The 61,254-nt window shown below is 47.3% G+C and overlaps 2 protein-coding genes across 4 annotated transcripts in view; both read left to right on the top strand.

The window, feature by feature from the left end:
- Positions 1-1,363: 1,363 nt before the first annotated feature.
- On the top strand, positions 1,364-26,053 carry LOC144155470 (purine nucleoside phosphorylase-like). Of its 2 annotated transcripts, none has more exons than XM_077686937.1 (6): positions 1,364-1,650; positions 13,279-13,448; positions 17,788-17,891; positions 18,729-18,904; positions 21,623-21,816; positions 25,084-26,053. In XM_077686937.1, exons 1-6 carry the CDS (start codon positions 1,607-1,609, stop codon positions 25,284-25,286), a joined length of 891 nt encoding a protein of 296 aa, XP_077543063.1. In that variant the 5' UTR covers positions 1,364-1,606; the 3' UTR covers positions 25,287-26,053. The 2 variants fall into 2 exon arrangements, with proteins under 2 accessions (XP_077543063.1, XP_077543062.1); XM_077686936.1 differs by lacking the exon at positions 1,364-1,650 and adding an exon at positions 12,490-12,641.
- A 5,682-nt stretch (positions 26,054-31,735) lies between these two features.
- Positions 31,736-61,254, top strand: part of LOC144155468 (puratrophin-1-like) — a 640,065-nt gene continuing 610,546 nt past the window's right edge. For both annotated transcript variants that reach the window (XM_077686932.1, XM_077686931.1), the window contains exon 1: positions 31,736-31,925. The gene's annotated coding sequence lies outside the window, so the exon portion shown is untranslated. The remainder of the gene's footprint in view (positions 31,926-61,254) is intronic.

Below are 61,254 nucleotides of genomic sequence, written 5' to 3'. Positions count from 1 at the left end.
TTTCGGATCTCCGTGAAGCGGGCACATTAGTCTCTCAAAGCCCCCGATTTATGGCCAATCCTTTCACTTGGATATGGGCCACGAAAAAAGGAACAACACTAAGAGAGAGAGAGAATAGACTTTATGGTCATCACTGAGAAGTACCAGTGCATGCCCTGCGGGAATGCCTGGTGCCTTCGTCCCACCAGACCGCAGTCAGGAACCCGTTGTCCCTGGCGGCGTCATCTGCCAGTTGGATGACAGCAGCTTGTATTCCGGGAAGAGAGCTGCGCAACGTGGCCTCCCACTGCTCATTACTTCTTATACGTATGCCTTGATTGATTGAGAGGTTTAACGCGCCGACTCAACGCAGGCGATGAGGCACGCCGTAGGGGAGGGCTCCAGAGATTAATTTTGACCACCTGGGGATCTTTAACGTGCGCTGAAACCTCATACACACGGGCGTTTTCGCTTTTCGCCTCCACCGGAAAAGCGGTCGCCGCCGCCGGGAATCGAACCCGCGTCCTTGGGCTCAGCAGCACAACGCCTTAGCCACTGAGCCACCACGGCGGGTTATACGTATGCCTTGTTTAGGCGCCTGAGGTTTATTGGGACATTTGCAGGCCGTGTGTGGTAGAGTGGCGGCTGCAATGTGGCCCCACCTGCATCGGTCAGCGCACCTATCGGGATATTTTCAGTGACACAGGGCGGGGTGAGGGAAGGTATTTGATTGCAACCTGCGCCATGCAACTGTTTGCCGTTTGTTTAGTGAAGAGTGGGGTACATGAAATTTCAGACGGCTTAGGCTTATAGTGCTGGGTAATATCCCGGTAAGTTTCCAGACTGTGTCTCCCCCTGTTGAAGTCAGGGGGAGGCACAGGGGGCTCTTACTGTGGAGACTCGGGCTTAAACCCCACGCGAACTCCAATGTGTTTCTTATTTACTCTTCACAGCGGCGGCCATTTTTGTGACCGGACAACGACGGTTCTTCGCACAATGTGGCACTTCAAGCTTCATGGGGAAGAGGGGCGGGGTAAGGGAGGAAGGGGGGGGGGGGGGGGAATCGAAACAGTGTATCGCGTTCCGAGAGCCCTTGTGCATCCGTTCCGTAACGTCTTCCTTCTTTGCAACCCGCGTGTGCGCGCGTGGGAAGGCACACCGAAGCGGAAAGCGCTGCCGGGAAATTGACGAGTCCACGCGCCTGTCGTTTGACGTCGCCGCTGACATGCAGACAGTGCGAGGGGAAAGTTATCTCTGAAGGCGAAGAGAAAGGCTAGAGAGCAGAAAACAAACGAAGCGCGTTCATGGTTAAGCAAGCGCACTTCTATCGCGCGTGACTCGTCTCGGCCGGCCATCCGCAGGCCCATTGTCATTGGTACCATTATTGGCCGCACCGCAAGGAGAGGGTATGCCAAGGCTAGCCCCTGCCGTCTCCACCGCCGCCGCACCTTGGGGGCAGCCTGTCGCGCCCCTGGTCACGGTGGCTGGGCGAGGAGGCGCCCTTCCCCCTCCCCGCCACCGCGCTTCGCCCTCTCCTCCGTGATTGGCTTGGGAGAGCCGCGTTCAAACCGAAAGCTGACGCTGCCCGCAACTGCTCCTGCCACGTCCCGACCGCGCTGCTTCCGAAATGGCCAAGGTACCCGGACAATCCTCGGAAAAGAGTGTCGAGGGGTGAGGCCTCACTTTCTCTCTCTTTTTGCTCCAACTTATTGCTTCGCTAATCTCCGAGCGGCTACGCATGTTTTCTACTACTCGGTCGTTTGTCGACTCAGGCGAATGGGAAAGCGGAAGGAGTTTGACGGACCTTGGTACACGTAAACGTCTCTCCGACTGACCTCGCGTGGCTGAACTGTTCTTCTTGGGGCACAGGGGCCGCCAAGCTGCAATATGAAGCTTTTTTTCCCCCGCAATTCCCTTTCTTTCGGAAAATAAATCAACCTTTTAACTTTCTTCCGGGTGCGAAAAAGCCGTGTCGGTCATAAGTCCATCTCAAAAGGGTACGCGTCACGCATGGCAATTGCTGCTTTTAAGTCCCAGTTATGATTCAACTTCTCGCCGCATCCCCTTCTGTCGTTTTTGAGTGCTATTAAAGCGTGGAAGTTGTCCTTTTGCAAGATTTGATCAGGTGGTTCCTGCCAAGAGGCACACGTGTTTTTTCCGGCGCTTGTGTTAACGGCTGCCGCGGAATTAAGTTTAGTTCTACAGGACTACATTGTGAACGTACTAGATGGCACCCAGTTATGCGTAGAGCTTAGCACAAGTGAGAAAAAGCCCGAATGGTAAAGTAGCAAGCAAGTGGTGGTATAACTCAAGGGGGAAAGAAAATATGATTGGCTACTGTCTGCCTTCAGGTGTCGTAGATAACTAGCGGTAGAAGTTCATGGTGTTGAACTAAGGGCACAAAAAAACCTAACTTGGCAGAGGTTGGATAAATAAATCACCATAGAACGTGTTCTGTAACACCCCGTAGTTAACTGAAGCACATTGTATTCGCGCTATACTGAGCAATCTTCACTTTAGTATATAAAATCCCTCCAGTCTAATAACTCTTCCTCTTTCGAGCATAGGCAAAAAAAAATAAATAAACGGTGCTCATAATAGGCAAACATGGCCCTCACCAGTGTCGATGGTCACCATGGTTAACGTCATCGTGGACGGGGAAGACAGCACAGAGGCCCAATTTGTGAACACCCTCTTGTGACCTTGCAGGAGCAAGCCGCGTGTTCTGAAAGCACTATGCGATGATAAGGCTCGAACTCGTTCCACCGTGGGCGCTTTTGCCGCCGTACTTAGCCTTCCAAATTCCTGAGGACAGAACTTCTGCTATCGAAAGCCTGCCGGGTTTGCTTTGGCTGTTCAAGTTTGGAGCTGAAAATTTCTGCGCCAAACAGCAGCGTTCGGTGCAGTCGAGGTATTTATCAGCAACAACACCCCCGACGTTTTCCCACGCCTGAAGGTGTCCACCCTTTCGCTCCTCACCTGCCGTATTCCTGTAAAGCCTGATCACGAGCGGGATCTGCGGGAACCCGCTCCTGATCAAGTCCTACGTGCTGCACAAACCATGGGAGCGGGAGTCTCAGCGAAGCGCAACACGGAAAACATGGGCCTTTTGATACAGCATGCAGAAAGCGTATCTGTTTAGGCTTGTTCAGTGCAATACTTACATCACTGTCTACAAAGAAGAACAAGTTAGTTGTCTCTTTCTCACTTTCTTTCAGCAGGAGCGGCAACATCATAATTTTGCATTGATGCCACCCGTGCTGATGCAAAACAAGAAGGCGCAGCACGCATGGCTTAATCGGTCGCTTTGGCGCCGCTGTTAGATTCATTAAGAAGGTTTTACAAGGCCGCTATCCAAAGACAATCAAGACAGATTAGTGTGGAATGCAGCTCTCGGCAATACAAACCGGTTGCCTGCATAACTCCCGCTTCGTTGGTGGAGAAAATTGGTCTCATGCTGGCAGGCACGCCGAAGCGCACGCGCTCGTAATTTCGTCCGCGTAAACACCCCATTTGCTGAGAAAGGACCCACCATCTCTTACTATCTCCTTCTCTCCCTTCGTGAGGCACCGCTCAGGCGGCCGCCCATTACTAACCACAGATGGTGAGTAATGAGCGAATTTCTGCACGTGCCTTGCGCGGGCCGTCTGCAGGATTCTTTTCGGTGAAAGTAGCAGGGGAGAGGCCAGGCCCGCAACGGTAACCAAATATGCACTTTTGAATATTGAATAACCCAAGAATAGAAAAATCGGCCCGCTTTCGACACTTTTGTAAAGGAGAAGAATGCGTTCCTGAACTGACCTTAGACGTGCATGCTCTCTGCCATCTATAGCTGCTCATTGGTATGTGAAAGGAGAAAGACAGGGGACGACGGCGCACGCGTGCCCTTCACACGTGCGGATGGCTATGAGTCTGAAAAAATTGCCACATCCCCCGTTTGTCGGTGTGGATGAAAGCTATGCGCGCTATTGAGGTCCGCAGCCGCAGGGGCGTGCTGGTATTTTCTACCGTACCCGCACCAACATCGACTCGGTGAGTAGTCAGATGTAGTAACCCTGACCCAAAAGCACTGAACTATTTTTACACGCATAGAACAAAAATGAACGCTGTCTTGAATACGTGCCTGTTGTACGTGTTTCGCGTACGTAATTTTTCCACGCGTGCGCTCTGACGTTACGTGATGTTTGTAACTGCTAATCTGCGAGTAGATGCGTCTCGGGCATGCAGGCACGATTCGTCGCGTATAGATATAAAGCACTTTATATTTCGCTCAGGTAAGTAAGGTAGAGAACAAGGACGCGTAGAAGGGAATATAGTTGCGATTCCGTCGCTTTTCTTAACAATGGTCATCATTTTGCTATCGACTACAAGAAAAAAAAATTCACTGAGCCGGAGCGCTGTGTAATTATCTGCGCAGTTATTGAAAGAAAAAGCTTCAGGGAATCCTTGCTTTGTTTTATGAGAATGAGAAAGCGCGCGAATGAGTGAACTTCGGTCGCTGAAAATTCCATAGTGTCAACAGTGGTGCCACTTCTATCATACTGTGTGTTCAAACTACGCGCCGTAGACCAGCGCCCAACCACATGCAAGCGCCATGTTTCTATTCCTCAGGTTTAAACTAAAGGCGTGCTGTATTTCTGTGTGTTTTATTTCTGACGCACACGTTATGAAACCACAATGAGACCGCGATGTTGGTATTTTATTTCACCCTTTGGCGCCCTTCATATTTATGGTACCTCGAACGCCGCTCTCTGTTTAGCCGTTTGGCGCCGGCGTAAAGTAGCCACTAAGTCACTTGGCTTTACAGCGCCTTTCTGGGTTCGATTGCCGTCCCTACCACAGGCTTTTCTAGACAGTTGACGTCGTTCGTGTGTGGCACGCGTCAACGCCGCCTGGATGCGCCTTTCTAGCCAAGTAACGCTGTCACGTTACAATGCTAAAATAAATTGAAGTGCTTTCCAAATCAGTTGCGTGGGTATGTTGATGACATGGGTAGCCGAATGTGCTCCTGCTCCAACATTGACTATAATTAGTCTATTACGGATGTTATCCATCCCCTTCATCCTCCCCTGCCTCCCAATACATTGTTTGAATTAAATCCTGTCAACGCCCAAGCAATGGTCAAGGCAGACAAGCATTATGCAAAGTTTGAAGGCATCTGGAAATTCCTCTACCCTGTGCGCTAAACTCTTCTGTTCAAAAGTGTGTGCCCACTCGTGTACCAGCGAGAACTCGTGCTTCCTTTTTTCGTTCATCATATTCATGCTGCGTGGTTACTTTCTACATTCGACAGACTTTGTGCTGCCAACTGTGTTAGAACGTAGTATTTGCGATGATGTAAGTTCTGACATTTTATTTTGAGTAAGAAAAGAAGAAAAACGATGAGAATGCGGTTCATAAGACGAGACCACATTCCAGACACCAGCACCAGCCACATAGAGATTTCAAAAAGTGGGTCACACAATACGCCGAAGCGCTTACAACCGCCCAACGAGCGACAAAACCTGTCTTGCAGTTCGAGGTCACTTTGCCCACGGCGGTAGGCTTCCTAATGCCAGGATTTGTTGCCTTCCGTTCTTTTGTTTTGTGTTCATGATTTTCGCTCGAATGACATACCTTTCTTTCTTGATCGGGGATCAGGGAGGGCAGCTTTCCAGTTTTTCGGTCGGACGTCATCAATCCAGCCCGTCTCCTTTACATATACAGGGTGTTACATAACTTATATTGATAAATGGAACACTTTAGAATTTTTTTCTGAGCGAACCGCTGCTCCGTTTGCGCTCAAACTTCACACGAAGGTCATATTTTGTGGTCTACTTTGACACCAAGAACAACCACGGTACATACCTGTTTTTTTTTAAATAAACTAAAACGATTTTCGCCCATGGGAAAATGGCGGCCAATGTGGGCGTGTGAGCTGATCTTGGAACGACGGTGCCGCCTGGGATATAAAAAAACGAAACGTGCGGTGGCGATTCACAGTAGAAAGGAGCCAAATGAGGCAGCAGACGATCAGAAAACCTTTTTTGTCGATAGTTTATGACGCCCACAAATAATTACATAAGATTGATTGATTGATTGTTGGGTTTAACGCGCCGACGCAACGCAGGCGATGAGGCGCGCCGTAGTGGAGGGCTCCGGATTAATTTTGACCACCTGGGGATCTTTATCGTGCGCCGAAATCTCGTACACACGGGCGTTTTTGCAATTACATAAGAGTTCATACGAATAATAGTAAAGTATTCCCTCAGTTCGTCGTTGTGAATACCAGCCATTTGTTTCAGATCATCTGTCGTCTGCAGTGCCAGGTTACTCTGCTGTTCCCCTGCAGTGAATGATCTCATGACGCCATCTCCTAAGCACAGACACACACCAGAATAAGAAAAGTAAAACAAGAACAAAGCAAAGCAACAAGCGTGAACAAAGAATCGTGAGTGTTATTTCAGAAAGCGGCGTAACGGGGCACTTCAGACGGTAGGCGACCTGAAATCTAGTGACTGATGTCCACAACGATGAACCTAGGGAATACTTTACTATGATTCGTATGAGCTCTTATGTAACTACTTGTGGACATCATACACTAGCGACAAAAGCGGTTTTCTTATCGTCTGCTGCCTCATTTGGCTCCTTCTTACCGTGAATCACCATCGCGCGTTTTGTTTTTCATATCCCAGGTGGCGCCATCGTTTTAAGATCAGCTTGCACGCCCACATTGGCCGCCAGTTTCCCATAGGCGAAAATCGTTTTCCTTTATTTTCAGAATAAACAAGTACCATCGTTGTTCCCTGTGTCAAACAAAATAGGCCACAAAATTCGACCTTCGTGTGAAGTTTGAGCGTGAAAGGACCAGCGGTTAGCTCAGGAAAATTGTTTAAAATGTTCCATTTATCGATCTAACACCGTGTATATTACATTTATAAATATTTGCTTTGTCTATAAAGTGTAATTAACTATCAAAAGATATGTTGTCTTCAAATTAAGGTATGCAATTACCTTAGGTTGCAGCCACATCGAAGGCGAAAAGCCGTGCTATTTTATGTCTTGGTAGATTTTGCTGGCTCGATAATTCAAACCTAAGGTTGGTTCCTAGTTAGGGCTTTATTTGCCTCGTCGAGCTAAGAAAATTAAAGCATGCCTCAACAAAATCATTGAGTTTTTTGTATTCTCACCCGACGGGAGAACCATTATTGAGCCCGCAATGAGCTGCATTTATGACCTCCCAGCATAAGCATAAATATTTTTACTCAGGAATGAACGCCCTCAGCAAAGTAAATACGTAAAGTGAATTTGTGAGTACTAGAGGCCGAACCCAAGACCCCCTTGTACGGCAGGAATTCTTTGTACATTTGAGAATTTCTGCCCCAGAAAAGTTGAAAGCGTGTGACGGATAAGATATCGCAGCCTGTGTTGAACTTTCAAACTTCTTCCCTCTAGTCGCATGTATCGCTGGGCTCTTCTAAGATATTATAATCAATGTTGCATTTGAGTGGCCAACCTAAGCCAATGTTTGCAGCGTTCCAGAGTGACACGGGGCGTATTTTATTAGGTTGTTTCAAAATGAAGCGGTATATAGCGGTGCTTTATGCATAAAAAGCAGGTACAGTTTTAAAGATTACGCGCTATACTTGTTTGACCCTGCTATTGTGTCTCCCCAAATGTGTCGGAATTTCGGCGCATGTTAAAGATGGTCAAAATTATTCTGGAGTCCTCCACTACGCGGCGTGCCTCATAGCGTAGGTCTAGTTTAGGCGCGCAAAGCTCCTAAATTTTTTTTATTTTTGGGGTTTAACGCGCCGAAGCTACACAGGCGATGAGGCACGCCGTAGTGGAAGGCTCCGAAATAATTTTGGACACCTGAGGATGTTTAACGGGCGCCTAAATAATGACACACGGGCATTTTAAGTGCAAAGCACTTTAGGCACTCGCCTTGTCGCCCTAGCTCGCTCGCTGGAACCAAGCATATCGCTACGGCGTTACGGTGTAGCTTGTCATGGTCCCTTCGCCGCGGCGTTACCCAGAGGCTTCGAAAGCCAAGCGGTTTATATAGTCTAAAGCGCTCGAAACTGGTGAACCGGTGGCGCTTAGCAGTGACTTAGCTCGGCTATGTTAGGATATACGTAGCGTGAGCTGAGGTTCAGCTGGTTATTCTTAGCTTCCCTGGTTGTCTAGGATTAGCTGATTATCATGCTTACGGCTGCTTATCATCCAATCCAAATCCAATCCAAATTCAAATGCAATCCAATTGAAGCCAATCCAATCCTCGCGCTTGCGCAAAATGTGGCGGTGCGACGCCGGCACGTGCGGGAGGAAAAGCAAGCACAAAGAGAACATAACTCCCGCTGGCGCAGTTTCAGGCAGGGGGTGCACGAGCACTGCGAAGGAGGGAAATTTGATTCATGGGGTGGTAGCAGTAAGCGGATAACGGCGGTACAGCCTATTATGGCAAATCACTGTTCTGCGCTTCCGACAGCTTTCACATTGAGTGGAACGGCTTGAATTTTTGGCTTTTCGTCCCCATCGCAAAAGCATCCACCGCGGCCGGGATCGAACATGCGCGTCCTTGGGCTAAGCAGCACAATAGCCACTACAGCCCCCCCCCCCCCCCCTTCCCACTCGACCACAGCGCGTACCACTAAAATTGTAATGACAACGAAACGCTAAAATACGTAGAAGGAGATTCAAGTCCGACATGCGGTACCTCGATACCAACATGCCATTATAAAAAAAAATCTAGATGAATATGGGAAACTGCCAGTCTCTTCGTTAAACGTTGTCAGACGTTAGCAGACGTCGTGTACAAAAGTTGATACCCCCGCTGCACGCGATTAAAATTCACTGGCACTGTTTATAGCCCTACTTGAAAAGGTGAGAAATAAAAAAAAATCTGGCGTGCTTGCAGATAGCAAAAAAGAAAAGCAAGTAATAAAATGCACATTTATAATTTGAGAAGAAGGGCAAGGCGCTGCGTAGTGTAAGAAAAAAATGGTGTCAAGTGCAGAAATCTAGAAAATATTGATACGATTATAATAAACCAAATTAATTGACCTGCTAACATCCGGCAATGCTTTCTTAAATATAGTAAAGCATGTTGTTAGGCTAGTTGGTTCATCGTACTTACACGTAAAAGTGCGCAAACGGACGGGACAAGGAAAAGAAGAGACGTGACGAGCGAAGACTCCCAACTAGTTTATTGAAAAATTGAACATGCTAATATACCCACACCAGCACATGCGCACACATCTGACCATGCTTATCACATGATATAGCGGTTTAAAAATTCAAACTCATTTCCATACAAAGATATGGATGGTTCGCTCACACACTGTTCACCATGCTTCCAAATGAAGAAGGCCTGGGTTAGTTCCCTTGCCACCTGTTCTCGGCTTTTGCTCAGCACCTTCGTCTGAGTCAAAACCGGCTCGCATGGCTTGCTTTCATGGTGAACAGTGTGTGGGTGAACAATCCATATCTTTGTATGGAAATGACTATGAGTTTTTAAACCGCTATATCATGTGATAAGCATGGTGAGATGTGTGCGCATGTGCTGGTGTGGGTATATTAGCATGTTCAATTTTTCGATAACCTAGTTGGGAGTCTGCGCTCGTCACGTGTCTTCTTTTCCTTGTCCCGTCCGTATGAGAAGTTTCTTTATTATGCAATTAGTTTATGCAGACAAAACCATATGCTAGTTTGTGAAAATATAAATGGATGCAATAAAGACACATTTTTATACCGTAACTATTTGAACATCGCGTAATGCAGTATTTCGGCATTAGCCAACGAACAGATATATAAGTTTGCTTGAATGCATTAAACACAAAATGATTTCTAATGACAGTTTCCAAAATTAGTTGATCGAAATCTGGTAGTAGCAGTATTTTGAATATTTCAGCTTCTATTTTTATAGCTCATATCGTACGCGAAATGTTTTATATAGATGGTAGAATTCCATTAATGCCATTCTACCACCGCTCCAGGACGCAGGTTCGGTTCCCGACCACGGCGGCCGCTTTTCTGATGGAGGCGAAAAGCAAAAACGCCCGTGTGTTTGAGATTTCGGCGTACGTTAAGGATACTCAGGTGGTCAAAGTTAATCCGGAGCCCTCCACTACGGCGTGCCTCATCGCCTGCGTTGCGTCGGCGTTTTACGCCCTACAATCCGTCAATGAATATTCTACCACCGAGAGTCCACTGGTCGTACACAGCTATACCATAGCGCAATGTATAGCCGCCGAATGTTTTAATAATATCGCGGGAGCGTCGTCCGGCGGGTGGGTCAGCGCCTTATCACGTTAGAAAGCGGCGAAACGAGCGAGAACAGGTCGCACAGTTCGCATGCGCCTAATGGTCCCGACAGTGCAACCGTCGTCCGCCACGGTGTTCCCGCAAGTGCGATACAACAACTTTAAGCTTGCACCGTCTATATTCATTGCCGAGTAGTCACAGTGATTTCTCGTGCGCCTTGTTCACGGCAATGGAAATAGGCGGCTGATTACAAGCGGAAAAGGGTTTTGCCGCACTTGCGGGAACACCCTAGCAGGCGATGGTTGCCCTGGCGGGACCATTTTGCGCACGCGAACTTTGCGATCTATTCTCGCTCGTTTCGCCGCTTTTTAGCGTGATAAGGCGCTGACCCACCCGCCGGTCGACGCTCCCGCGATATTATTAAAACATTCGGCGGCTGTACTGTAACCTAATGCATACGTGACGCCTTTCCGTACTGATATCGGCATGTAATATTAATTATTATGAAAAAAAAAAGCAGACACGGTTTGATTCTTTTGGCAAACATATCGCGATAAAAATACGGGCGGGTGTAAGCTAAGGGTCGAAATACGGGCCGTTGCGGCTGCTGACTCTGCGAGTCGGGTTTTGGCGCGGCGTTTTCTCACTGGCCGCTTCTAAAAACAAACGCAGTAGTCATATTTACGTTTGAAGCGGCCCGCCACTTCGCTTCGGTTTCCTCTGTCACATACCGTCGTACCCGTGGGAAGAACCGAAGACCTGCGCAGTTGGGGCCTTGGGTGGTCTCGTGTGTGCGCAGCAGATGTGAGCAGTAAGGGCGGACAACGCCCTTTATGTACAGAAGTTGGCACTTCACTAGTAGAAATTTCTAGTCCTGTTCAGGATGCATACATGATATCATAGCAGACACCAATGAAGAATACCATAAAGAGGAATGAAAAGAAAGAAAGAAAGAAAGAAAGAAAGAAAGAAAGAAAGAAAGAAAGAAAGAAAGAAAGAAAGAAAGAAAGAAAGAAAGAAAAGTGAATTAAAAGTCCAGGCTCCAGTGTCCGTAACAACAAGACACAAAACGAACATTTTAATGAAATAACTTGTAGCGCCCCGTCCCTTGGTACTTGAACTGAAGCACACCTTGAGCCGTGCGCTTTGGCATTAGCAGTTTTGAGCCCATAGTAAAAAAGAATTGTTGATTTACGTCAACCTCCGGGTGATCTACATACATCATACCGACCTATACATGACTCCAAGAAATGTCGTAAGGGACATTAGGCAGCTGCTTCGGGGCTTTCTCAGGCGCCGCACCCGTGCAACTGCGTGCCGTGAGGTTTAAGATCGTTTTCTGTTTCTCGGTCACCGAATGACACTTGCGGTAAAAGCCTTCGACGAAGAGAGATACAGCGCGTTCAACCTTAGGTGCCGCTGATAAAAACGCGATCAATTGTTCTCGCCTCTCGAAACAAACACAGACCTGGAAGAGCGAAACCGGCAGCCTCTCGCCTCGAGGTTCCCGAATCTTGTTGTTGGAAGCCCAAGCCAGAGAAGACGTCACTATCGTGTCGTGTTTTCTTCCACAAGTTTCGGTTGAGATACAGAAGAACGCCCGTAGTAAGATACGGACAGGGTAACGCTCGCCATCTATCCGCAAATGGCGACTTCCTCTCTCGCTTGAGGCGGCCTTGAGACGAATTCATTTAATGTAGCTCACAGACTCTGTAATATTTTTTATGACAGCTTGTTTGCGCAGTTCTAGAATGTTAAAATTATTTTTTGCCTGGCGCTTTTTCCACGTGCTAGGGATAAATATTTTAAGCATCCGCGTAAGCAAATCAGCTAACGAGAAATATATTATTCTCCGCTGGAATGAACACACTGCAAAAAGTAATCTGAGTAAAGAAAACTACCTCGTACCTGCCAGGAATTCACGAATTTTGTGGGGCTGCATTTAGGACCTAACATTCAATTTCCTTAATGCCGGGTATAACCACTCACGAACCCAGAGGACTAAAGAAATTGAAACATTAAGGATCCGCTTTAGTTTTGTTAAAAGCATTGTTTGTTAACCTCCTTTCCGTCTTTTGAAATTTATTGCGCGCCCGCTTATCTGCAGTGGAGACAGCACTTCGTCCACGGGAGGGGTGACACAACAGTCGTACACTGCAGGTGAACCACGTCAGATGACGTTCTCTAGGCGAGAACTTTTATTTTTTAGTGCGGGATTATGCGTTCCTGCGTTCAAGGGTGTCATATATGCGCTCTGGATTGTGCCAGCTGTTAAGTCGTTAACGCATTATCAGCCCTAGTGAGCGAGCATATAAATGCGTGTCCTATCTCTCCCGGCTCACTCTGCCAGCAGGGTGTGAGTCGATGAGTCGCTCTTCCAGTGGCGCCAGTTCAACCATGAGCTCCAAAGAGGAACCGTAAGAAATGTATTCTGTGCCCTTCGCGTCATCTATTTTTACCATCCCGCTATGATGGAGAAGCCATCAATCGAAGTGCATTTCGTTGCAGTTCTCATTTATTCTGACAACATCGTAGCGGTAGCGGAAGGAAGCATTGTCGTGATAGAAAGACACGGTTACACGTTGTCCAAATTTATCGTATAATATCTACTGATGTGAAAAAAAATTAATTTTGTTGAATCCCGATGGAATGCACCATAGGTCGTACGTGCGAACAAAATTACTTTTTTCCCGTCCCGTACAGCTGTACCGTACGCTGCTGTCTTGAGCTCTAGAATACTGAAAATTGCGTTAATTAATGCCTAAAATGAACAGTTAAATTTACTTTGAAATGTCGCCTTACGTTTTGCATAGCGGCTCAACCTAATGTAGCACACAGCCACCTAGGCTACGAGGGCTACGTGACCGTTTCATCCTTTGTGTGGTAAACAGAATTTAACAATTGTTAGTACATGGGCTGCCGTGCGAAGCTACTCGCATTCTCGCCTACATTGTGACTCAGTGAAAAAAATATGGTAATGTACAGTCTAATAAAACTAGGCTAGCTTCGAACTGAGATTTGTTAATTCCTTCGGTTGTGTTTGTCCTCCGGCAGGTACTCCTATGAACATATCGAAAGTATCGCAAATTTCCTCTTGAGCAAGACGGAACACCGACCCGTCATCGGCATCATTTGCGGCTCCGGCTTGGGTTCCCTGGCAGACCTCCTCGAGAACAGCAAGCAGTTCCAGTACAAAGACATCCCCGATTTCCCGGTCAGCACAGGTGAGGATCGACTTGTGGTATGCGTACAGGGGAATCAAGTTCTATGGCTCTAACTAGCAACGCCATCAGGTTTCAAAGCTTGGAGCCTTGGTCCTTGTTTCGCCGAAGCAACAAATGACAAGCATGTACGCCCCGTCGAAGGTAAAATCCAGTGAGGCACGCACACCGCTGATTAAGGACACGGCCGTGTTTTGTTTTTCAGCGGTGGGCTTGTCTCTGGCGTTGTCGTCTCATTGCACTGCGGCTTCCTGAAATCACATACTCTGGCAGCCAATAATCAACAGCCCTCCTAACCTCAGTATAATTGGGTGTGTGTGCATGACTCCGAGCATAATTTGACCGCTAGCGTACACATTGTCATTACTTATTCCTCACCCCCTCAATTCGCTCCTCGCGTGAGTGAGAAGCGGATTAAGGAGGGCGTGTAAGTGCGTACGTGTGTATGAGTACACCCGTCACCATAGGCGTGCGCACAGGGGGGGCAGGGGGGGGCGGCCGCCCCCCCTAATCATCTGAAGGGGGGCGCCAAATTGGCCCATATTTTGCCACTGTAACACATTAAAGTAAAAATTTCGGCCCAGAAATATTTTGTATGTGTTGCAATTTCATCGCATTGAAATAAAAATTTTATAACCATCCCTCTTTGCACTGCGTTCGGACCGCTAGGCCTTCAGTGGGAAGAGGTCGGGAGTTGCTGTAAGGAGGGGGGGGGGGCGCGGCGGTAAGACTTTGCCCCCCCTAATCGAGAACTCTGTGCACGCCTATGCCCGTCACCCATCATCAAACTCTGTTTTTACGAATTGCTCTGGCAGAACAATTAACTTATGATTTTTTATCGATTCAGAAGCATTCGGTGAATCACTTTTCCAGCCTTACTTGAGCGCGGAGGGTTAGAGGCGTGTCGGAGAAAACCTTTATTTAATACGTGATGTGAATGGGGATTTCCGATTGTCATTGTTGTCTATGGAACTTCTTTTTACGAAAAAAAGAGTGGCTATGGATAACAAGATATTTCTTGCGTAGAGGATTTATTAAATTTGTTTATTTGTACTCCTTCTTTTAAACGAATTGCTTCGTTGCTTGCAATATCACAGCGTACACATCGCCGTTGTTTGTCCCATTTTTGGAAATAGCGCTGAGTTGTAGAGCGCAAGGTTGTCGATATTCCCATGAGGAATCGAAGAAATGCTGCATTTTAGTGCTAAGCTTACCTGGACAAGCTTGAATTTATCTGGCACAAGTTTACATGTTCTGGGAAGCTTACTGAAAATACCTAATGAACTTGGGATGTAATGTGCACGCTATCAGGCACCTCCAGTACGACCATGAGTCCGCCAAACACTAAAGGACTCTTAACGTGCTACCGGTCAAGGGCGTGGGAACAGGCTCACCGCAAACTAGACTTTACGTATTGTGATGTCGGCAGTCTCGACACACGCCTGCGTTTCCACCTCTTTGCCACCCATATTAACCCTTGTGCCATTTCCTGTGGCACTGACCCCTTTACCACGGGCCGATTACCCTCTGTCGGGAGTTGACCGGAACGAAACCACATGCCTTCTTGTTTGAGCGCACTAACTCGAATGAGTGGCCGCTATGTGTGTGCAGACGCTTAAATTCTTGATCTTGAAGACTGGCACCCCAGTTTCTTGAGAGCTCTACTGGCGAGCCGCGTAGACGGCGGCGGTTTGCCGTGAATATCTTTCTATTTTGTGTTATGGGGGTAGCAAGGGAAAGCCGGTTCAGAACGGCGCCATGCCCGTAGGTGCTTTTCCAACCTTGGCTTCGTCTGCTGCTTCGAGTGTAAGCTTCTTCGGTTTGTTTCTCTGGGCCTCCACAGATAAGAGGGCGATAGGCGCCTTCGAGAGATAAAGCCGTCTCGAGGTCACGTCATTCGTGGCCGCAACTGCTGATCTTCACATTGGAGAAGATCAGCAGAGGCAGTGGCCCTTAAAACTTGGTATGCGGGACGTAATCGAGGTGTGATAAGCGAAAGTCCTTTGTCATCTCACCGCCTTCCCTACCAACATCCATTTCATTTTCTTAGACTTTATTCTGGAGGTTGTATGCGCGCTGAAAAGTTTTATTGGGGTGAACCGCAAATGAAGTTACTTCATCCACCATTTGGCATCAACGCGGAATTTATTCATCGCTTCCTATGCTAAATTTTACACGCGTTTATTGTCTCGTAAATCAGAAGATTTGGGGTAGACATGACTTAATAGCGTACAATAAAACTTGTGGGCACGTGCGCACTGCGGTGTGTCAACTAAATTGCCTGTTAACATAGAAAGACTTCAAGCACCCTATATCTGTTGCGAAGTAGGGTGGCGCAGTTTTGGTAGGCTGCGATTAACCTACATTCACTACTCAGAAAATAATATTTATCTGATCAAGTTGCCTTATCATTTGTTTTTCATCTAACAAGAGATTTTGAATGAGTGGGGCTAATTGCAACGATGGCTTGCCCACAAGACTAGCGGAAGCTGTGGGAAAGGGTACCCCATGGGATAAAACCAGGTTTGGCTTGAGGGAATCATCATACATGGTAAAGTTACCCTATATCGGTAGATAAGAGTACCGTGAAGTTAAATATACCACTCGCGACAAGAGTAGTTGCCTATTAGCGCAAAAAAATGCCAAGAGCGCGAGAACACGTACCACCCCCTCTGTTAACTTTCCCGCACTACGACTTGTGACATCACGAATCTTGAATTTTGAAGCGTAGGATTGATGGAGCTTGCCTACGCGTTTTTCTTTTAAACGAACACTTGGGAAGGGATATGTAAATGTGAAATAAATGCATGTCGGAACATTTACTGAGCCCATGTTTCAAAAATGGACGAAGTTTAGCTTACAAACATGGTAAACCTTTGTTTACAGCAACTGCTGGTTGTATTTGTTTCAGTATGAATCTCTTTTCGATATATTGTATAGTCGTAAATGATGTCAGAAAACTCACGAGAGTGAACGCATGAACTTTCCCCCCTTTTCTCTATCCGTTTTCATGCCTTAAATGGCTTCGTACGCGGTCCCTTTTCAGGATGTGGGACGTAATATTTCGCTACAGGTGAAAATAGAAGGGAAACAAGAAAGAAATGACAGGTTTGTCTATTTAGTTATGAACGAAAAAGGCATCGTTCGCTTTCGAACAGAAGCCAAAACAGCTTTGAGCAGTGCGATCTTTCAATTTCAGAAGTCGCTAGCTTTTAGTGTCTGCTTAAGCGTTCACTTACGGGGCCACTAAACTGACGTTATCCCGCCGCTTCTGAAGATAGCGTATTTGACAAACGAGTAGTTGCACTCTTTATACGGTTTCAGAGGGCCAGATGCAGCTGCGTTACATTTTGTCATGATATCTTGAAACTAAAACAAGGGTGGGGTACTGCGTTTTCGCGTGGTTTAACAAACATTAGCACATTAAGAAAGAACGAAGCCTCCTCTTGCTGCTTTCTGAGCATGCATGGCAACGTAGGCATGGCGTTGACGTGTACTACGTACCTCTCAGTTCGTTTCTTTTATCGCTCTTTCTGTGCCAGGCTTGAACCACTATAGCTGACCGAGGTGTGTAATGGAAATATTGGTAGCTCGGTACCGACACAAGTATAAATTGTCCATGCACGCTTTACCTATTTCTGCTTGAAATAGCAGCAGATTAGTGTCATTTTTTTAGCGCTCGTAGCACTTAAATTTATTAGCTGCCCCCTCCTTCCTTCCTTCCTTGTAATTCAGAAAGGTAGGGAGTCCGTCCCCCCGGGAAATCAAACCCTAGGACGAGGACTATCAACGCCAAACCGCCCCTGCCTAATCCCCTCAGTGGTGGGTTAGTGCTTTTGCGTAGGATGCATGGAACCAGCCCAGCTTGTACAGCGTTAGCTCTAATTAACACAGCTGTCACCTTCTCCATCACGGCACCGTTACGTCAAGAAAACGCGACGGATACGTAAACAGAGTAGCGCTCGTACTGGAGCTCTCCGTCAGTGTACAGCGTCGTCTGCCTAGTGATCAGTTTAGCCTAGAATTGAGCGTCTTAATCTGAAAAGTTAAGGAAATGGCTTAGATTTTTACGTGTGCTCACTTTTCGCTAAATTTAGTCGTAAAAATTTGTTTTCTGGTTGGTGGGTTTAGCACGGGGCGTGGTGCCGTCCCGTTGACGCAAAGGAAACGTAGAGCTCGGCTTCCCGTCACCGTCGCACCGTTTTTAGCGAGAAATCGCCCGAGAAACCGTCACCCAGGACAGAAGGCGGTGACGTGACTGGGTGAAAAACGGCTGTGTGAATGAGGGCTTATACTGCTCCGATTTACGCCTAACAGGATGTTTGCCTCCTTTTGTTCGCAGTTCCTGGCCACAGCGGGAAGCTGGTTTTCGGCAAATTGGAAGGAAAGACTGTCATGTGCATGCAGGGTCGTTTTCACCCGTACGAAGGCTACCCGCTATGGAAGGTACGCGCTTCTCGTCGACAAATTTTCTCTTTCCGTTCAGTGCAGTCGCTGCGAAAATTTCTTGCTCGTCTGTACTGCAGACTCGCTGTTTACACTCCCCGAATTTTTTTTTTTGCTGAACTCTTGTAAACGCCAAGAAATCTATCATGAACATTAAAAAGGCAATTCATTGCGACTGATTTACAGCTGTCATCTCGGATTCCACGCGGCCGCAAGAGCAGCTCCGAAAGCCTTGTCGTGATGGCTTTTGTTTTAAGACTGCCATGGCTAACTTTGTGTGACAATGAGCTGAGTCTCAGTGAGTTTACAAAGTCGCCTGATCAGTCCGAAATGGTATACGTTTTGCTAGATGCTTGTATAAGATCGCCAGCTGTAGCCCTTTTCCAAGACTATACTTTTGTCCGCGGCGTGAACGTGTTACCCTACCGGAAGACTTTTTTTCGCTAGTTACTCTATATAACTACTTTGCGCAGTAAAATACAGGTTGCGAGGAACAAAAGGGCTTCGATGGTAATACCGGACAGTGCGGTTCGAGGGGCTATGTTATACCTGCTATGAGAATGGGAAGATAATGTTAGGAACACCTTCTGTAAGATTTATTGTGTTAACGGATTGTTCGTGGAAATTTGTGGTGCTTAGGTGTATTGGTACAGTACGAAAAATTCCTCCTGCTTATCCCCCTTGAAGAAAAAAATTAATTCAGGCAGCAAAGAGCAATTTGAAGCGCTCGCGCACACGGCTATAATTGCGTTATTGTTAAAGTTTTTAGATTTCGGGCTCAACGCTGAGCAGCGATTGGGATGTATCAAACGCCGTGTATGATATTTGCTCTTCCAGTGTGCCATGCCGGTGAGGCTGATGAAGCTGCTCGGAGTAAAGACCCTCATAGTCACGAACGCCGCAGGTGGCGTCAACCCAAATTTTAAAGCTGGCGACGTCATGATCATCAAGGATCAAATCAACTTCCCCGGTCTTGGTGGAGACAGCCCGCTCAAAGGTCGCAACGACGAAAGGTGATTGCTCTCCCCTTCACCTATCGCACGCAGGGTTCAGCGTCGCAGTGGCTTGCTTTTTTTTTTATCTTTGCGAGTTGCTTTATAGGGCCAGTAGCCCCAACGTCTGGGTAGGTCGTTCGGTCTAAATCTTTACGACCGTGACCGACAGCAGCAGGTGTGACAGTGCACGGCGGCTGGCTGCTCGATTAACCGCAGACCGGCGCCCTCTCAAGCCTTCAACTACCCACCATTTCGAGTCGCTTTGAGTGGGAAGGCAGACGGGGTGTCGGACGACGCTCTGCTGGGCTTGTCTGCCCGTTGTTGCTTTCCTACACGCGAGCTTCAGATAGAACGTGTTGCATGAATACATTCGTATAGACTAGTAAACAATTTACCTCTTTTACGTGACCGCTTAAAGGTGACGTATCGATCACATTCACTTTATACATGACGTCTGTTGTCTCACTAGACTGTTTTATTTTTGAAGGCTGTGTTACCACGCCGCTGGCCGCATATAGCCGCGTACGCACGATTGCGTTCGAGCTATTGCTTTCAGTCTTGTACTCAACTGGCACAGTAATTGCGGCGCAGATATACGTGCGGTCACGGCCGTGGTAACACGGTACGGGGATATAATGAAAGGAACTGGAGAAAACACATGCGCGCATGTGGGACTCGAACCAACAACATTTGGATTAATAAAACTTGCTGCTGAGCTAGTTGATTCATAGTATTCAGAGATGTACGTATAACAGACGCGCGGGACTGGTACTACTTGGGCTTATTTTTTGCTTCTGAGGCGTATTCAGTAAAAGCTCATTAATTCGAACGGCAAGGAGTAGCCATCTCAGTTGGAACTAATGAAAGCAAAAAATAACAACCGTACACTGGTTTGGAAGCGGTAGGGCATGGCCACAATTTGATGCTTGAAAAAGTCCGTTGTTGCAGTCCTCCTTTTGGCCTTGAAGGCGACAGCCAGCACTTTTTGCCCTATAGCACAAGGCTATGTAGCCTATCCGCCTTCTTCAAAACTGAACGGACCATCCATCCGGCCATGACTTCCGAGCGGAAGGCCTCACTCGTGCCTCCTCCTCGTCGACATTGGTAGCGACATGTTCTGTGCTTCTGAACTGCGAAATGATGTCCTCATCAGTACACTAGTGCACTCACGTCCACATTGATGTAGTTCTCGAAGAATCCGTCTTCCAAGACGTCCGCCGTGTGGAGGTTTCAGATTGGTTTTTACCGGATGTTATTTTCCCTCGTCGTTCTTCGCCCCGTTCCGGACGCTTGACAGCCTTGAGTGCAGGCAGCAATTGCGTTTCTCTGGCCGTGCGCCAGGCGCCAAGATGCCGGCGCAGTGGCGCATACTTCGAATTATTCCTGCAGGCACCTGCTCACGTTCGAATTAACGGGCTTTTTTATACAGAATTCTATGGAGCTTTGCCGGACCAAATCCTACAGTTCGAGTTATTCAGTTCGAATTACTGAAGTTAGAATTAATGAGCTTTGATTGATAACAAAAGCCCGTGCTTAATAACATGCACAATTCCCATAATAACAACCTGTGTCTCATGTCACCCTTAACCACATGTCCGAGGACACCTAAGCCCTTCGTATCTGTTGTAAATTCGAAAGCATGAATGGCTAGTTGAACGCCTGAAACGCCTCGCGTCGTCGACGGGCTCTGTATTCTTGCCTCTCCGGAAACTTCGCTTTGCGATCCGCGGTAACGCTTCGATCTGTCTTTAATAAGCATCGTACCGCTGCTTGTTCCTGCCGCTGTGTAAAGTAAGGGAAGAGTTGACCGCAATGGGGAATTCACATGCCTGTCTATTCGCTTGTTTGGCTGGTTTTGCCCGCCCTCTTCATCTGCGGTGTAATGGCGTGAACGACCACCTTTTGCTACTGCCACGTTTAACCTCATAGAACGACTAGTTGTATGCAAAGCTTCTAGAAGACCTGCTTTTGTTATGGACATCGGACGCCGGCTTTTTCCCCTGAATGGGCCATTTAAGGCTTCCGCCTTAAGATTCGCACTCTGACGTGAGGAGTGCTGCCACAGACGTGTCCCTTATGCAACTACTTCTGCGTTTTTTTATGCAATACGCCTCCAGTATACTCGCATGCATTTGAATCATTGCTTCTACCTGAAAACCCAGTCTCACTCAGCCGAACGTCACAACTGCAAGACTCGCAGTGAGCAGGCAAATGAGGAGCTCCTCCATTCCTTAATTACAATTCATATGCCCATGCTCCACTTTCTCTTTTATTTCTAAAAGTAAACGTTCTCCAACAATAACAATTGATGGACTCTTTCCCCTATGCTTTCATTTGTGTTCTTTACTGCTGCTTGATTTTCTGTATTCATGCACCGAGCTTTAGTATCCCCCCCCCCCACACACACACACACTCACGCACGCACACGCGCGCGCGCGCACGCACAAGTAAATGTTAGTTCTTGCCTTCCTCAGGAATGCACCGGCATGTCTCGTGTCGCCGTGAGGGACGAGGCAGACTATTGAGTCGAAACTATGCACACTTTATGTGCAGGATATATGCAGGACGACTAGTAACCGCCCGTTGTGGGTTTACAGCGCCGTGGGCTTCGGAGCGTGACGCCGTCTCCGCGTTTGCGCCGTGCGGGGCGCAAACGTCCAGACGACTTACTTGTGATGTCTCCGCATTTCACGTCTCACGCCCCCCCTCCTCGTATATTTCATTTTTCGCTCTTAGGTGGGGACCCCGATTCCCGGCAATGAGCAACGCTTATGACCTAAAGCTTCGACAGCTGGCCAAGAAGATCGCCAACGAGGAGCTCGGTCTGTGGCCGCACCTGCGGGAAGGAGTCTACTGCATGGTTGGAGGGCCAAACTTCGAGTCTGTGGCAGAGATCAACATGTTGCGTGTGTGCGGCGCAGACGCCTGTGGTAAGCACGCAGTCCCACTGCGCCGGCCTTGGGCGTTCCCCGGATCGCTGTCACGAACTGGGCTGCTTTGGTCGAGCGCGCGGGGGGAGGAAGGGGGGGGGGGGTATACGGAGCCTCCTCTGGTCAACACGTCACTGGCATAAATAAGGAGCTTGTACCGTGCACCGAGCCACCTATACTATGACTGGAGATATACGGACATAATTACTGTACATTCTACAACATGGTGAAAGTAAGTAACTTATGATAATGATGTGGCTTCGGCTCGATTGAGATAGAGACGGACTTGTCAAAAACGCACGTATGTTCTGCGTCATGGGCACAGAGTAGGTATACTTACGTGGTACCACCACTTAATGATTGCTTAAAAGGGTGGATTCTAATTAAAAGTTCCCATTCGGCATTGCATGGGCCGTCGTTTTCGCGTCTTTAAGCGAGTGCAATCAACCGTGGAGCTTTGCTCACTAGCGCAGGGCTTTAGTTGGAAAACAAGGATGCATTGTTCGGGACCACTCCTGCGCTGCGCCAGTTTCTTTCCAGTCACGTCGCCTTTCGCTGGGGCATTTTAAACGCCCCAAATAACGCATATTCAGTAAGAGCCTGTTAAATCGAACTCGAAGGGGACCAAAAATTTACACCATCTTCCCGCGAGGGGAACCATGGGGTAGATGCGACGCTTCGGGGGTTGCCGTTGCGTTTCCGTTATGTTAGCGATGTCAGCGTGTGGATTGCTGTTGTTGTGTATCCTATTTACGCAGCATGTTCACCCCCGATGCGTCGCATCTACCCCATGGTTCCCCTCGCGGGAACCATGGGGTAGATGCGACCGAGCGCAAGCTGCGCGCTCACCGCGCTGACGCACAGATGGCGCTGCGGTGAGAGCGGCGGAGCGCGCAGCTGCCGCGGCAAGGAGAATGGGGGAGGGATGCGGACTACGCCGCGACAACGACGCGGGACAAGGCGAGTTAAAGAGATGCGTTGCATCTAAAAATTGTTCGAATTGTGCGGAGTTCGAATTACGGGCGGGAGCTAGAATGAATAGACATCACGCCATACGGCGCAACCAGAACATAAAGAAGCCACCTTTGGAATCGTTATCATGAATTAAAGGAGCCATGAAGACAAAATGCAAGTTTGTGTTATTCGAAAGATTTCGTGTTTTATAATGCCCCCAGCGCTTGTCCGAATGCAAACGATGCTTTATTCACTGAGAAATTATTCAATTTAGGTAAAAATTTTGATTTTCCCGCTCAATTGGGCGTTTTCGTGGTCCCAAATGACATCACAGAAGCCGACCGCTCTGCAGCCTAGGGTCCCTTGATTCACACATCCGCCGTACAGGGTGGAGACACGTATGCGCTGGCGCCGCCATTTTGGTCCACTCACTCGCTGCCGAAACAAGTCATTGTATCAAAACCGCGCTAAAATTATCGCCGCAACGTGGTTAACTGGCGAAGTTTGAATCATCTTATCTGTTTCGCGTTTCTGGGTCTCGTGGGAAACGAGAACAACGCGTTGTGCAAGTTGACCCAACTGCAGCGGCACGGGACCGTTCAAAGGGTGTCTCCACCCTGTACGTTGGCGCTGGCACTGAGGTATTCGCGCGTTTGTTTACGTTACTGAACCTAGATGGCGCCACCATACCGTGGCGTGGCGTTTTCTGCCTTTTTTTCGTTCTGGGAGAAAATGGTTTCGTGAAACATAGTGCTCGCTCGACAAATATGTTCACGTAAGACACCGTCGCGTCAATCAATCGGCCAGTGTCGTCTGACAACCCCAAAGCCCCGCAGTTCTGTGCAGCTAAACAAGCATAGTGCGCGCAGTACCAACAACAGCAGTACGAAGCGGTACTTCTATGTTTACATGTGCTTTCGTAACTTACACTTACCGCCATTCTTACGGCTTTAAAAAGAATGTTCCCTAAATTTAAGCGCAAATAGCTCGTTCGGCAAGCTTGTAAGCTCTGCCTAATTTGCGTTTACTTTCGCCGGCCTCCGCCAATCGCAGAACTGGCTCGAATGACATCATAGGTTCTGTTGCGGGAAATGAGCTAGTGGGTCGCATGGCCATTCCCTTTTTTCCTAATTATGTAGCTTATTTGAACGAAATTTACGTTAAAAGTGGTGTCAGTATGATTCTAACGAGGCAATCTTTTGAATGAACCAAACTTGTGTTTTCTCTTCATGGCTACTTTAAGCGCTCGACGTTACGCAGTGAACGCGGCACACAGAAATCCTGCAACGGCATGTGCGGTAGCACTGGCGCCGGCGGTGTGGCGCCCGCTGCGGAAGCGAAATAAGCTGTCGCAGCTGCGTAGCGCGCGCGTTACACTATTTTTGTTTGTTTGTTTGTTTCGTTGTTTTGCGCCTGTAGTTAAATTACTTTGGTTTAGATTTCCAGCCCATTTTAATCACTCTAGGCCGACTCCTTCTGCGAGGAGCGATGGAAATCAGGGATTCCAGTTCGAATGAACCGTTATAGATACCGACGCGTTCGAATTATCGGGAGTTTTACCCCATTGAAATATGCAGGGCTGTGCCGGGACCAGGGCGTCAGTTCGAATTAACTGAAAGTTCGAATTAACTGAGTTCGAATTAACGAGTTTTTACTATATTAACTAATGCGAGTCGTGCGAGTAAACAACTTCTGCTTGAATGAGCGAGATATAAAGCTTTCAAAGCTCATGAAACTGTTTCAAATATTGTATTACCAAGGAACAAAGATAAAATGGCGAATCAATGGGTTAAAGCGCGCTGCGCTACGAGTGCGAGGTTCGTGCCGTTTGAGTACGAGTTGGTGGGGTTCGTGGTTTCGTGCATCGGCACGGCTGTTCTGTTGATACGGCGACAAACCCAAAACTTCCGTGAGTACTACTTTTCAGCCTAGGTTCTCCAGGTGCCGAAAATAATTATAGCCGCGCCTGCACTACCGCGTGCCATATAACCCACCATCAACGCGCAAAGCCCGACTTCCAGCTCAAACTGGACTGGTATTTTTAAACACAGTAATTATCCGCGCGCTGCGTAAAAGCACTTTTTTTGGTTGAACGTCAAGCTGAAAACGCTCACCGAAATTACGGTTCTCGTTCCGGTCTTCTTCTGCTTTCTTTTCTTGCCAGTTCTTTTTTTTAGTATTTCGTAGAAGAATTTGGTGTTCCTCACTAACATGGCGTGTTCCAGTGGGCAGCTAATAGTAGCATTCCCGCCCCAGCCGGGCATGCGAGAAGCCACAATGTATTTTTTTTTTCTTGCGCTTGACCTCTCGCAGGCATGAGCACGGCCCACGAGGTGATCGTAGCGCGCCACTGCGGAATGCGCGTCTTCGGGATGTCGCTCATCAGCAACGTGTGCATCAGCAACTACGACACTCAGCAGGTGGCCAACCACGAGGAGGTCCTGGCCACCGGCGAAGCACGCAAGAAGGACCTCGAGAAGCTCATCAAGGCTCTCATCAAGCAGATGGACGCCTAAAAGCTGTACCTGGCTGTCGCGTAGAAAAAAAAAACACGGCCGGCTTTTCTGACCTGTGAGCTCACGATATTTGCAAGATTCATCAAAAGTGACACCGAGACGAAGCTTAAGCAAACGGACGCGTGGCCTCTGCCTGTGCGTGTTCGGTCTCGACTTCGCGTTGGGCGTCATGTGTACAAGTGGTTCTGCGCAGATGTTCCGAATGCCGTGGACTGCTGTACGACGACCTGAAAGCAAATTTGTATATTTGGGACACCCAAGTAGGCGCTACGCGGCTGCCCGATCGACCGCTCAAATTCATCGGGAAGGCAACCCCGTTTTCTTGACATCACCCAACTTTCACCAAATTAATCGAGGCGAGGAACGAAGGTAGACACTGCCACTATTTGCTAAGTGTCTGCTGATTTGACGTGCGTGTAATGTGCGTGTCTCTCTTATGAATTGAGTCCACCGAAGAAGCCCCCTTCCAGGTCCCAATGCAGACGCGTGTTTCTCGAATACTTGAAATGAACTCATAGTGATCAGCACATGCCCAATCGAGTTATGCAGTTTTCTTTCTGTTTTTAGTCCCGCCTCTTTTCAAAATTGTTACGCGGACTCTCGTACAAGCGTGTAACGCAGGAATGTGTTACTTAACAGGGTGTATGTAACTGCGGAGCAGCTCAAGTTAAGCGTTCTGTTACGACCGCAGAAGCAGGGGCCATTAAACGAGCATGAATGACGTGATGTACCGGTGCTTAAATACGTGATAAAATGTTTTTACTGCACATGTGATTTCCTGAAAATAATTTTGTATTTGTTTTCTGCTTATGCGTTAGCATTCTTCGGGAATTTCTCTCAGAAATCTGTCCCTCCGTCCGTCTGTAAGGCGTGACAGGATGTGCTCCGTAAGTATACTTGGGGCACTTGGGGTATTTAATAAAAGTTCCTAGCCCTCCCAGGCAAACACACATATAGGTAGAAAGAATGCCTACGCATTGCTGGTGTGTCTCGCGCCAGCTTTTTGCTGACGTCTTTGAGCGAGCTTGATTCGGTGTGCTAACAGAGTTTGAGCCACAGAAATACGGTTATAATGATAATATTTGGGCGCCATCGATTGCCCCTACCCTATTTCTTTCTCTGAGTACGGAAGAGCTCACAAGTTTTCGGATGGCGGCCCATTGCTGCCTCAGTACTGGCAGCCTGTTGCAATTTCAGTACTACAAGCGCACGGCGGTTACTGGGCCCGCTCCAAGGAGATAAATGGACTGAAAACGTCATTATTGGCCGAACTGGGTTGGCTGCTCCTGCTTGACATCAACAGCGGCCGCCATGAGGAGTCCAACTGAAGCTCGAAGGCGCCATCAAAAGCAGCTTTCCCGGTTCGTCCGCAGATGTATATCAAACGTGCACGTGATGCCAGCACGTCTTAATGGGCGTCGAACACGCGGTTCTTGAAATGACCTTGTCCAGAAAATTACGAGGCCCATGTGAACCGGCAGGGGCGGAGCCAGAAATATTTTTCGGGGGCGGTAAACTCTGCCGGGAAAAAATTAAAAAAAAAGTCTGCACCCAAACAGCATTGTTTTCTCGATTTCTTATTTTCGCTTTTACATTTAAATTTACAGATGAAGGACGGAAGGCACAGTACAGGAAACGCAGGGTGGTTAACCGTTCACTGACCGGTTGGCTACCCCACACATGGGGATGGGGATACGTGAACTGAAAGGTAAAGAAAGGAACCCGGTGCATAACAAAAGAGAAAAAGTGTGTAAAAAACGTGGGCGAAAAAAAAAAGGCCGATAGGAAAGGCGGCGGGATGCGCACTTAGAAAATTTCGGGGATGTTCTGACGCCGAAGCACCCCCCTCCCCTCCCTTCAGGCTACGCCTCTGTAAGCAGGAGTGCTCGATTGGGTTTAACGTCGAGGGACTTCATAATGGATGCAGGCCCAGGTCAGCTCTTAAGCTTCCGCTCACGAAGAGACGGTGTCATCGCTGTGTTGTTGATAAAAAATAATACGCCTGGCTATCCCCTGAGCTGCTCGGGTTAGACACGACAACGAAGTGGTTTGTCGTGTGCTCGTGAGTGGCTGCTTTCTTGGCGGATATATAAGCTTGCGAAATGCCTTGGTCATTTTCTCTTGCTCCGAGGGGTCGATGCGATGTGTTTACCAGTGTTGCGGAGTTACCACTCCGGAATCGGAATGACACTGGAATCATTCCACCTTTTCGAGGACCCGGAATGGAATGGGGGCAACGCTGGAAGGATTGGAATGTGAATGGGCGCCTTTTGCCAGGAATGGAATGGTCTTGATTTTTATAAGGGCTGTATCGACCTTCAGCTAGGGCCTACGGCCAAGCTGGCTCTTGAACCAGCATCACTGCAACCAAAGCAGTCAATCGCTGCCTTTAGCTTGTTAGCGGCTAATGGCTGGTTAGTGACCTCAATCGAATCCTCCGAAAGAAAATCTCTAGACGTGCAAGCTGTTCCGGGCAGGTGCGGTGCGCCAGAGCGGTTGTTGCACACGGCTACCATGCATCCCTTGGCCGCGCATTCGCCTGAATCTACAGCAGCATGCGCGGCCATTCTTCCCCGCCGCAGAGATTCTCCACCTCTGCTGCCGTGGATAACATTTAGTCGGTACCGTAAATGAGCATTTTTTTAAATGCCAGCTGACAGCCTCAGATAATGCCCTCAAATAAAATACAACATTCAAAGGTGGCTGGAGCGATTATGACACTGCGAAATTACAGTGCGGTCACGTTACTCCACAGCGTTGACACAATTGTGCCATGCTTGCATTTTAATACCGCAATCCCCCACTACATCCTTTTATGCGCTCGTATTTATACTTACAGCATTAGCATTTAGCTTGGCACACAGGACAAGAATTGCTCATACGGTGAGCAGGTAGACACCCAGTTGGAGGGGGGAGGGATGAGCAATTTTTTGCCTCTTTTCTGTGCGCTTAGAACGCGGTTTCCAATTTGCTACTTTAATGAGTTGTGGCCGTACTAGACGACAGAAGCTCACAACATAGACCTGCGATCTTTGCTAGCCATGCACGTACTTATGTAGACACAAAGACGGTGAGGGCCGCAGCGACACCTGCAGGTAGGCGCTCTCTACTCCTTAGACCGTGGTAAGCAGCTGACAACTGGATCTTGCGAATGAAAAATAAGAGTGTAGAAAAGGTTCGCACGGTAGCGACGTCGGCCAGTGGTCCCACTCGCATCGGTGTTTTAGCAGGCGTCGCCATCACTGTCGCCTGCCCTTCAGACGCCCGTTCATAGGTGCTAAACAGTGTTTCCCGGTGTTTTGCTTAACCGACCCTTTTTTCCGCTTTTGTCAGCAATGTGAACTGCAGTGATCGAAACCTTTAATTTGATTCCCCACACGCCTAAGGAATACCTTTATGAATTCCAACCCTATTTATGACTCACCATGACTGAGTCATGATTATGACCAGGAAGCATTTTTTTTATTTGCCCGATGTGATGTCCCTCATCGAGACTTTCAATTTCATATCCCACATGCTCTATCGGCCCATCACTTTGAATTTTAACCATATTTATGACTCAACATGATGGTGTCACAATTATAACCAGGAAGCAATTTTATTATTCCCTGGTGGATCCCATCATCGAGACTTTCAATTCGATACTCCACACGCCTTAGCCGCATCACTATGAATTATAAACCAATCTATGACTTACCATGACTGTCATGATTATGACCAGGACGCATTTCTTATGTATCCAACGTTACTGTCCCAATCAAAATCTTTACTTTTGGTATCATCCTTATGAATTCCAACTCTATTTATGACTCACCATGACTATGTCATGATTATAACCAGTAAGAAGTTTTTTTTTTGTTCCAAGTGAATCCCCTTAACGAGACCTTCAATTCGATACCCCGCACAGCCTAGCGGCATCACTATGATTTTTAAAGCAATCTACGACTCACCATGACTATGTCGTGGTTATGACCAGGATGCATTTCTTATTTGTCCAACGTTATTTTCCTAATATAAACATTTAATTCGATACTCCACACACCTAAGGGGCGTCACTATGAATTTCAGCCCTAATTATGACTCACCGAGACTATGCCATGATTGTTAACAGGAAGCATTTTTTGTTTGTCACACGTGATTTCCCCCATCGATACCTTCAATTTGAGGCCCCACATGCCCTAGCAGCACATCACTTGGAATTTTAACTCAATCTGTGACTAGCCATGAACCCCGCGTTGCACGGTTCGCCGTTTCCTGCATTTTTTTTTCTTTCAATTTTTATTATTTTTTAGTTTTTCAAAATTTCGTTTGACCAATTATCTCCATTCACATCATCAGATCACTTTATTACCTCTTAGACCCCCTAGAGGGGGTATTACATAAGGGGCGGGAAACAGATACAACAAATGCAATACATATGCAGGACGGGTATAAATACGAATAGGGGTCACCACTAGAGAAAAGAAAGGAATACATACGCAGGATCGGTATAAATATCAACAGGCGTAACAACTTAACACATTGCAGAAATAAAAACAAAAACAAAGCGAGAACGAGGGGTACAAAACAACAACGCGCTTGAGTATTCAAATTGAAAAGAAGCGAGTGACATTTTGTGTAAAGGTTGAGTGGCACATTAAGGTGGCAAGATCAGCGGAAAGGCCATTCCAGTCGGGGGCTGCACGAAAACGATTGCAGGTAACGAGGGTAACGATTGTAACGATTGCAGGTGTAACTTCCGCGATATCTGCATTTTTGTGGAAATGCAAGGCGTTACACGATCGTGGCTGTGGGGTAACTTGGCGAAGAATGCTACGCATTAAAAAAACAGACATATCCATGGACGCCTCGCGCGTCTGAGACTCGCGGGAACAGTTCCCTTTTACACAGCGTGTTTTAAGTGCAGAGCACTTTAGGGGCTCTCCTTGTCGTCTTATCTCGCTCTCTGGACCCAAGTAGAGACACACGGCGTTCCGTCGTCGCGGCGTAACCCAGAGGCTTCAAAAGCCAAGTGGTTTATATAATCATAAGCGTTCGAAACTCGTCAACCGCTGGCGCTTCTCATAGATCTCCCCGTTGTTTAGCGCAAAGAAAACTGTAGGTACATTTGAGGCAAAATACACGTATTTAACCGGCAGCACCCGCGTTCATTTGGTTAGGAAGGCTCGTGGGGTTGGTTTTTACGATATTAAGCGAAAAAAAGTGGCAGTGCTACGCCGGCACGTGCGGGAGGAAAAGCAAGCACAAAAAGAATAGAACTCCCGCTGGTGAAGTTTCAGGCAGGGGGCGCGCGAGCACTGCGAAGGCGGTAAATTTGAAATGCGTTGGGTGGTAGCAGTGAGCGGATAAAGGCGCTACAGCCCATTATGGCGAATCACTGCTCTGCACTTCCAACAGCTTTCACATTGAGTGGAACGGCTTTAATTTTTTTCAGGATGCAGAACAAGAATGCACGGGACCCTAACCATAAACAGCTTCGATGTAAATGAACTGAACAGTGAGCACACGTCCCCTCGCCCAATGTTTGCTTTTCCCCAGGGCCCCAATCCCCCAGCACACCATCGGGCCTGCAGCCTCCCTGTCACGAACATGAACACGCAGCCTATACCAAGTGTTGGGTATCCAATATATACTTACAATTGCTTGCAAGTGGTGGTAATATTATTATGACCTAGCAAGTATAGCTGTATTAAATCGGCAGCGAAAATTCTTTACCTCACAGGAGTTGAGAGATCATGTCGTACTGAATACAAGAATTTGAGCACACGAATTTGCACCCGCATGATTTGTTACCGCGTGTGAATTTTAAAAACTGAATGCTAATGAATTATGAGTGTACCTGAGCCCGAGGGAATTTTATCATGAATAGCTAGCGGATTTCACCTGTTTTTTTTTTTTATCCTGCTGCCCTATCTGCCAATAAGTCAGTAATAGCGGGCCCAATACAATGGGGTAGTCGACATCATTAGACTTCAGTATCCACCTAAAAACTCAAGTCTGCGCAGCACATGCTCGAAGTGCCACGCTAGACCGGGTTCAGAGTGTTGCCGCACCTGTCGTAATATCTTTAAAGAATTACGTCAGTTTACGTCTCAGCCAAGCGAACTGCGTGACACGCCGTTTTTTAACGTCCATAGATGACGATATGTCTTTTGCGTCAGTAGTCTGAACATAGCCTTAGCCGTGCGCATATCTCAACGGTGGGCTTCGAAGACGGTTCGTGCTGCATGCACGTTTCACATTCGTAACAAATTCTCGTAACACATCACTGCTGTGGCCCTTGAGCGGCCAATAGCATGACAGGCAAAGTGCAGAGGCCTTGGTCCTCCAGACAGCGTTGAAATGTCTCCTCACTTTTTGCAAGCTTCTGCGGTGCTTTCGGTGACGCAATAGCAACAACATTGGTGCGGCCCAGGCACAGTTCGTAGTTGATGAACGCGGTGTGCGCATGTATGGCTCGTTAACCGTGTGTTGTCTGGGCCCTTAATCGGGTGCTCGCGTGCAAAACTTTGGATGTTTGTTTTCCGCCCTCCGTAAGGGAATGAGCCGCGTGAACGTCGTTTTGTGCACTGCTGCGGCTTCTTTGGCGGGTCCTTCCTGTGTCAGGAACTGTCTTCAAACAACGAAAGGGGACTCCGGGTAAGCTTGGTGCTGTCATTGTGCGATCACCCACAAGCGCCCATTGGTACCACAAGCGTTAGCCACCTGCATTAACAAAATCAGCTCGAACTTATTTTCAATTCAGCAGTTATCCGCCCATTTTTTGGTCATTTTCTAAAACATCCCCACGTATAAAATCTGCCGGAATTCGCCCGATACGTTTACCTAACCCATCTTTCAGGAGCAAGTTCTCGGGTGAAGTGGCGGAAGCAGACGTGCTTTTTGCATTCGTCACTCGACAGTGATGGAAAAGAGCATGGAAGATCTGGCGTTAAATTCTACGAATTCTACGAAAGTATGGCGCAGGGGCGGTCGCGCGACACTTGTTTCACAACCGCATCAAAGATTGGCTCTGGGCGAATGCAAATTGCTGACGTTCTTATGCCGCTGTTCGCAGTCGCTGCTAACAGGGAAGTCGGATCAAGCGGCGCATAGGTTAGGACTGCCTTCAGATTTTATGGGCTTTTTTTTCTTTGACCGTGCTTTTTTTTTCTTCTTTTATGGAGGCTATGGCAGGAGGAAGCGTATGGTACGCGCCATCGCAGCCGCCACATTACAGCGTTGACGTCGCTCGAGCGACAATTTGACGCCACACGTACAGTACCTGCTTTTTCCGCAGGGGAGCTTTGCAGCCTACACAGGCCCGCCGTGCACTCGCGCGTCTAGCGGCAGACGTCGGCTCGATGGGAACTCCGCAGTGAGCCATCCTCGAGTTTTAAACAGCTGTACCGAAGGACGGAAGTAGGTCGCGCGCCCTGCACGCTTTCTGTGTGTGTCGCCGGAGAGACCTGGATAATTTCGCTCTTGGGCGTTCTGCCTTCTGAGAAATTGATTTCCGACAGAGTGGGTCTGCTTCCCTCCCAGTGACAAAGGTGGGCGTCTGTTCATTGTTCGTCAGCGTGCCTTTTTTTTTTTCATAGCATAAATGAATCTGTAAAACGTGGAGTACACCGTACAACGTCACTATATACAGTTGGGGTGATTTGTATAAACACAGGGAGAAAAGAGGCGCCAGTATGCGTCCGGGAAAACGCCGATCCAAGTACGCAATATCCGGAAAAGAGAAGCCCATTCGTCACCGCTGCTACAAGTTCCTCATTTGCAACGCGTTTTGCACACTGGTGTCAAATGGAAGCTGTTAACCGAGGAAATGCGGTAGTGCGGTAGGGGGAGCCGAGCTTTCGAATTCGTACGAGGGTTGTACAAATCTCGCGAGTTTTTTCTTAGTGCATGTAATGGGTGTTAATGTAGCGTGCTTTATTTGAGCGCGTCAGTATGCCAGGGCGAGCGTACGCGGTTAATTAACCCAAGGTATAAGTACGTTTCCGAAAATATGCGCACAACGTAGTACAAACCGAAACTCGAACACGGAGACCACCCTAGCAGCGTGTGTACAGCATGGGAATAAGAAAAAAAAAAAGAAAAAAAAAAAAGGCGCAAGAGGGGGGAGGGGGCGTGAATGGTGAGCTCTTTCCAGGAATTTTACTTTTTGTTCGAAATGCTTTCACAGTGCATGTCGCGTTTATAGACGCCGAGCAGGTAAGTGGAAAATAAAATTGAATGCCTACTTCTAACCTAGCATTTCCAGCTACGTGATACTCACATGACCGCGTGTAATTCGATGCGAATGTAATGAATGCAATGCAACTGCTATGTATTTATGCCACGTAGGATGTGCATAAAAGTGCATGTGTGCAAAGGTTCCGCCTAAGCAGCGCGAGAGAGCCAATTTAAGGCCTTTGTTTTTTTATATTATTTTCCCTCTGTGTCTGCGCGGCATCAACTACGTCCGCGTAGAAAGGGGATTCTTCGGGTACATAGAGCGGCTACAAATCTTGAATTGCAACTTCTTTCGCTTGTGTCCGAATTTCTGCATTTATTAACGTTGCAATTCACCACTGCTGCAGTCGAGGACAATGATTTGAGGGACTGCAAAAAAATAATTCTAAGCAAACGAAAAGTGCCGAACACATATTGCATGTGCATATCATACTTGATACGCCCGGTAGTATTCATAAAAAGGAAACACAATCGTCGGAGAGCAAACGGAGAAAAAATATGCGCAACTGATATAGGCGTCTTGAAAACCAGGCAAGACGGAGCGAGGTGCACTGTTCCGGTAGGAGGGGGACGAACAAACGTTTATTATACATATTTAGAGCAGATTGGCGGCCGCCTTAGTCCAGGTAGCCGCGTGCTGTCGCTGCTCGGGTGGCCCGCTGGATCAGGTTTTGCTGGTCCTGCAGGTCCGAGCTGGTCAGCGCGCATTCCCAATGCTCGGGAGTAGGTGAGGGGAGTGGGGAGGGGTGGTGTGGGCAGGAGAATACGAGGTGGGGGGTTGTGTCTGGGGTGTGGCAGTCAGGGCTGTTATAAGTGAAACGGCAGATATGAGACAGGATGGTGCTGTTGTAGAAGGTATTGGTTCGGAGACGTCGCCAGATGTGGGATTCTTTGTTTGTGAGTGCAGGGTGTGGGGGAGGGTATTCTCGGCGGGTGTGGCGATAGTGCGCTAAGATATCGGAGTAGCGGTAGTGGGAGTAGGGTGTCAGTCAGGGTGTCCAAGTCGCCCGGCAGTGCTGCCAATTCTAGGGAAATTTCCGTAGATCTAGGGGATTTGGTCGTCTTTAGGGAAAAAGGGAAATTTGTCAAGATCTAGAGATGTTTTTTGCGTCTACGTGGTCTTATGCCTTCAGTCGTGTAATGGCACCCTTTATAATTTTAGCATTCATTATTTTGATATACCTGTGGATTTCAGTCTCTCAATGAAGCGCAGGTATCTATTTCACATAAATGTGCGCCCAGCAAAGTACCGCTCCTAAGTTCGACATTGTTGGTGTAAATTTGAAAAAAAAAAACATGACTGATGAATTTTTAAACTTGCGCGCTTGTATATATCATGCGCTGCGCATCGTCTGTGCTCGTTTCTATTCTTCTTCTTTTTTATATACTTGCGTGGTATTACAAGTTCACTGTTTCGAGTGCAAGATTTTTGTGTTAAATGTTGTGTAGCGCTAGATTTTCCGTTTTTGTGAAAAACCTTGCGGCGTGTGTATTTTGATAATCGTATTTGGCGATGTGCGGCAATAGAGTTTTAGCTGACCGTTTTCTACGGTCCGCTCCGGTACCGGCGGCGCTCTCAGCGAAACCGGAGCAAATGCCGTTCGCGGGCGGCGCGCCACGCAAGCGCAATGATTCTACCGCTTGCTATCGGAGCGGAGCGTACCGTGAAAAACTGCGATCTAAAACTCGCTAATTATTGGGATCGCGTTTCGCCGTAGCTCACGTGATCACTCTCATGTGGTTGCCTTAGCGAGCGATTGGGACGAGCGATTGCGGATCCCCGTCGCATCGTTCGTCGCGTCGCTCACAAAAATCGCTTCATGTGGTTACCGCTAAACACATTATCTACGAGGAAACATCTAATAACCGCATTCCCCAAAAAGTCTAGGGAAATCTAGGGATTTTTTTTATCCGAGCTAGGGGGAAAGTGGCTTCGCAGGTTGGCAGCACTGTCGCCCGGCCTCTTCGGGAGTGCCCGGTAGTGGAGTTCGCGGCCCGCAGCGTGGGCTGCTTCGTTCCTGGGGAGGGAGGCGTGACCTGGGGTCCAGACGATGGTTACGTTAGGAGGTCATACTAGGGCTTGTAGAAGCTTGCGGGCAGGTAGAGGAATTCTTCCAAGGAGGTATCTTCGACAGGCTTGCTGCGAGTCGGTGATAATCGGGAGCATTAGAGCACCCAGGATTGTTGTCTGGGGGGGAGGGGGGGGGGGCTGAAATTTTCACAACAAATTGTGGTGGTGTTTTTAACAGGCTACATAAAAAGGGGAAATACTTTGATTACTATACTATAAACATGCATATATCATATGCTTCTCTGCATGCAAAAGAGATAACACACGGTAGAGAAAGAGAAATATTTATTTAATAGAGGTTCGTCGAATTTCAATGTGGAGTGGGCTACTCCAAACCACTGAAGTCTTATAATGTGGTATACATTGTACCTAATAAATAAAATGAAATAGCTAAAACTAAAATTACTTTGCCACACGTACGCAACAACACACAATGCACACAAATATAATGGACAAAATATATACAAAACATTAACAAGCTTTTTAACTTTTGTGCATGCACCACCAAGAAATACCACACATGGACGAGAGAGAAATATTCATTTTTTGGAGAGGTTGGTCACATTCCAATGTGGGGCCGGCTATTCCAAACAAAAATAAAATGAGGTAGTTTGTACTAAAGTTACTTTATCATGCACGGACGCACACACACACCAACAAAAAATAATGCACGTAAAGATAACACGCACAGTATACACAGAATATTTTTGCGCTTTTTAACAATACCAAGCAACGATACATAAATTACAAGGAGGAGGTGGAAGCGAAAGGAAAGGCTGGAAGGTTAACCAGGCGTATATAGCACAATCTGCTACCCTGAACTGGAAATGAGGCTCCCGGAATAAAACGAGCGCGGGGGAATAGAAGTGGAGAGGAGCGTACAATCATAGTCCTTTTGTCAGGAACTTATTTATGTAAGCAGGTGTCATTTCGAAAATGAAAAAGGCCTTTGGTATCCTTCCGTCAAAGGGACAGTAGAGATTAGCGTAGATTGTGCGCTGTATCCAAACTAGAAACGCTTGCAAGCTTTATCATGGCGCCAATCAAATAAAAGCAACACTGATCATGCAGTCTCCGCATTCAAATTGCAACTGTAATTTGCAAACACACTACAACTCAAACTCAACTCAACTCAAACACACTACTACAAGTCAAATCGCTGCGGCTTTGCTGCCAATTCATTCAAGATCTCGTCCGCACATATGGCAAATTCTCTGAGAACATTTAACAGCGCTAGTCCATTTAATCTCGGTGCACCTGTTGTGTTGCAGAGGTACGTTTTCAAGCGCCTCAATGTAGAAAAAGACCTCTCATTTGTAGAAGTTGTAACTGGAAGGGTCGCCATTATCCGAAGCAGATTTTGAACCCCCGGAAACACGGAAGACGGACACACTTTCAGTGCATCGATCGGACCCTTGGGATGTTTCTCTAGCCGTTGGACTTTCTTATACCATAGGTGCAGCTCTCCAACAACTGAAGAGATGGAGTCCCCAACATCGCTGCTGTAACGCTCACAGAGGTGACGTACAGCTTTCTTGTCGTCTTGGCTCGTACAATCAACTGGCAATGAAGGGCGAAGAACTTGAAATTGAGCAAGAATGTTCTTGTGCTTCACAAATCGTTCATTGATTTGTTCTGCGAAAGCTTCGAGAAATGGAATAAAAATACAACGACGGAAGTACTATTCTGTATTTCCGAACTCCGCATTAGAGCGCGTTGTTTGCCTAGCCACAATCCTTGGTACTTGAATATCCTATCCAAGATCATCACTTGTTGTCATGATTTGTTCAAAGAGCTCATGAAATGCTTCGTCAGCTCCGGATCGTAGACGTCTCGCCGCTCCTAAAACATCCTCAGCCAACTGGACGGCGGACGAAAGATCGATGTTTGTAGTTTGCAAGTACTTACTTAATGGCAAGCTCAAGCTAAAGACCTTGTCCGCCACAAAAAGAGATACAAGAAATTCGCTTCTCTGCGTTGCACTCAGCAGGAGTTCAGCATTCGAGGAAGATTCCCGGTCATTCCAGTTAACGGCAATGTCCTGGAGAGTCACCATAACAGGTTTGAGAAGTTCAACAAACACAAGGAGAGCGTCATGCCTCTGAACCCATTGGGTAGGGCAAAGCGATTTTAGGCGCGTCACACGGGTTATCGAGACTATAGCTTTTCTATCTGAGCAGTGAGAGCAGCTTGACGTTTTGGAGTGTGAAAAAACTCGCATACCTTGGAAACTGTTCCCATGCAGTTTCTGATCTGGGATACGGAGCATGCACTAGACAGGCTTAAATTCAGGTTGTGCGAACCGCAGTGAACATGCATGGTATTGGGGAAATGCTGCTGTATGTGCGCTTGAGCACCGTTATAAGCCCCACTCATTGAAGCAGCCCCGTCATAAATAAGCTTGAGCTCTGAGGTACTCCGTAGCGACGCCTACGTCACTCAGGCTGCTTAAAATGGTATTGGCCAGGCCTCTACCTGTCATGTCAGCCACCGGAATAAATTGGAGAAACTCCTCTCTTACCACAGCTTGCTCTAAATCTACATATCGAGCGCACAATGACAGCTGCTCAACACCGCCGATATCTGTCGTCTCATCCGCCATTACAGAAAAGAACTTCGCAGCGTTGACTTTAGCAACAAGCTTTCGCAAGATAATGGTGTTGCACGCGGATATTATTTCATTTTGGGTCTTCCAGCTCGTGTGTGTTGCGTTAGCACTGCATTCTTCTAGGTGTTTCTTCAGCAACTCATCGCCGTTGCATGAACGTAATGTTAAGAGCGCTTTAAAATTCCCTTCATTTTCACCGGGCTCAGTGCGTAAATCCATTTTCCCGCCATCTCTATGGCCTCGCAGAGGAACTCCCTGCCTTCCGCACCACAGTACCATTGTGATGATAGGAGTCAACCTTTCTCTGTTTTTGGCAACTTGCTGCCTCAGACCGGCGTCGATGTCTTGGCAAATCGGCATTGTTTTTCCTTCTGATATTTGCAGAAATTGGTCTGCGTCTAGAGCACTGTTTTTGTGAAAAGTTTTGTTTTCTTGCTCGTTGAAAATCTCAATTGCTTTTTTCCAATTATCAAATTTAGAAAGCACAAGTTTACCAGCGGGCAAACCTCTTTCGCCAACACCAAGTGGCGAAAAAAGTACGCAGTACTTGCAGAAGGCCCCGTTCTCAGCTTTTGAGTAGAAAAACCACTTCCATCGCTGCAACCACCGGTACTGGAACTTCAGGTTTCTTGTGCCCGTTGGCTTGAATGGAAAATTGACGGAAGGGGTCCAGGCACTCGTGAGCAGCTCTTTCTTCTTTGCGTCCGTCACCTCAACGACAAAAACATAATTATAATTACACTCACGAACTGGAACGCTTATAGTTGTAGCGCCACCATTAAAACCAATTATTCCAGGTAGCCAGTATACAGTCCGCTTCAAATAAAACTGATAACTGGGCCTACATATAGGAGGGTGATATAAATGGCAACAAGCCAATAAATACTGTTGCTTTAATAAACAGCGTATAATAGACACAAGAAAAGAATACGGACATACACAGCGTGAACAGACAGCGCTGCGATGTTCGTATTCTTTTCTGGCGTGTCGTCTTTTTTAGCTCTTTATTTTTAAAAAATGTACTACCTCGCTCAATTTTTCATCTGAGCAAATACTGCTGTGTTAGTAACCTTTTCTGCGTTAGATTATCAACAATATCATCTCGAACACAGCACGTGGACACCCACACACACGAAACAGACGGGCCCACAAATAAACTTATGCAAACAGGCCAATAATGTTTGCGAGAGAGCGCGGTATTAGGAAATATTGTTGATGCTTGTTGTATCGGACACCCAGGTAGCAGTCAGCACAACCGTTTATTCTGCAAGGCGTATGCTCGCACCCTCAGAACAACAAGAACAACGCACGCCGACGTGCTGCTGTTGCAGGCCCAACGCACCGGCTCGATGCTGTCCCGATACCGCGGTGCAAGCGCCTTCGCATTCCAATCATAGCTTTTAAATGCTTCAACAGCGTCGTCAGTGCACCCAGCAGCATGTACCGCCATGAAGCAAGATTACCGTATATATCTCGCACGCACACCGAAGCGATCAAACGGTATCACGTTTGGTGCATTACGACAGTGTTGCCATGAAAATTCTTAGACCTATCGCATTCAATGTTAGCAAACATATAGATGGTGAAATGGAGGGCCCTCGCATTCAGGTCAGCGCCCGAATCTGGAAACAAAATAGTCAATGAAAGGCACGACATGCTCAATTACGATCTCTTCAAGACAATTTTGGGTTAGTTAGCGAAACTAAACTTAGCTTGGTGGGCCAAAATGCGCGGAATGCCAGACCATCTGACCCCGCACTCACCACGTGCCGCTATAGAGTGTTCGTTGGTGCATGCTTAAGATTTAAACAAGCATATCGTATACGTCGAGCCAATTTGTAAAGCTGGATGACATAGGCCTAGGCACAGAAAGCTATCTGCACTGCGAATCAGAATAAGTATAGTTGAAGATGGCCCCATATTGTAGTATTGTAGCCATAAAAAACGCAAGCATTAGTATTTGCCGAAAATATACGTAACCCCAGCTTCAATGCAGCTTCTCTAGAACAAATTGCACAGCTTGCCACCTCAAATATTCAGTAAGCATGTGAACTTTCGTTAAGCCCCTATCGTTGTGAACACCCAAGTGGTGTTCGTATGCTCGTATACAGTGTACCGGGGTGCGGGAGGGTTGCGGAAATAAGCTATTATTGGTCTTACTATGAATTAAAAAAAGGCAAATTAACGATCTCTCACGACAGCTACTACCTGCGTTATTCTGATAATATAGGCTTCCCATTCCTTGAATAGTCCTGGGGGACCTCCTTTCCAGTCCAGTCCAGTCCTTCCTAAGTTTTTATTCACTTAGATAAAATTCCGGGTTTGTCGTGCAAGTAGGCCCAAGTGGTACGCCGTAAACAAGGATCCATGACATGGAACCCACCTAATAGATTACATATAAATTCCAAAAACATAAATTAAAACCATCTAATTATGCTCAGGTTGTTAGGAATATTCCACCAACGATTCATTGGACGTTAATTAAAAATTACGTCCTTAAAAATTACGCAGTTGCTGCAGCTCATTTGGGCCTGCACATCCGCAAACGCAATCAACTTCGCGCTCGTTGCTTCCGTAGTCAGTAAACATAATGGCGACTATACCGAAATGGCCCCACTTACCGACTTCCCAGCGTAGACTCCAATGTCGTTAGGGTGTACAGGCTCGAGGACTGGAGGAGGCTGGGAACAAAGTGGCGTCTGCTGGATCGCGGGCTCCTCCATGCTGGGCGCCGCACATTCTGATGTTGAAGCCAAGTCCGGGGACTCCACATTTCGATTCTTCTTTGAGAAGTAAGTCAGCAGCGTGTTCGACTGGCACTTCAATGAGGCGGCCTTGATCATGTGGCTCATTTTCACGAGTCACGCAATCACGCGTGGACGCGGCATGACTGCATCATCGCCTAAGACGTATCGAAAACTATGGGCGCAAGGAGAATCGGGCAGCAGGGAGTACAACTTCAGCGGTCACCCGGAAGTAAATGAATGAACACGGAGACAGCGGCTTGTCTTTAAAAGGGAGCGGAGGTGCAAGACTCCCTCCTCACACCGGCACTGAGAGGCCGGCTATGCCCCCCTTTTCTTCGTAGCCACTTTCCGGCCGGCGCAAAGGAATGAATGAGCAAGCACCAGTGCTGGATTAGGCGGTGGCAAGGAGGATGCAGCCCAGTACCTCGCCTCCAAGGGCACGGGAAGGGGCCATTTATTCTAGCTTGCTTATATACGTTGCCATGGGTAGTGACACTTCTAGGGAGAAAACCAGGACGAGGAAATAAGGCCCCGCCTAATGTAACTTCGTTTAGACCATCCGTTCGGAACACTCGTCGCTCAGCCTAGCGCCGAACTCGTTCGTCCAAGCCCAACAAAGCAGCGGGGAGTCACGTTTTTTTTTTTTTTTTTCGAAGGTTCGACGCGGCCTCTTCTTTCCTGGTCAGAGAGTTCAGTTTTCAAAAGCGACGCGCGTCTTGTGCTTTCGGTTTGTTTGTTTCAAACGCTCTGGGGATCGCACGGTGTCGGAGCGTTCGCTAAGAGGAAATATATGGGTTACTCGGCATGAGAACCACGCCCGTTTTGTGTTTCTCTGCTTCATAGACGGCGGAAGAGAACGGCACAGGAAGAGAAGTTCGAACACGCAGCCAGCCGAGTTGACATATAAATGGGCCCAAACTAAGCAAGTAAGATTTGTAGCAGTGCTCGGCTGCTGCTTTCCAGTGGTGTCCGCAGAATTCGGCAGCAGCATGTGTTTCGTCACTTGTCACCACGCCATGGGAGAGTAGGATCATAAGAAGCGCACGGGTTCCCGTTGAGGCACTCAGCTACGCGGTTCCCTTCAGGGTGCGGCTCTAACAGTGGCGATGCAGTAAACTTGGTCGGCACATCTGTGTACGTCGTTCCAGAGGATGCCTTTTTCTGTATCTGTTTCCTGCCTCAGCAAACGCTGCAACGCGTTGAGCTGCTATCGCCAGGCCGCATTCGTCTTGCATTGACAAGTACATCGCCAGAAGGAACGCCGTTTGCCAGGCTGGACATACCCGACGACCACTTCCAAAACCGCCGCTCGACTAAACCGCCCCATTCCCAGCGGGTGGCCGCGGACGGAAGCGAGTGGCCGCGTTCGGCGACGGCTTGGTACGCTTTCGATGCGTTGACGGTGCTTCTGACGACTGTTTACGTCGGCTGCTCCGGTGCTCGAAATTCGAGAAGCCCACAGAACAGGCGGCACATCTGTTGTGCCCGAGAAAGGCGGCAATCAACAGAGAAGGGATGATACTGACGATAGGACTGCCAGAGCCCAAGCGCCGGGGCACCAGCTGCATGGCGTGAATAGACGCCTTACTCATTCCTGGAAAAAACTGAAGGCCGCCACGACGCCGTTGTTTATTGTCGAGCCATTCGTTCTGAAGACCGGACCGTTTTGACAGCGTGAGCTCGGACCCCGAGCCGCAGTCCCCCGACGGGTCTAGGTCTTTTCGGTACAGGGCGGTTCGGTACAGGGCGCTTCGGTACGGTCTTTTCGGTACACGGACATTTCGGTACACGGACATTTCGGGACACGGACATTTCGGGACACGGGCGTTTCGGTACAGGACATTTCGGTACAGGATGGCTCGGTACAGGTCGTTTCGGTACGAAAACAAATTCGAGCGAGCGTTTGAGGCAGCAAAATTCGCGTGCGTTTTTAACATGGGATTTGCAAGCACGCAAATCGAAGTTGTTTATTAAACGGTTGTTGCTCAAATTTCCGCGTTAATTTAGGCCAGTAAAAATTTGTGGCCACGCCAAAAAATGCCTATCTATTTGCGTAACAGTAGCCAGAAAACGTATAGCTCGTTCATTACTTCGTCTTTTTAGCGACAGTATGATCAGGTATTTTATCTCGCTCATTTTATCAATAATCAGCGACACTAACTATTTTTTGCACTTTCCAGGAACTAAAATAACAGCTGAGTAATTAAGCGCCACCGCAGGGGCAATGGAACCTGTATCTTTTAAACGTGATGGCGAAGAATATCTTACAATATTTTGGCATTCTGTAGTTGTGGGCGTTGCTTTCTCCTGATAACGCAATGCACATACCGAGTCATTATCAATTCATTACCGAAGGCACCTGTTGTACATTCTCGCACGCTTCCATCCCGGCCTCGTCGTCGTTAGAAGTTACTATGCTGGGTTTACTGTTTTTTGTGACTTGGAAGTTGAAAAGGCTCTTGAATAATATTCAAAGAATCTCCGATGTTTTATACAACCAACATAGATATATTGTTTGCAAGGACTGGTCGCTTGTGATTTTCAGATGATTCTGCCCGAAATTGTACTTGTCATAATTTGGTCGGGTTTTATTCCTATCAGAGATAAATGGCACCCCACCATCAGTATTTTTTGAAGGCGATATTCTTTCTTTGGCTCATTAAACGCTCCATGCACGCTCCTTCCCCACTTCCCGTGTGTCGAGCGGAATTCGGGGAAGACAGGTGGCTGACCCCCAGGGCGAACGTCCATCCGGACTCAGCAGCCCTTCGGTCTAAAATCTCGGTTCCGAATAAAAAAAATAACGGGTTTTAAGGAGTTTTCAGTGTGCGAACGTATCAGTTTGTTTTCATTGATTTGTCTTTGGACAGGATCTTTAGGATTTGTTTTTTTAAAGACTGCATCTGTGCTCTTATTTGTGATGATTTAACGCCTACTTACGAATCCGCATACTTTTCAAGCGATTTCTCCTGTAACTATTTGTTGAGGATAGTTCCTCGATCCCCTTTCATTTGTTTACTTTTCGCATAAATGTTCTTTGAACCGCTTATTCAATTACTTATACATTCTTTCAAATTTATTGATTGTGGGGTAGTGGAGGGCTCGGGATTAATTTTGACCACCTGGGGATCTTTAACGTGCGCCGAAATCTCGTACCTACGGGCGTTTTTGCTTTTGGCCTCCATCAGAAAAGCGGCCGCCGCGGCCGATAATCGAACCCGCGACCGCGTGCTCTGCAGCGCAACGCCTTAGCCACTGAGCCACCGTGGCGGTTTTTTTTTTAATTTTTCGGAGTAGCGAAGTTTTTAGGGGCGAAGCTCCTAAAGCCATGGGTCTGTCCATCCCTTGTGTCTCGTGGTACGTGACCGCCGCATGCTTTCGGAGATGTCGCAAAGTGGGCCGCGTTGCACGCGCAAGAACCAGCTGCAACCGGCAGCGCAAACTCGGCACCGGGAGCGCGAGCTTGTCTGTGTTCGCCAACGGAGGCGCGAGCGCACGTGCACTGCGAGGGGGAGATCACGCAAGAGATCCCGCCACGAACGCAGGCAGTCGTTCTCGGAGATCGAACGAGACGCAAGGACCTTTGCTCGTTTCCTCTCGTCTTGTTCGGGCACAAGTTCGCCCTAAATAAAAGTTCTTTCTTTACCGTTGTGTCCCATCCTACGTGACAAATTGTGGTGGAGGTGCGGGGTAGTCCTCGATGGCGCGGGGTCTTTCACCAGGTCTGGGCCTGGGAGCATTGACTCCGAAAATAAAAGTTGATTTGTACAATGTACGCACACAGTCTTACGTCTTTCTTAATGATGTAATGGGCGAACTTTCACGGGAGAGTTACGCGTGTTACCGATGATCTCCCCCTCGCGAGCTTCGCCCCACTTATCACCATTCATTCCATGGATATGGCGTGATTTTTTTTTTACAAAAGTACTAAATGTCAACTTCAGAGGTACCAATGAGCCGCGATCCAACGTTGGTCTTATTCGGGGACGCTGCTTTGATGTGCATGATTGCTGCGGAAAATATTCCTTACGCACTAAGCGCTCTCCCGTGCTGTTAAACTAAGTAAACACCTCTCTTATAAATAATAATGAAATGGTTTAACAGTGCAGTTCGAAACAAATTATCAGTCGGAATAGTAGCGCTAAAGCTTTGCTCATTTTCACTTACATCATCCCATGCGATTTGACTTGCAGCGGCTCATTATAACCTGCAGCATGTCTGTAGCAGTCGGCACTTGTTTTTTTTTACCACGTATAATGTCGCGCCGACACCTGCTTCTGCGAACATTGTTTTACTGGTGTGCGGCTCAAAAAAGTGCTGATGATTGGAAGCTGCAGGTGACATTGGTCTCAGATCACGACCATATTATAGGAACTATGCTTTGCGGCAAAGCGCCAAGAATTACAGATGAGCAGTTCTTGTGAAGGTGAATAATTCTAAGTATGCTTCAGAAAACATTGCAGAGTGCTTTCAACGTCGTTACACAGCATTTCCCATTTTTCATTCACAAACACAATAAACGTGCCGCAGTCCCTGCTAACCACGAATAAGTCGGGATGGAAGCCTGCGGCAAGTTACAATAGGTGCCTTACGTAATGCATTGCTAATAACTCCTCAAGTACTTGCGTTATCAGAAGAAAGCAACGCACACAAATGCAAACTGCCAAGAAGGAAATTGCAACCTCTTCGTCATTATAAAATCGTCATTTGCAAAATCGTCATTTATAACATCACAAATTCCCTTGCCGGTGAGGTGGCACTCATTTACGCAGCCGTTGTCGTAGGGACTCCACAAAGTGTAAAAAGAAAATAGTTACTCTCACTTATTTTCGAAAAAAAAGCAATTGATAATACGGCGTCAAAAAACGAGTGAAAAACACAATACTGTCACTGATTTGTTATATAAAATACTGGCGATAATAAGTCACTAAAAAAACAAAATAATGAACAATTTAGTTTCAATTGTTCATTGAAACTAAACATTGAAACCATTGAAACCCCCCGAAGTTCAATGCGTTAAATGATAGCGCAGTAGTGACCTTTATAATAATATAAAAGAGTAATTGTCGAGTTTTTCTTTATCCCCCCCCCCCCCCCCGAAATACAAGCGCAATAGCAGCCGCCATAACATATAAAATTCGCCTGCAGGATTAATAGAATAATGGAAACACCTTTACATGACAAAGAAAAAAAAAACGCAGGGAGCCATTTTGCCATTGCTCGACGCCGCGGACCCGAGTTTGGAACTAGAATGGAAAGGAAGGGATGATGGGAGATCAGGGTGGGAAGAAGCTGCACCTAAAGCATTCCTGAATGCCTTCTTTTCAGATAAAGTCAAACAAAGCGTAAAGCATGCGTGTAGTCAATCGCGCGTGCTATAGAGCACTCTTGCCGTTCTGTGCCAGACACCGGTACAGTGTACATCTACACCGACTCTCAATCTGCATGCCGGCAACTTATCTGCAACCGAATGCACAGAAATACCGCTCACATACTGAACAAGGTACTCGCTTCAAGTCAAAAGTGCTACAAGGTAATCTGGGTACCTGGGCACGAAGGCATGCCAGGAAATGAGAGCGCACACGCACTTGCCCGAGCGTTAAACCACCGGGCGCCTGAGCATGCACTTCCACATTCAAGTGAACGTAGGGCGCAACCAGGACCCCAAGAACCAGTTGACACCAGGGATCTGCTACGGACAGCCCGTCAAAACAGACAAAAGTACCCAACACCACACAAAACACTCACTCGTCGGGAATCCGCTGTACTAAGGCAAATTCAGACAAACACGCTACCTACTGTACACCTAACACACCGATTTCAACGATTACCGGGTACCCCCAAGTGTCCTAACTGCGGGGACTACCCTAGCATCTATCACACTCTCTGGACATGCACACAGAACCCTAACCTTTCCCCCATACCCAATCCTACCCCCACTTCATGGGAAAGAAGGCTGGCCGACTCTAGCGCGGAAGTGCAAAGAACACTCATTGAACGCGCAGAGAAGGCCCTGTCGGCTATCCCGGGAGCTCCGGACTAGGGGATCCTTGCAAAAATAAAGTTTTCTTCTTCTTCTTCTCCTCGTGACCCTTATTTTTGCAACAATGCAAAAATAAAAAAAAATCTTCGCAGTGCAGTTAACTATTATTCGCTGCTATATACCAGATACAGAAAAGGCGGTTCACCTGTCTTCCAATTGTTAAATATGGTTTGCATGGCGGAGGCGCAGACGATGCTCGCAAGCTAGCTTCGGAGGAAGAGACATAGAGCCGATATTTGGGATACGTCTGAATGCGAACGTTTACTCAAGTTCGATCTAAGTTCGATCTACCTGCAAGTGCAAGAAATCTGCTAATGTATGTTGGCGGAATTTGAGCAGAGTAGACCAATTAACCCATGTTTCTGGAAGCGAATTCGCTATAATACCATGACTTCATTGTTATCCGAGTTCACTGGTTTTACTGCGCGTGCATGAAAAGTTGCCGCTTTCCTCGCTAGGATGTCATAAACCCAGGCGATATACGTAAAAGAAAACCGAACCTTTGTTTTAAAGGGAGGTGGAGGGTTATATCAGCACATGTAGTGCTTAGTATTAAAAAAGTTTTTTAGCGTTCAAATAAAATAAAATAAATTCGATCTGGTCATATTAGATTTGATTTGAGGTCAGAAGGCAAGCGGAACAATACTCAGTCCTAACCTGTGGGAAATTTCAGCTTCCTTTTTTAGAAGTCGACGAATAACTCAAGCCTCGTGACTGCAGTTGCGCACAAAAAGTTCAGAAAGTGGTATAATGTGGCCCTACAAAAATTGTAAATGCGCTTTAATGTAGGCTATGAGGCGCGCCGTAGTGGAGGGCCGGCCTCATATTTAGTTAATTTAAACCACCCCGGGGATTCTTACGCGTGCAGAAATCTCCTACCCACGAACACGTTTTCTGTCACCAAATGTCCTCGTTCTCTTTCTTAAACTACCTCAAGCGATGCCCAAGTAGGTACGCACATAGCCTTAAGAGCACGAAAATCCAATGGTTTAGTTAGGCTCTACATGTACATCAGGGATGCTTTTAAATGACCTTAATCAATATATCCCGGGATGGTTTCAAATGAAGGGAGGTTCTCACGAGACGGCATTATGCCGCGGAAGCGGAAATGTTTTTCGCTTTTCCCGATTCATATAACTTGAGGTCAAAATGCCACCAAACTGAAGTTCGTGCTCCTGTTTTCTTCTTTTGTTTTCTAATGCCAGTGAAACAATATGCCTTTTCGAGATTAAACTAGAAATGTCCAACAACAGAAGGTTTCGAGGCTGCATCAACTTCACTGGGTCAACTTCGGTTTAATGGAAGAGGGAGGAGGGGGGTTGGGTCGACGAACCTCTGAGGGGGGGGGGGTTACAACCCCCCCCCCCTTTTGTAGGTGCGCCACTGATCGGGAGGTAGCCGCACGTTGCTGTATGCATTACTATTGCTGTAGCTTCCGCTGCAGATGGGGATAGGTGGCGGTAAGTGGCCGTTGGTGTCGGTGACCGCTAGGGTTGAGTGGGAAGGTCAGATGAGTACTTCCTATGTAGGTAGCGAACACGAGCGTGGTGACGTCGTTTGTTGTACTCGGGATGCATATGTCGTGGGATGGGGTTGACTTTGATGGTGGCCCGTATATGGGGTGGTATCGGCTAGAGTGCTTCAAGGGGTTCTGGTGTAGGACGGCCTAAATTCTGGAGGACTGTGCTGCCTGTGGGAGTGAGCGTAAGGCGAAAGAGTTGGCTGGTTCTTTAGGCTTCTATAAGTTCGGAGAGCGAATTATGTAGGCCAAGTTTAAGGAGCTTGTTGGTGGAAGTGAAAGGTAGTTCCAGGGCTATCCTGTAGGCTCGACGGACGAGAGCATCCAATTCGGCGTGTTCTTGATTGATTGGTTGATTGTGGGTTTTAACGCGCCGACGCAACGCAGGCGATGAGGCGCGCCGTAGTGGAGGGCTCCGGATTAATTTTGACCACCTGGGGATCTTTAACGTGCGCCGAAATCTCGAACACACGGGCGTTTTTGCTTTTCGCCTCCATCAGAAAAGCGGCCGCCGCGGCCGGGAATCGAACCCGCGACCTCGTGCTCAGCAGCGCAACGCCTTAGCCACTGAGCCACCGCGGCGGGTCGGCGTGTTCTTGGGGTCGGAGTTGGACAAAGGGAGTGCCATATGTAAGCCTGCTGAGCAGTAATGCTTGCACAGGTTGACACGTGTCTTGTTCTTTAAGACTGTGTTTGTGCATGCATATACGACGGATGATGTGGGCGAGTTGCGATATAGTGGACTGTAGTTGCGGGTAGTAGTGCTCTTCCAGATCATTAGAGTTTGGGTTTGGGCTACTTGGTAGCGGTAATCCATGACTTCGTGTAGCGCCAACAAAACGACAAGGACAAAGGGGGGTCACGGGCACAAGCGCTTGTGCCCGTCGCCCCCTTTGTCCTTGTCGTTTTGTTGGCGCTGCACGAAGTCATGTCTTCCAGATCCATCTGCGTGGAAGCTTACTCCCAGGATTCGTAATGTCTTTTATATGCGACGCATCTCTTTCACCCGCCTTGTCCCTCCGGCGTAGTCCGGCGGCGTCCGCACACCACCTGCGCATGCGCAAACTCTCCTCCGTTCTTCTCACCAACAGCTGTGTGCAACGCGCTCTCTCTGTTTCATTATCATAACAGCTGCGCGCGCTTCGCTGACGCTTCTCTCTCGCATTTGCTCTCGCTGCGCATGCGCAACTCTCCTCCGTTCGTCTCCTCTCCTTCAAGTGCTGAATATAAAGCGGTGAGCGCGCTGCGCCGGTTCAGTCAAGTGCGTTCGCTTGACTGCGCTTGACTTTGCTTGTGCTTCGCTTGACGACGACGACTCCGTTGCTTCTTCCGATGTAGTGCGATGGAAGCAACAGTCCCGTCAGCGAGTGGTTTGACACAATCGAGTACCAGCGTCAATCCAAACGCTGATGGCAACTCTCTCATGTCGCGTATGCATGTGCATGAAAAGTAAAACTACGCCCATCTTCCCGCGTATGAGAACACCCGCATGTGATGGAATGCATCATACGCGTTCACAACACGTTTCACGCGATTTAGAGAATCAACCCAATGGAAACGCCAATTGAACCCCCCCCCCCCCCCCCCCCCCCCCGATGCGTCCCATCACATCAGGGTTCTCTCGCGGGAAGATGGGCGTAATTTTTTTTTTTACGTTTTCAATGGGACAGCCACCGGAGAAGGGCAGATGAAGAGGGTGTTGCGGCGAAATTGCCGACGTAAAGGAACATTTTTGCATCATCGGATTCCGTTCCGTCACCTGTTGAAGCAGCGGTGAAGGCTGGGGTAACTACTTTCAGGCCCGTCTGCGAGCAGAAAAACGGCCTGTTGGTGCTCTAGACCCCTGCCTAGGCACAAGGGACATATATTCACGTCGGAGATCCATCACCTGGAGGGTAATACCCGGCCAATACCCACATATACACACAGCACATAACCACGCTTGAAACCTTATCCTTGTTTTGAAAGGACATCAGGACCTACCGCATGAAATATTGTCCATGAAGAGTCATTGTAACCGTATAGCCGTAGGTAAGCAGGTGTGGCTGTAGGTTGTATCACTTCGACCTGATGAAATACTGTTTTTTTAACTGCGCGGGCTATTACCACATGATGAGGAGAAACAAGCGCGTTTTTTTTTTCGAAATTACTGTCCGACTAGATAGGCGTCATTATACTTATTTTATTACAGCTGCCAAGATGCATTTATTTTGTTCATTGATTTCCCATACTGCGGACCAGTAATTTAGTCCTAGCAAGTACGGCTACATACAAGTTAGTTTTGGCAACAGAGTAAATTTCGTTGCAAAAAAAAAAAAAAATTATACGAAGGGCAACCTCGAATCCTTCACAGCTCGTGCGCAGTTATAGGAGCTTCGTTTGCAGTAAAACAATTCCTATTACCGCCAACAGTTAAGAAAAAAAAAAAAAAAACGAGCGCTACTCAACTTTTGCAATATGAAAACATGGTTTAAAACATTTTTCTTGCTGAACAGGTCACGCTATGTCGAATGCTTATTTTGAAGAATTCCACATTAGCAGAACTAGCGAGTTCGGACGAGCCGGTGGGGCGGGTAGCGGGAGGGGGGTAGTTGCGTGTCAACCTCTTGGTTGCAGGAAATAACATTACCCCAGGGGAATGCATCAAAAGGATAACTGTTATAACACCACCAACATACGTTCCATTTGACGTAGAGTGATTTGCGGTCCTGAAAACTTGCGCCATGGCCTACGTGTGCTCAAAACACAAGCGGACTGTATTTAAGCGAAGTTAGGACGAGAAACTTGCGTGCAGTGCAATACCACTTTAATAAAACGTCCACCCCCTGAGGGCCCGGGTAGGGTGGGAGGAGGAAAGGAAAGGGCAGAGGGTGTGGAAGCACAGTAAGCACCCTCCTCGGTCGGCTACGTCCCTGATGTGTGGAACAACCTCGTCACCTGTGGGCAGTCAAAAATTGATAGATATGTCTGCTAGCTGCTAGTGGCACGAGTCCTAAAGAGTGTCCGAAACTCAAAATGCGCTTCTCGAAGTCGGAAACGTGCACTGTGACACCTGAACCACCTCCGCACTGGACACACCTAAGACAATTTGTTGTTTATCTCATGTAGCGAGTTCGGTTCTCCTTCATGCCTAAGGGCCTAAGGTGTTTCCCTGTGAATCAGCCCATAACCTCATCCGACGATGTAGACACAGCATGGCTAAGCAAAGCTGTTTCGATGAGGCATGTTGCAAATCTATACCCGGGTGCGAAAATGATGGGGGCTTAACGCGATCATAACAGTTGATGTCGCTACACATTTTACATGAAAAATTTTAAGTCTGTATTAAAACAGATTGTAATCTTAGCTCCAAATTTTTACTCTCTTAATCGGCATTCCTTTTTCCTTTCCGTGTACCTCAAGTTGTCAACGCTGCGCTTGAATGAGAGAGAGAGAGAGAGAGAGAGAGAGAGAGAGAGAAAGAGAGAGAGAGAGAGAGAGAGAGAGAGGGAGGGAGGGGGGGAGAGAGGGAGGGAGGGGAGGGGAGGGGAGGGGAGGGGAGGGGAGGGGAGGGGGAGTGGTTCACTAGTCCGGGTATCCATGAGGAGAGAAGAGATCCTTCGCTCTGGATGCCAGGAGCTGCTGTACGTCCATATGGTCGCTGGTAACCAGGTTCTCCCACAGCTCAGAGGTGGGAAGAAGGGATCGGAGAGGTGGAAGTTTGCGACTGCGCCCTCACTGTATTATAATATGAGGTAGAGTTCCGGGTTGTGAACAAAACTGGCATTCAGCGCTTGAATGTGGCCTACATGAGACATTACATCTACAAAATCCAGCAGGCATCTGCTCCTTTTTGTTCCACATGTGGCTCACGAGAAGGCATTCGCCATGTTACATGCGTGTGTCCAAAGTACACCGTGCACAGACAGAAACTAATATTATTTTTGTGCAGGCAGCTTGGTGCGGGAATTGAGCTGAGGGCTGTTTTGGGACCTTGGTCGGTTCTCAGTCATGCTGCACGTGTAATCAACGCTCTCTTGGAGTTTCTTCGAAGCACAGAGCTGGAAAGTTTCGGGATTGAAAATTTTGGGCACACCAATTTTTTTGTTGTATTTCTTTTTTTCTTCTTTTTTTCCTTTATTTCTCTTAATTTTTCTATCATCTAGCGTAGCAAGCCAGCGCAACGGTTCGGATAACCTCGCTGGTCTTCATTAAAGTTTTTATCTCTCTCTCTCAACTCGAACATTGTATCTGCACATACATGCTTAATTGGCAAAGTTAAGACATTTAATCGTGACGACAGTGTAAACATAGATCATTGCAATAAAAAACAAAGCCAGAAATATGTAACCAAAGAAAACGAAAAGCCTCCCAATTTAGCTGTTGGCAGCCATATCTGAGAACCATCATCCGTCGCAGAAACAAAAAATATTTCAGAACATAAAAATTAATGATAGAAATCTCAATGACCTACCTAACCCAGTGTCTGAAGAAGGCAAAATGGGACCCATTCCCCATCCTATTCCCCCCCGCCCGCCCGCCCGCCCGCCCGCCCGCCCTCACACAAGTACAGTCGGCCAAATCTTTAACTGGCGTGCGCGAGCGGCGACTTTTCTGTGCGTCAGCGCCATATGACGGAGCCAAGTTGCAAGCTGTTTGAGGCTAAGCGCATGCCCAGAAAGCCGCGCTCAGTTGTGCCCATCGTCTGCTAGGCTGTTCCTTCCTTAGCGCGTCACCCCTTGTGAGCGCACTGCAAACGATCCAGGCAGCGGGGTAAAGCGAATGGCTTTGCTCTTAGTTTATTTTCCCAAGATCCACGTTGCAGCAATCAATCGAGTAAATTTCAAGATACGCCGAACACGCTCACTCATGAGGTAAGCTGAAGGTTCACTCATTTTTTATTTTGTGACGTAAACTCTTTATCGTGTGTATTAAGGGCAGTTATCAGTCGTATGCGCGCTTGATATCTTCAACGTGCTGAAGCCCATGCTGAAGCTATAAAGTAGGCATCTAAAGAAAAAAAAAACCGAAAGAAGAAATAAGTAACCCATGGTCTTCGGCTTATCTCATGATGGGGCGTGTTCGGCGTATCTTGAAATTTACTCGATTGATTGCTGCAACGTTAATCTTGGGAAAATAAAATAAGAGCAAAGCCATTCGCTTTACCCCGCTGCCTGGATCGTTTGCAGTGCGCTCACAAGGGGTGACGCGCTAAGGAAGGAACAGCCTAGCAGACGATGGGCACAACTGAGCGCGGCTTTCTGGGCATGCGCTTAGCCTCAAACAGCTTGCAACATGTCTCCGTCATATGGCGCTGACGCACAGAAAAGTCGCCGCTCGCGCACGCCAGTTAAAGATTTGGCCGACTGTACATCTAAACTTGCTGCATGCCTCTGTGGGCCATCAGGTCGCCGCGGACGGTGGCTTTTTCACTGTTAGTTATCAAGGAAACCTTCAGTTGGCGCAAGGCCTTAAATTTCCACTCCTGTTCCGAGGCTTCGTATTTAAGGCCTTGCACCTTGCGCCCACAGTCAACCATTTTAGCGCAGGCTGAAAAAAAAAAAAAACTTTCAAAACAAGCTTCCGAACGTTATCAATACATGCAGAATTGTTTCAATACACCATGTTACAGCCCTTAGGCTTTAATTTTGTTGCTCTGTAGAAAAAGAAAGAATAAAGCCATCGGGCACCTTCACGTTGGACGAAATGCGTGACCATGCAGTTAACTAGGCGACGGTCGCCAATCAAAGCAGCGCTCGAACAACGTTTATGTGGAATTTTTTGTGTGACTAAGCGATCTCTAAACGTTGGCACACACTACCTAGTCGGACGCCAAGACACCCCAGTCATAGCAATAATCGAAAAAAAAAAAGCGCGCCAATCCAACCTGTGAAGGTGGTTGGAAAGCGAAGCTGTAAACGACACCCACAACGATTACCCATGCGACGTGAGAGCTTTGGCACTTTCTGCCCATGTTGGCCTTGCGCTATTAAACATCAACCATCATCATCACCATCTACGAAGAGTGAAACCAGGTACAAGGGAAATGCCCTTAACCACACCCTTTATTACTTCAAATAGATATTCTTTGCGAAGGTTAAATAAATGCATGACTCGTGAACCATGGTTGGTTGAGCTGTATTGGTGAATCACATCAGTGGAAACTCTTTTTTTCATAAAATTAAAGGAAGCTCAAACCCGGTGTTAGACGACCTCACTTCTCCTCCGTCTCTGCCGCTGCCGACAGAGGCGGCGGAGAAGTGAGATGTGGGAGCTTCCTTTAATTTTTATAACTCCTAGCGCATACGCAAGGTGCGCACACGGGCGCTACACGTACCGCGGGCGAAGCTCACAGCGGCGCGAGAGGTCGCGTAACGCTATCACGTGGCATTCAGTCAGAACGCAGCTGGGCAAACCCGGAGATGTGCTCGGTGAGGGAGGGCACTGTCTCCCACGTCTCCGCGTGGGCCCGTAGCTCAATCGGTAAGACAACGGGCTATCTTCTTTTCTTTCTTTTATTTTATTAGTAACTTCTTTTATTGGTTCGCGGGAGTTTTCAATTGACACCAATGGGCACGACAGAACCTTGGGGTGTAGGGGTAAAAAGCTTCGCTTCAAAATATTGTAAATTCACCGGTGCTCGCCGATACACACTGGCGATAGCAAAGGCCACGGCGAGAAGCGCGTTCTAGAAGGCCACCATTGGGAATAACGCCACGTTCGGGGCAAGCATGGTCACGGAAAAAAATGACCACAGTCATTCTGTGGACCAAGTGGGGAGGCTGCGATAAGCGCGGGCGAGAGGGGGAGGGAAGCGCAGTGCGGTTTCTAGCAACACCCTCTAGGCTAGATGGCGTTGGGTTGATGCAGAGTCGTGATATGTAGTACGACAGCCAATCAGCTGCTTGCGGATATGGGTGACGTCAAGCCGAGGTGGCGGCGATGCCTCCGCCGCCGCTGCAGGCCAAGGGTTGATGCTAAATGAAGGCTGCCGCCGTCCTCCTCGCCGTGGCCGGCTTACTTGCTTAGGCATGTTTGCTCGCGTCGCGCAGGCGCTTGTAAGCGTTAATGTGTAGTATAAAAAGGAGTGCGAAGCGAGTGCATGGCCGAGTAGGCGGCACACGAGGATGGGATGGGAACGACGGAGGCGAAATGCTGAGGCTACTGAACAACGAAAGTAGCTATAGGCAGCGCATGCCCCAGCTAGAGTGATCACTGGGATAGGAAGAACGCAGAGACGGTAGGCACGATACGGCTCGTTAGCGGTGTGCGAGAAACTCCGAAAGAGAGAGAGAGTATAATGTGCTGTTGGGCTAGTTGGTGCATTTTGTATCACGAAACTTGCGCTAAATAGACATAAACAGACGAAAGATGCGGATCGTCCGTCTTCCTTCGTCTGTTTATGTCTATTTAGCGCAAGTTTCGTGATACAGAGAGAGTAAACTTTATTTTGCGAGAAAAAGGGGGAGCACGTGGTGGGATTCCTCATTTCAGGATCCCGTTGGAGCTTGCTGCCTTCTCCGCACGTTCCACCAGCCCGAGCTGAGTTTCTCTGCTGGAGCTGGCCAGTTCTCTCTCCCACTGCTCATGGGAAGTTTTTCTGGCAGGCCCAGACCATGAGGTAGAGGGTACAGATCTCACCTCAGTGTGAGCAGGTGGCGCTGTAGAGGGCGGGGTGGGTTGATGGCGCGAAGTTTACATAGGTGTGGGAACCTGTTTGTCTACAAAAGCCTGAGTTTATGCTCCTGTTCCTTGGTGAGTGACGGGAGATGAGAATTGCGTTGTCAACGCATTCCTAAGGATCCACAACAGACCATCTCCCATTATTTTTTTTTTCATCCCTTTCTCGCTCGCACCCCCCTCCCGAAGGCAGCTCTCTCCTCGTTCTTCCTCCCCTCTATCGTTCTCTGTTTTTTGTCGCCCCCACTGTAACAGGGCGACGCAAAAATTTCGCTAACGTTCTCCATCTATGAAAAGCAATAAAAAATGGCAACGCTAAATGAAGTTTCGGTCCCATGGGCCTAACTACTAGGACGCGCTCTCCCCCTACTTTCGGGTGCATGTGAATGGGCGTCGACCGGCTCCGGTCTTTTCGGTACAGGACGTTTCAGTACAGGACGTTTCGGTACTGTCTTTTCGGTGCACGGGCGTTTCGGGACACGGGCGTTTCGGGACACGGACCTTTCGGGACAGGGGTGTTGCGGTACAAAGACGAATTTCGGCGAGCGCTTTAGGCGGCGGGCGTTGTTTACGGTGTGGTTACAAGCACGGCATTTCTACCTATTTACTACAGATGTTCTTGTTCGAAATTCTGCGTTATTTTAGGCCAGCAGTTGGTTATGCGGCCTTCCCAAAAAAAACCTCTGTTGATTTGTTAAATATTAGCTGCGATATTTGTAGCATTTAGACAACCTATAAGTGTTCATTATTTTGTTTCTTAGCGGCCTATTATCACCAGAATGTTATATAACAAATCAGAGCCAGTATTATCGTGTTTTTTCACTCGTTTTTTTAGGACTTATTATCACCTGTTTATTTTTTCGAAAATCAGTGAGGTAAATATTTTCTTTTTGCACTTTGCGGAGACCCTTCGACAACGGCTGCGGGAATGAGTCCCACCGCACGGGGAAGGAACCTGTCCCTTTATAACGTAATGACGAAGAAGTTGCAATTTCTTGTGTTTCTGCATTTGTGTGCATTGCTTTCTTCTGATAACACAAGTACTTGAGGTGTTATTAGCAATGTATTACGGAAGGCACCTATTGTACCTTGCCTCACTCTTCCGTCCCGACTTATTCGTAGTTAGCAGAGACTGCGGCGGGTTTATTGTGTTTGTGACTCAAATTTGGAAATGCTGTGTAATGACGTTGAAAGCACTCTGCAATGTTTTATGCAGCATACATACAGTTATTCATCTTCGCAAGGACTGCTCATCTGTAATTCATGGCGTTTTGCTGATATGGTCGTTACCTGAGACCAATGTCACCTGCTGCTCCCCATAATCAGTACTTTTTTGAGCCGCACACCATTAAAATGATGTTCGCAGAAACAGGTGTCGGCACGACATTATATATATATATACACACACACACACACACACATATATATATATATATATATATATATATATATATATATATATATATATATATATATATATATATATATATATATATATGTATATGTATGTATATATATGTATGTATATGTATGTATATATATGTATGTATATGTATGTATATATATATATATATATGTATGTATATATATATGTATGTATATATATATATATGTATATATATATATATATATGTATATATATATATATATATATATGTATATATATATATATATATATATATATATATATATATATATATATATATATATATATATATATATATATATATATATATATATATATATATATATATATATAAACAAGTGCTGACTGCAACAGAAATGTGCAGGTAAAAAAAAAATGAGCCGCTGCAACTCAAATCGCGTGGGATGATGTAGGTGAAAAACCCAGTGCAACACTTTAGCGCTACTATTCCGACGGATAATGTTTCTAACTGCACTGTTAAACCATTTCATTCTTATTTGTAAGATAGGTGTTTACTTAGTTTAACAGCCTGGAAGAGCGCTTAGTGCGTAAAAAATATTTCCCGCAGCAAACATGCACGTCAAAGCAGCGTCCCCGAATAGGAGCCACGTTGGATCACGGCTCATTGGTACCTCTGAAGTTTACATACGGTACTTTTGTGACAAAGAACTTCGCTACTCAGAACAAAATTTAAAAGAATGTCTAAGTAATTGAATAATCGATTCAAAGAACATTTATGGGAAAAGTAAACAAATGAAACAGGATCGAGGAACTATCCTCAACAAATATTTACAGGAGAAATCGCTTGAAAAGTATGCGTATTCGTAAGTAGGCGTTAAATAATCACAATATGAGCTCAGAAGCAGTCTTAAAAAATAGATCCTAGAGATCCTGTGCAAAATCAAATCAAAACAAAAACAAAATAAAGAACTAATGGATATGTTCATGCAGCGAAAACTCCTTAAACCTGTAATTTTTTTATTCTGGACCAAAATTTTGGACCGAAGGGGCTGCGGAATCCCAATGGAGATTCCCCGTGGGGTCAGTCACCTGTCTTCCCAGAATTTCTCTGGACGCACGGGTAGTGGGGGAGGAGCGTGCATGGCTTGCGGCGGAGCTTGCCTAAAACGCTTGCCTAAGATCGGGCTCCCGCTGACATTCATGCCGCTAACCATTCGGGGTACCAAGGCAGGGTTTTTTCGCAGAATGCGCCGAAGCGCAAGCGATCACGTGGGCGACGACGGGATGGTAAACGCGAGGGCGCAAATAAAAAATTCAGCCCCTCGAGAGGACCAATATTTAGTATTTCTTTTTTTATTGTAGTGTTTAACGCGCCGACGCAACGCGGGCGATGAGGCGCGCCGTAGTGGATGGCTCCGGATTAATGTTGACCACCTGGGTATCTTTAACGCGCGCCGAAATCTCGTACACACGGGCGTTCTTGCTTTTCGCCTCCATCAGAAAGGCGGCCGCCGTGGCCGGGAATCGGACCCGGGACCTCATGCTCAGCAGCGCAACGCATTAGCCACTGTGCCACCGCGGCGGGTAGAAAATACATGATGATATTGTCGCTAAAGAAACGAAGTAATGAACAAGCTATACATTTTATGGCTACGGTTACGCAAAAAGGCACTTTTTTTGGCAAGGCCGCATAAATTTCTACTGGCCTAAAATAACGCAGAAATACAAGCAACAACAGCTGTAATAAACAGGTTCGATTTACGTGCTTGCAACTCCCATGTTAACAACGTACGCGAATTCGGCCGCCTCAAACGCTCGCTCGAATTCGTTTTCGTACCGAACCACCCTGTACCGAACCGCCCTGTACCGAACCGCCCTGTACCGAACCGCCCTGTACCGAACCGCCCTGTACCGAAACGCCCGTGTCCCGAAACGCCCGTGTCCCGAAACGCCCGTGTCCCGGAACGCCCGTGTACCGAAACGTCCGTGTACCGAACAGACCGTACCGATACGCCCTGTACCGAACCGCCCTGTACCGAAAAGACCTAGACCCGGCGTCGACACCATTGAGCTCAGAGCTACTGAAAATGACCTAATCTGCTAATGTCTAATTTCCCGTGAAGCAGCCTTTCCCGATTTTTCAGCGTGAAGTTCGTATTGGTGCAGTGACTGGTAATGACACACGCACTGAACTGATTAAACTGTGAATAAGAAGGCGTTCGTTTGATGGCCAGCATTCGCCTGTAGCAGAGTAAGCGCGAAGTAACCACCCAGCAACTATCGGGGGGGGAGGTGGGTATCTTGGATGATGTTTATACGAGCGACATTTAATTCTCCTCTACAAGAATACAACCAATACACATTGCACAAATACAAAAAATATTAATTGGTGAATTAAAAATGCCCGAAATAGCAGCACAGAGGAACAAACGGAATCTTCACGCATCACCCGATGTTCAGACAGTGACAACCGGCGGGTAAAGCCGCCTGCGAAACTCTTCGCGCTCGTGTGACCACTTTCATTGCATTTGAATAATCTAACTAGCGTACCTTAGAAGATTGGCAGCACTGAGCATGCCGGGACGGTACGGTGGCACGGACCACCAGAGGACAAGGGTACAAGAGAGTAGGTGACATGGAAAGGACATGTTATATTCGATATTTCCTTATTTTTTTCTTTGACCTTGGCCAGTTCTCACGTGCACAGGTTCTATTGATCCCGAAGTAGCACTGAAAGAGTGTGTTTGCTGTAGGTTTACTATCACGTGGTTGAATGGTGCTCCTCCTTGAGAATATCATGGATGAAATTAAATACTCCGGTGTGTTGTATTGCGTACTTTATTTACCGCTCTATCAATTTTTTTATTTATTTATTTATTTATTTATTTATTTATTTATTTATTTATTTATTTATTTATTTATTTATTTATTATAACCCCAGCCCATACGGCGTACATTCAACACACTGCCCGATGCCTATTAATGTTTCTAGATTGCTGTTTAGATCGCTGTGGGAGGGAGGTGGAGCCTAAGTAGCAGCATGGCTTCAGTACTTTGCCTGGTAAGTCTCGTTATTGAGAATAATTATATGGTTAGATGGCTGTGGAGTGATATGCATCGTTACTATAAAGATATTATACCTCCAAAAGTATGAAATATCGAAAAAAATTATTAGAAGTTTAACTGAATAAGCTCGCGATCTTCTATGGAGGAACAGTATACCTAACCAATTATAAATCTGACGGTGGGAGACAGAATCATATTGTTTATTTAATGAGAGGTTATAAAATAATTAGTGATGCTGATAACTGGTTTACTGCATCTAATTTAAATTTAACGTTCTTGTAATCATATTAATGTTTGTAATAAGTATTACTTGCACAGTGCGTTTCAAATGCCGCAAACTTTGCCTCCTGACTTCCTGTTGTTCGGTGCTCATACAATGTTCCTTCTCACAGCAACTTTGATATAACCATTGCTTAATTGCTTAATTCAGAGAGAATGGATACATTACCAGGAACATATTCCCAGCACATGGCAGTGCCCTGTCTCAAACGTCACCTCAGATGCGATACTTTGGTCCACGTTCCGCATGTACCGTGTGTGTCTGCGGACCAGAACAGTGCGGTCTGGGGAAATTAGACAGGTAGTCGTCATCATCAACTTCGTCGTCGTCGTCATCATCATCATCATCACTCGCAATAAGTTTATCCG

Source organism: Haemaphysalis longicornis, unplaced genomic scaffold, assembly GCF_048455015.1.
Source record: "Haemaphysalis longicornis isolate Haplotype H1 unplaced genomic scaffold, Haemaphysalis longicornis Haplotype H1 scaffold_1, whole genome shotgun sequence".
Lineage (NCBI taxonomy): Eukaryota > Metazoa > Arthropoda > Arachnida > Ixodida > Ixodidae > Haemaphysalis > Haemaphysalis longicornis.
This window is presented reverse-complemented; position numbering and strand designations above follow the sequence as displayed.

Coding starts and splice junctions, on each gene's coding strand:
- LOC144155470 (XM_077686936.1), top strand. CDS start 12,589: ATGAGTCGCTCTTCCAGTGGCGCCAGTTCAACCATGAGCTCCAAAGAG. Junction 18,905..21,622: donor AAAGGTCGCAACGACGAAAG/GTGATTGCTCTC, acceptor TTTCGCTCTTAG/GTGGGGACCCCGATTCCCGG. Junction 21,817..25,083: donor GTGCGGCGCAGACGCCTGTG/GTAAGCACGCAG, acceptor GACCTCTCGCAG/GCATGAGCACGGCCCACGAG.